The sequence below is a fragment of the Sturnira hondurensis genome, unplaced genomic scaffold (genome assembly GCF_014824575.4).
Source record: "Sturnira hondurensis isolate 20B ecotype Veracruz unplaced genomic scaffold, ASM1482457v3 Scaffold0017284, whole genome shotgun sequence".
NCBI lineage: Eukaryota > Metazoa > Chordata > Mammalia > Chiroptera > Phyllostomidae > Sturnira > Sturnira hondurensis.
This window is the reverse complement of record NW_028089915.1, coordinates 494,296-558,300: the sequence shown is the minus strand read 5'-3', so window position 1 is coordinate 558,300 and position 64,005 is coordinate 494,296. Positions and strand designations below refer to the sequence as shown.

Genomic DNA, 64,005 nt, shown 5'->3' with positions numbered 1-64,005 from the left:
GGGATATACTGCACCGATGCATCTTCAATGTGGTCTCCAATGGCCATGCTTTGTTGCATCAGGCCTGTGACATCTGTGCCATTGCCATGAGCCTGGTGGCCTACGTGATCAACAGCCTGGTCAACATCTGCCTCATTGGCACTCAGAATCTCTTCTCCTTATTGCTGGCCCTATGGGATGCAGTGATGGGGCCACTGTGGAGGATGACGGACATTATGGCTACCTTCGTAGCTCACATTTCCAGCAGTGCTGTAGCCATGGCCATCCTTCTCTGGACCCCCTGCCAACTAGCACTGGAGCTCCTGGCCTCAGCTGCCCACCTCCTGGCCAGCTTTGTGCTTGTCAATCTCACCAGCCTGGTGCTAGTGGCTTGTGTGCTGGCAGTAACAGTGACTGTGTTGCATCCAGACCTCACCATGAGGCTGGCTATGTGGGCACTCAGTCAGCTCCATGCCTGGCCATCCTACCACCGGCTTCGAGAGGATGCTGTGTGGCTGTCTCACCTGGTACTGGGCTTAGATACTTGGCGCCGAGCCTGGAGCCGTAGCCTGCAGCTGGCAAGCTGGCCAAATCGGGGAGGGGCACCTGGGGCTCCGCAGGTTGGCCCTGGGAGGGTGCCCTCAGCCAGGACCTGGCAACAGGACACTCTTCCTGAAGCTGGGACCAGATCAGAGGCAGAAGAGGAAGTCAGAGTGACAGCGGCCAGGGGCAGGGAGAGACTTAATGAGGAGGAGTCTACAGCTGGGCAAGACCCATGGAAGTTGCTGAAGGAGCAGGAAGAGCGGAAGAAGTGCGTCATCTGCCAGGACCAGAGCAAGACAGTGTTGCTTCTTCCCTGTCGGCACCTGTGCCTCTGCCAGGCCTGCACTGAAATTCTGATGCGCCACCCAGTCTACCACCGCAACTGCCCACTCTGCCGCCAGGGCATTCTGCAGACCCTCAATGTCTACCTCTGAAAACTCCCACCCTCCTTGCCGACTCCAGCCCCACGCTGCTCACAGGCATCTGTAGTAGAACAGGGTTAACACCTGATCTCTCCATCCTGGCTTGAATCCGCTTCTGTCCCCCTGGCTGTCATGCCAAGCCTCCAAGCCATACATCCAGGACACTGAGAGATGAGATACCCTGGAAGACTGTGACCTGGGTGGGGGCAGGGCAACAGCTTCTCTTGAGTCTGGGTCCCTGTGATGTTGAGGGTGGTATGTTACTATGCCAGACCCTGAGACTGTTTGCTGTGGACACCCCTCCAGCTTGCCAGGGCCCAAATGCCAGCCTCTGAGGCTCCCCTTCTCTGCTTCTGGCTTTTCTGTTGGGGGTTTGCAGGTCCTCTCCCTGGCCCTTCCCCACTGCTTCCCCAGCTTTTTTAGCCACAGCACATCAGTGTCATTTGGGTATTTTGGCAATTCAAGGGCCTTGGAATGATCTTGAACCTTTGCTTTCAGGCACAGTTCTTGTGCCTGATAGGTTTAGGTTTTGGGTACCCTTAGAGCTACCAGTTTTGCCTGTCATGATCTTATGAAGCACCCTTCAAACAATCCAACAGCTGGGGTCAGGAGTTTATCCCTGAGGGCAGGGTATGTATCTGCATCTGACTTTGGGACCATGAATCCTCATACCCCAGCTCCACTTGGAGCTTCAGGAGAGAGAACCAGATTTCTATTTCTATTTCTAATCCTTTCATTCCCCACATCACAGAATAATGGCATTCCCCTTTTGTTTCTCTTCCTGGCATTGGGGAGGGTAGACTATGCACATTTCACTAGGGTCCAAACAGTAGGGGCCAGAACCTAGGGGTATGCAGTTCCCTGAGGGGTCTCCTGGCTCAGTTTCCATTGAATAAAGTTTTGTTGACAACTGACAGCCTGTGTGTGCATCTTTGCAAGGGTGGACAGTTGGTTAGGGTAACTGACACTATAGCAGGGCCCTTCAGTCCTGCTGGAGTCACAAGTTTGGTTGGTGGGGGAAGAGAATGATAGGATGCTCTGTGCCTTGGTGAAAGTCGATGCCAGATGTGGCTGGATTTCATCACCTCCAATTTGTGCCCTCATCCACATGGCTTTTGGAAAGCCCTTTTCTATTTTTGCCAGAAGTTAAGCCCTAGTAGAGAGAAGTGTGAATTTCCACATCCCAGGTTTTCCTCTGGTGCCAGTCTTCCCATAAGGAAACTTGGGTTGGGGTTCCTGTCACCTGGTGTCCAGTCTATTCTCTGAGCCTTGCAAGAGCTAGTGCTTGTCTCTGTCTCAGCATAGAATGGCACTGTGATGTGCTAGAGTATTGCTGTGGGATCTCCTGGTGGAGAGGATGGAGTTGAAGCTCATTACTCCTGATGTTTGTCTCTAGCTAACAGCCCAGGCCCCACTGGCCATATCTGCCCTCACATGGTCAACAAGAGAGAGGGGGACATCCCCCCATAATTGTTAAATCTAAGAGTATAATGCCAGGAACAGCCTTCTGGAAGTGGGGAAAGAGGGAAAAAGGGTAGATCAGAAAAAAACAGAGATCAATCCCTCCACTTTCTCTTGGGTTGAGAGGATGAGCTGATATGGACTTGGCAAGCCCTGGTTTGTTAGTGGGTTGGGGTGTGGGGCCAGGGCTGGCTTCTGAAGGTCAGAGGAGGGGGGCCTGGAAGGGCTCAGACTTGGTGGCGCAGCCCACCCAGGTTGTGCCCAACACAGCAGAGGCAGAGTTCATTCAGAACTCCACTTTGGAGTTGGGAGGCCTGAGGGAGGGCTTTTTGCCTTCCCCCAACCCTGGAAGGTGAGCCAAGCAAGGAGAGCCTTGGCTCCTAATGGTCTGTTTAATGTGATAATAAACATTTTATGAGAAGATAAACTTCCTGAGCTGAGAGCAGAGGGCCCTTTTCCCTCCGCCCCCATCTGCAATTCCACTGGTGTATCTCCATATTTTTTCTCCCCCCTAACCAACCCATAGTCAAGAGCTAAAGCTACCCAGGGTCATTTTTGCACTCTAGAGCTGGGGCGCCCTCTTGTGGTCATTTCAGAAACTACTTATCTAGACATCCAGGGATATTCCACTTCCCTGCCAATGGGGGATAGTGAAACAGCCTTCCAGTCAGTCCAGTCATCAAGGGACCAGCAGAAAAGTAAGCAAATAGCAGAAAAGTCATAAATTAAAATCCCTGAATCCTTATTTGTTGATAAGATGGGGTGTGTGTGTGATAAAAGTAGCACCTACCCAGTTCATGTGACATCTCTGAGTTAGAAAAAGATGTCCAGAGCCCCGCACCAGGAGCATACCCTCCTCAGCTAGGTACTCCTGTTCACAACCTACACAGGGGCAACTTTTGAGCGGCCTTTCATTCACTTGGGTCTGCCTCCTGTATCTCCTGCCCCTTAGCTCATCTAGCCCGAGCCCTCCCTTCTCCTCCTTCTATCTTGCCCCTTCCCCCATCCTCAGAATGAGGGCATCCTCCCCACTAAAGAACGGCTGAACCAATTGGAGGGTTTTTTTAAAATTAAGATTTATTGAATGGTCTCTAAGAAAACGGCCCAGGAGAAAAGGGAAAAGGGAGGATTCAGCGAAGCAGACCAGGAAGAGAGCACCTGTCCTTGGGGTTCTGAGCCAGGGTACCTACACCTGCCAGCACAGCGCACTCCTTTGGTCTTGGGCAGAAATCCAGCCAGTTTCCTGTGCTGCAAGCCCTGATCTCAAATAGCCTCTGTCCCCATTCCCTGACAGCAGCAGGTCTGGACAGGCCACCATTGGCCCTCCTAGTCATTCACAATATTCCAGGGGGCCAGCCTTCACCCATGATGTGGCTAACAGGATGGCGCTCCAACCCCCCCCCCCCCCCCCCCCCCCCCCCCCCCCCCCGCCTTGCAGTGAGAAAGTGTAGGCTCACTTTCCAGCGAGCAATCAAGCGAAGACAGGGGAGTTGTGCCAGTCAGAATACACCAGAAATCCAGAAAAGGTGCTGTCCGTCTTGATGCTGGCATAGATGCCAATGTAATCACCAACACCCACCTGCACCCACACCTGGTCCTCGGGCTCCAGCCTTACCACAGCACCCCCGGAGAGAGAGGCTGGCTTGGGCCATCCCCCAAAAAACTGGAAGAAAGAGGCGATAGACTCGCCATTCTTGACCAGATCAAATTGCAGGCTAGTCCGGTAGACGGTGGCGTGGACTGCGAAGTAGTAGACCCCTGGTACCTGGCAGGTGAACTTGCCAGTGGTGGCATCGTAATGACCCTGCTCGTTCACCAGCACCCGGTCGAAGGGTAGGGGCGTGTCTAACGGCGGAGGTATTCGGCTCTCAGAGCGCTTGGCACTGAAGGCGGAGCGTGGAGGCACCGAGCACTGCCCCGCAGGCCCAGTTGGCCCCATAGGGCCCGCCTCTCCTCGTGGACCAGGCTCCCCACGGGGCCCCAGTAATCCTGCGGGGGGGGGGGGCGAGGGTAAGGGGAGAAGTTCGGGTGAGTGCAAGGGCCGGTCCACCCGCAGAGACGTCCGCAGAGGGTGTCTCTGAGGAGCCTCCCTGTCCTCTCTAAGCTCCCCACTCCAAACCTCCCCTCTTGTCCTGCCCGGCTCACTAGCCTCTCTCATCCCCTCCACCCCGTAGTCCTGCGGGGCTGGGGCATATCTGACGCGCTGGTCAAAGAGGGTCCCAGGGGTCCTGATCCCTCGGGCTGAGTCGCTCTCTCCTATTTCTTCCCAGGGCAGAGCGTGAATGGGCGGGATCGGAGCGGCGCCCCCTGGCGGGAATTCTGAGCCCTGCAGAACTGGAACAGGGCCAGAGAACTGGAGCAGACCCTAGAGAACAGGGCCCCTGCCAGCTCCGACGTAGCTGTGGTGCTCTTACCCGGCCTCCCGCCCTCGCCTTTCTCTCCCGGAGCCCCGGGCGAGCCGTCTCGACCATCTCGACCATCACGGCCAGGAAGGCCCTGACTGCCGTGTTGGCCCGGCGTGCCTGGAAGGCCAGGGTGCCCTGGGCACAGGCTGGGAATCTTGTTGTCGTCCAGTGGGGGTGAGCCAGCCGCCAGGTCCAGGAGCAGCAGGGCGAGGAGCGGCCTCATGGCGCTGGCACTGGGAACCCGAACGTCGGGGTCCTCTTGTAGTCTGTGGGCCGGGCAGGACAGGAGTTGGGCCCAGAATTCTGGGGCCTACCTTGCCCTCCACCCCAGGTCAGCCGAGTAGATCCCCCCCCCCCGCCCCGCCCCATATCCCTGTAGCTGAGCAGCTGCGGGAACGCAAAGAAATGGGGTGCCCATAGACCCGAGAACCTTGAGAACACGGCTGAGAAGGAAGGGAGAGGCCGGGCTCCTCCCTCTACCCCCACTCTAGCCCGAGCCTAGTCTTTCTCACAGTCCCCTCCCCAATCCTCATTCCCTTCCACCAGGCTCACCCCACCTTCCCGGCTCCCGGTGCGGCTCCCTCTCTCTATGGCTTCCCTCCAGGCGCTTGTTTCTTCAGACCCTCCAGCTGACCTCTGCTCCTGCCTCTGCGCTTCCCTCTAGCCGGGTGCCGGGAGCCCGCGAGGTCCCCCTGGTCCTGCTTGGTTCGCTCTCTGCCTGCTCTGCTCTGCTCCTCCCAGACTCCAGAAGGAAACCAAGAGCCTCCCGCCGGGAAATAGCAAGGAAATAACTCGTGGTGTGCCAGGCGTCCGGCCAAACTTTGGAGGGAGAAAGGAGGAGGAGAGAGACTTGAAGCCGGACACAGAGAGTCAGGACGGTGAGACAGACACTCAGGGCACCTATTGCTCCAAGGAGCGGAGAGGAGTGAGTGACAGAGACTAAGGACAAGACTCAAGTCCAGGAGAAATATAAGCTGAGAACTGAGTGAGGAGAGTTTTAGAGGCAGATAGCTGGGTACCCAGGACTTAGAACAAGGCCTGCCACATTACTAGAGACTCATTGAATAAATGAAAAAGAAACCTTGAAAAGCAGGTGCAGAGGGAGAAGGCAGATGATAGGAAACAGGGGTTTGGGTGGGAAACAGTCTAGGCTGTCAATGGCACAGCTTGGAGCCAGGCCTGTTTCCAGTGGCAGCTGGGTCTAGTATAGAGTTGAAGAAGGAGCTGGGAGAGTGGGAGGGTCTCACTAGCCTGGCTGAGGACTTCTCCCCTTCTCGGGAGGCCCCAGAGAGGATGGACAAAGTTCCATGCTGGTCCCCCTTCCTTTGTTGCCCTGCCTGCCCACCCTGATAGGCAAAGCAGAATGGGCAGGCAGAGGAGGAGTCTACTTCAGGATCAGGGCTGGGCACAAGACCCCAGGCCAGCTGCCTCAGGCAGCCTGTTGCAGTTGAAAGGCCAGGGGATACCCAGTAGTGCCAGACCAGACTGGCACTGCCGCTCTGTCTCCTGGCAGACAGAGCGGCAGGGGGGAAGAATACTGCCTAGTGGAGTGCAGTGGGGCACCAGCAGCCCGCAGAGGAGCCTCCGGAAATTCTGGTAGCAGGATAGGTTTGTCAGGCTCTGTGGAAAGAGATCAGCCCTCAAGCACCTGCACCACAGGCTCCCTCCCCTTCCTGGGGGTGGGGGAAGGTCCCTTCTTATCTCTTCCCAGAGCACCTTGTAACCTCTGAGGACCTCCATCACCTCCTCCTGTGTGGCCATGCCCACCCAGATGTTAGGGAAGGCCGTGGTGTTGTAGCTTAGCCCGATGCACATCTCCACTTGGATGGGCTCACAGGCCATCTCTGCAGGAGTAGGAGGGGAGGGTCACTGTGGGGACCACCTGGCTGTGTAACCAGGAGCAAGTCACCTAATCACTCTACTGGGTCAGAAGGGGGTTGTTGTGAGAATCAAAGGAGATAAAATGGAGAGATGCTTTACATATTTTGAGGATTCTGTTATCCTCTAGTAGGGGTGTCCAACCTTTTGGCATCTCTGGGCCATGCTGGAAAAAGAAGAGTTGCCATGGGCCACACATTAAATACATTGTGACATGTGATCACATACAAAAAATGTCATAATGTTTTAAGTAAATTTACAATTTTGTGTTGGGCTGCATTCACAGCCATCCTGAGCTGCATGTGGCCTGCAGGCCACAGGCAAGAAAGCCCTGCTAGAGCCTGCTCCAAACATCATTGGCCAGCCCTGGGCATCATTCAGGCACCTCTTTGATCTCAGGGAGCATGGGACACCAGTATTAGCAGAGACCACTCAGCATCTAGAAGGAACTTCCCTGATTGCACCTTCTTCTTTGAGGTGGGCTGTGGAGAAGGGCTTTCTGTCTTTCTGTGACTAGACTGGACTGGTTCTTGAGATTCCCATTTAACTTGGGGGTGACACAGGACTCTGTGAAGAGTCAGGATGGTGAATCCCTCCATCAGGAAGGATAGGGATGGCCATTATGAAGAGTGTTATGAATGGGTACCCAGCTTGTTCAGGCCTGCCAGTCCTTGTCCATGGGCCCTGATGCAGGCTTCTCACCTGGGGATGGGAACAAGGGGCTGCTGCATTTGTCATCACTGCCGTCTGTGCAGTCTCTCCATGTGTCACACATCCACTGTAAACTCTTGCATCCTCCGTCCTGGCAGGAGGATTCTTGGGGTCCACAGGGGTCTGTAAAGCACAGGAGTAATGGCAGTGCCCTCAGATATGTCTGTCTCCCACTGCCTTCACAGTGTTCTGACCAGGATCCAGAGCCCTTCCCCATTCTCCTGGAGGCACCTCTACTGTGCACACCTGCTTGTGGAAGGGCACCTACTCTCTGTGGCATTGAGGGCCCGGTAGATGGCTGAGAAGCCCATGCTGCTGATGCCATGGCCTGTCCTAAAGAGTACAGCCAGTTGGTGATGAGAGGAGACGAGGCGAGGGGGTAGCTGTGCTCCACAGAACCTGACCAAAGCAGAGAGCAGTCCTGGGCATGGTGGTCCTGGCTGGCGGGGGTGCACTGAGGCTGCCCACAGGCCTCACCCAGAGCTGGTGCTTTGGATGGTGCCAAAGTGGACGGCAGGCATATCTGTGACATGGAACTTAGGGTCTGGTGAGGAAGATACATGTATTCAGTAGACAAAGTAGAATACTAAACGAACTGCTTGAACTTGAGCCCCTTTAAGATGGGAAAAATCAGTGCTCACTTCGGCAGCACATATACTAAAATTGGAATGATAAAGAGAAGATTAGCATGGTCCCTGCACAAGGATGACATGCAAATTCGTGAAGCGTTCCATATTTTTTGATATACAGTACAGTATAGGGAATGGAGTAGCCAAAGAACTTATACACATGACTCATGGACATGAACAATGGTGGGGGGGATTGCCTGAGGTTGTGGGGGCTGCTGGGTAGAGAGTGGGAAAATGGGAAATGGGACAGCGGAATGGGAAAAATGGGAAAATTGGGACAATGGAAATAGCAAAATCAATAAAATATAATTAAAAAAAAGATGGGAAAAATCAGTGAGTGTTCTACTTAGGGAAGTAGAATTGGACCTGCAGGTGGGAGAAATGGGAGAGGGTTAGGACTGGGAAAGAGCCTCCTGGAGGAGGGTGATGTAAGGAACAAAGGCTTCTTTAGGGTGACAGTGAAAAGACTTTGGCATGGAGTAACCAAAGAAAATGAGGCTAAGGAGTAACTTGGCTAATTTGTAGAAAGCCATGATTGCCAGACTGTGGAGGATGGACTTGATCTTGAGCTCCTCCCTTGGCACTACGGGTACCTGCCCAGGAGGCTGAGGGCCCCTGAATTGTTGGTCTCATACACCTCCACACAGTCAGACTCGCACTCCTCTTGAGCTTCCAGGCTGAAGTTGTGGAACTGTAGTTCTATGCCATGTCCAGCGGGAACTGAGATATGCCAGGTGCAAAGCTGAGGGAGGGCACAGATGACATACTCACAGTTTCCTTAGGTCCCTATCTGGGCATCTAGGCTGAGTGCCAGAAGGCCTTCCTTCCTGCTGCAGGCTAGGCAGTGTGTGGGTGGGCACTGCCCACCCAGCTCTCATCATAAGTGCTTCTTCAGATAGGGAGGGCCTTTTAACTTGTCTCATCTTAGAGATAGGTTTACTGAGCGTGGGAACAACTGGGTATGTAGTAGGCACTTACTTAGTAATGCTCTCTTCCTGCCTGCTTGATTTCTGACCTTCCCAAGTACTAGGCAGTGTCTATCATACTGTTTATAGCCACACTAACTGGGTGCTCAGGTATGCCCATGGGTGCTACATTGCCCTCCCCATGGAGTGCTGGCTTACCTTTTGGTGAGGGTACTCCTGTAGGTAGCTGGTAGCAGAGAAATTTCCGTGGAGCCCAGTCAGGTTCCCCCCACATCCTGTAGAGAGGAGGAGGCATTCATGAGTTGGCCAGTATCTGTGCCTTTGCCCAACAGGCCAACATTAACTGTAGAGGAGAGTTTTTGTCATGCCTGTGGGAAGCAAGTTCTAGGCCAGAAGAATTACCAGGCAGATATGGGGCTGGGCCAGAGCTGGAGAGCTCAGCCTGAACCTGGATCGGATACCCGAAGACAGCACCCACCCTGAGGCTGGTGGGGCCCATACCTGAGAACTGGGCACTGCAGTTGTTCTCGTCACTGCCATCAGCACAATTGGCAAAACCATCACACACTGAGTCAGGTAGCAGGCAGATGAACTGGTCACAGGGGAACTCATCATGGGCACAGTTTCCTGGATTGGGGGGTAGGCATCTAAATTCAGAAACACCAGAGTCTCTAGACATTTTGCCAGTGCTGGGAGTGACTGGAGGGGAGTGAAGTAGACCATTGACATGTAGCTGGGACATGGTGGGAAAACACTCACCATGCCCATGAGCCACAGCCTGGTACCAGCCATAGAAACCAAATCCTTCCACACTGCTGTCAGAGACGAAGGCCACCTGGAGGTGGCTGGCATTGGTATTTAGTGTGGGGGGAGGCACCCTCCCACATATTCTGCAAGAAGCCAGGTCGGGGGAATAGAGGCTCAGAGCACAGGGCCAGTCAGAATGGAGCCTGCCTGGGCCCTGCAGTCCTCTTTCCTCAAACCTGCGACAATGTAGTTAAAAAGGGTAATTTCATTTCCTAGGGAGCTCTGATCTTCCTAGCACTTGTATATCTATCCTTGCAGCATTTATTCATGGGGAAGGAGATAGGGGCTCCATTTTACAGATCTGGAAATGTGGTTAGAGGGGGGAAGTGACCTTCCCAAGGTTATATAGCAGAGCTGGGCCCAGAGGTCAAGACTCAAATTTGTCCCAGTCAAGCCTTTCCCACTGTAGCTCCCTGGCTCTACCCTCCAGACAGCGATTCAGGACAGGAGTGGGACCTCCTGGGGGCAGAGAGACCCACCTGAGGAGGGGGCCTTCAGGCTCAAGGAAGATTTCCAAGCGATCAAAAAGACAGGAAGCCATACTCTCTATGCTGAGAGCTTCAATCTTGAGCTGTATTGTATGGTTTGTGGACACCTGGATGTGCCACACGCAGTGGGCATTGGGTGGGTAAAGGCCTGGGTAGTTGGGGCTGCTGAAAAAACCACTTGGTCCAGGAAGGAGGCCCCCACAGGCTGCAGGGGTAGAGGTTAAGTTCAGAGCTCAAAAGGAGGGACCCATTTTTTCCAAGGTGCCTCTTTCTGGTCCCCCTCCCTCTGGCCATCTTGGGCCCTTCAGGAAGATCTGCCCTTAATACTCACTGGACTGGGGTGTGGGTCTCATGCCTGCCTCCTGCTGCCTTTGAGGGGTCCCGGTTGCCTGAGAGGTGGTAGTGGTCATGGTAGGAGAAGTGCCAGTGGTGGTGAGGCCTCTGGCAGGCAGTGGATGATAGGAGGCCCCAAATGGGGATACAGCCTGTAACTCTGGAGGCAGAAAGATGGGGGAGTGAGGTTCAGAGGAACTGGATCCCTGGGAGTTGGGCAGCATAGCTCATGGATTCTCATTTGAAAGCCCTTCTCCCAAGCAGGTCATGTGTACTTACGGGCCAGGATGATGGCCACCAGCAGCCCCAGCAGCAGGAGCAGCAAGCTGGCCAACAGTAGGACACACAGCCAGGAGAAATGGCAGTCTGGCTGCAGACCTCGGGGACGCCAACCTGAGGGCAGGCAGGGTAGAATTTTGAGGCTCCCTTCCCTCTGGCATCCTTTACAGTGCCTCCAGCTCTTGGACCTCTCAGTCCTACCCCCTAGGTCATGCTTGTGAGATGGTTACCATGCCAGGGAGCTCGGATGCTACAGCGGGCATCCTCCTGAAAGGCCAGTGGAGGGCAAGGTGACCCTGATTCAGGCTCAAAAGCAGGATTGCAGAATTCAGTCTGAAAGGGAAAGACTTTAGGACTGAGGGCAAGGTGGCAGCACCGCCTGGCAGGAGTGTCCACCGGGCACTGCCAGCCCTAGGCAGGCAGCTAGCATTTGGAAGAGTGGTTCCTTGTGATCCTTACCTTGCTCAGTTCTGTCGACTCCACACACCGGATGATATCTGAGCAGTCTTTCATGGCTCAAGTCTCTGCATGGCTTTCTGGAGTCCTTGCAAAAGCCCAAGACCCCCTAGGGCCCACTCCCTGACCCCAAAGCTCCTGTGCCTCCTGAGAGAATGGGCTACCAGACTAGACCAGCTCTCAGGCTACAATAGGCAGACTGGCTCAGGGTCCTGGCTACTTTGGCTTTGTGTGGGGGAAGGGGCAGCAGCCAGAAGGAATTTGCAAAGGGATGAAATGGTCCCTTAATCCAGCTCAGCTGAGAATGCTAAGGTCAATACCCTGGTGTAAGGCAGCGGTAGTAAAGGCACAGGCAGTGGCTGAGAGCACAGAGGACATGGTGCTCTCAGGTGCTCTCTGTGTGGGGGCATGATCAAATGTGTACTGAGTGAGCACTTGAGGGGTGCTGGGAGGGAAGGAGGATGTAATTCCCCAAATTCATACAGCTGGTGAGACACAGAAACAGGTGAATGTAGGACTAGGTAAATCCAAAGTGTGCTTTTTCTGATGCTCCTCTCTCACTCTACACTAGAGCCAAGGTATAAAGGAGGAAGAAAGTTGGGGAACTCAGTGGGAAGAAAAGCAACAAAGGAGACAGCTTCTGAGATCCTAAGGCAGCTCTTGTACTTGGGTGATTGCCGCAACCCCCAAGTTCTACTCCACTCACCCCCTCCCTGTAGGGCCTCGGGCTGCTTTTGTCTAAGGGGCAAGCCTTTTCTCAGACCCTCAGATGTGGACTGCATTGAGGATTTGAGGGGTCAAATGTATTTTTATAACAACACCGACATTATTTTCACTCTCAGTTGTGAGTGTACAGTGCAGTTTTCCAGAGGCTGAGTGTTGTGCGCTATCGCGACACACTGCACGCAGCAGGAGATGAGAGTACAGCTGTCTTCTGTTAAGCCAGGCATTAATGAGATTTGAAAAAATGTAAAACAATGCTACTCTTCTTACTAATTTCTTTATTTGGAAAATGTAGTTCTTTTGCTAAAAAATATTTGATCTTAGCATGTAAAGGGTTCTAGTTTTAATATGGTAAATATTGATAGACATAACCTATGTAAACAAAAAGTTCTTCGGGGTTCTCAATTATCTTCAGAGTTTAGGGGACAGATGTGAAGACAGTTCACTGGATCGGAAGATCAGAAATCAAATACTGGGTAAATTGAAGTAGCAGTACCTCCCCCTGATGGAAGGCAGGCAGGGGATTTTCCTGGAAGAGGTGGGCATTTAGTCTAAAGTTTGAGGGTTGAAAAACACTTTAATAGGCAGAACTTGCGAGTTGGTAGGGAATTCTAAAAAGGAGGGGAAGCTTAACACTGTGACTTAGGTAAGGAGCCTGGCTTGTAAGCTGTTTTAAGGAAGGACTGGCTTGGTCAGAAGTGGATCTTAGAACAGTCTGTTTGTAGTAAGACACTGGAAAGGAGGCAATAGGGAGGATGGCAGAGTAGGACCCTTCTTCAGTCTTGCCCCTCACCCCCTAGTTTCCGGGTCTATTTTTTTTTAAGATTTTATTTTTAGAGGAGAAGGGAGGGAGAAAGAGAGGAGAGAAACATCTATGTGTCAGAGAAATACCAGTTGCCTCTTGCATGTATAACCTAGGCATGTACCCTGACTAGAAAATGAACCTGCAACCTTTTGCTTTGTGGAACGATGCCCAACCAACTGAGCTGGACAAGTCAGGGCTTGTTCCTGGGTCTTTCCTAGTCTCTAGGATCCTGGAAGACTGGAAGCTCAATTCCAGTCAACACACCAGTATCTCCAAGAGGCAGGTCATGCTAAATATCAAGAAATCGGCAAAGCTCACCCCTTCCATTTGGAATGCCCATTCAGGGCCTTTACCTCACTAATTCTGCAAGATTTGGGCAATGTGATGCTGACTTTGCATTCCTAAGCCTTTGTTAAGAATGTTTTTGGGGGTGGAGGAAAGGAAGACAGAAGCATTTTGAGAGGCTAGGAGAACTAAACATTTACTGAGGATCATCCACCAAGGGAATCCTTTACAAATTTTTTAATTTAATGTATTGGGGTGACATTGGTTAATAAAATTATATAGGTTTCAGGTGCACGGTTTTGTAATACAGAATCTGTACTGTGTATTATGTGTTCACCACCCTAAGTCAAGTCACTTTCCATCATCATTTTTTCCCTTTTACCCTGATCTACCCCCCCCCCCCTTTCCCTCTGGCAATTACTATACTGTTGTCTATGAAGAGAATCTTAATGGAGTATTGATGGTGCAGCCCTGGAAATGGGGTTGAGGTGCAGAGTTGGAAATGGACATTTGTTGAGTATCAACTTTGTGCAGACACTCTCAACTCTGGGTATTGTTATGCTCAGATTACAGAGGAGGAAACTGAGGCTCAGAGAGATTAAGTAAGTAATTTGCCCAGACTGTAAAATGCCAGTCTCTTTCTGATGTTTCCTGCCTCCCATACAGGTGCTTGTTTCTGTCCACAGAGTGATAAAAGATGGGAACCCTCAGAGGGGCCCAACCCAGACCTGTTAGGGCCACGTTTACAATAGATCATGCCACTTTTGCTATTGGGTAGGTGTGGATGTATAGGATTAGGGTAGGATCCCCTTGTTATATTGCTGTTCAGTTCAGTTCCTAATAGACACAGGGTTGGAAAATGTGATGCAGAAAGTCCTGAAAAATGCTGTAAATTATTCACCCAAAAGAGTGAGTATTCAGATGGAAAGAGTACTGGATGGGAAGTCAAAATACCTGGGTTCCATCCTGCCTTTACCACCCATAAGCTCTAGTGCTTGTGTCCTTATTGGCAAAATGAGAACATGGACAAGGTGACCTCTATGTTCCTAACTCTAAAGTTTTATGGAAAAAAAGTAGTATGTATTTTTGAGCACTTGTTAAATAAAGTATATATATGCTGACATATATTTTTATACATATACTAACTTCATAAACTGGAACCAGGGAACCAGAAGTACGTAAGTCTCCTAACTTCGATCTTGAGAACTTAGGTATTTAGAGAAAAAGTGACTTAGAGTGAGAAGACTTGAATAGAGACCTTCAAGGTCCACTAGTCCAATCACCTCACAGATGAGGCACTAAGGCTCCGGAAGATGGAGGTTCTTGTTTACAGTCACATAAGGGCAGTTGCTGCGGAGCACCTCCCTCAGGGAGAGGCCTGCAGGAACTCAAGCAGAGAATGGGGGAAGAAATCCCAGTTGCTAAGAAGCAAAGCTGAAGATAAAGAAACACAGGGCAGATTTTGTTTGGGATCTGTGTAGTACTCGGACCTGTTGCCATGGAAATGAGAAAGCACAGCAGGTTAAGTACAGAAGGGAGAGCTGGTAACAAGGGTAGAGAAGTGGGCGGAGCCTCGCCCTTGATGTTACCTATAGTCTGTCTGTTCTCCAGTCAAAGACAGCAAAAATTCACACGTGGCTTCCAACTCTAGGGGAAACTATGCAAAGGAGAGGTAGCTATAGTAACTTACATTGATTTGGGGTTTACCTACCCACTTTGCTATAAGCCTAATGCCTCCATTTTTGTAGGCAATACTATTCACCTATGTTTGGGGAAAATCAGTATTTAAAATCTTATTCTGGGCTGGGCCACTCCCAGGGCAGGCCAGAGAGAAATGCTAGGGTTTGTCACTGTTTACAGTTCCTCTTTTCTACTCTTGGAAAATGTCCAGAAAAAAATGCCCCCACTACTGTCTCCCCCTATTAGGTGGAGTCTGACATCAGGTGCTGCTGTTTGGACCAGGATGCAATAGACAGGCCTTGCCCTGGCTGGTGTAGCTCAGTGGATAGAGCGCGGGCCTGCGAACCACGCAATCGTGGTTCCATTCCCAGTCAGGGCACATGCCTGGGCTGCAGGCCAGTTCCCAGTGTGGGACGCATGAGAGACAACCATACATTGATATTTCTCTCCCTCTCTCCTTCCCTTCTCCTCTAAAGATAAATAAATAAAATCTAAAAAAAAGAAAAAAGAAATAGGCCTTGATTTTTCAGTGTCAAGAAGAAAAGGCAGTTAGGAAAAATCCTGATAAAACACTGCAGGCTCAATTGGTGAAGAAGTCAGCTTCTCATGTTCTAAGATCAGTGGCAGAAATGGAAAATCTGAACAGTACTAAAAATTAAGAGAACCAAAGGAGGCAAGTCCTTGAATGTCCCAAAGAGGGAATCTCTTGAAGTGTTTAAACCTGATGATGTATTGAAAGAGGCACTTTAATAAAACCTTTAATGTAAACACAGTTGTTTCTAGGTGTCAGTGGGGCAAGTTGCAGTCTTTCATTTATCAAGGAGCATTGATCACTCAGCATCCAGGTAGAGCCTTTCTACTCTAAGAGCAAACTTTGTTTTGTATAGCTCATCACAGGTCAGAGGTACAGGCACCCAAGTCAGTCAACAGAGAACCACCAGAATGCCCACCCAGCAATTAAAAAGCAGTTCATTTAAAGAAATGTCTACTAGATATGCTCATTTTCTTAGGTGTGAAAAGTGTTGAGGTTATGTGGGAGTGTCCCTGTGCTATGGAGATGTATGCTAAAATAGTTAGATATGACACCTCACCCCTAAATGTTATCCTCAAAAGAGTAGGAGTATATAAACAAGTGTGCCATTTAAGATATCAAAAAATACGTTTATCAGTGAATCCAGATGGAAGTATTCAAAATATGTAGTATTTCAGCTTTTTAGCAGAAAAACTTAAACTAAAAAGTGGGTACTTTTTCCCCCAGAACTCACAATTTTTTTTTTACAGTCTGACTGAAGCAGTGAAATATTTGGCCACTAATATGCTAGGAGCTCTTTCTGGATTCAACACCCCGCTCCCTGCCCAAATGAAGATCCCATCAGTACCAATATATTTCTCAAAGCTATTTATTCTGTACAAGGTTCCACTGCACATTAGATGTTCTTCTACTCTTGCTTACACAGTAAACAAGTGTACACTAGCCCTTTGGCTAAGGTTCATAGGTCTTCCCTGGAGAACGGTGTCAGGCCAGTTAAATTCGGGTTGTCTTTCTCTGATGCCTCTTCCTGGGAGCATCGGAAAGCTCCAGACTCCAAGGGGCACAAGCCAGGCCAGCTCCATGCACAGAGCTCCTTGCCTTGATGCTGAACAGCTTTACTCCCTGGGATAGCAAAGAAGTTTGCCCAACTGCTTAGGGCAAAATCATATCCATGGGAAAGAATCATAGAGCTGAGGCAAGATGTCTTAAAACACTCAAGCTCCAGCCCTGAAGGTAGGACTGAAGAATGATGCCAGGGGGAGCTGAGGGGTGTCATGGGCATCCCTGAGAAACTTGGTCCAGGAGGCTCTGAGAAGATAGGGATGGGGAAGGAAGGTCAGGGAGAAAAAGCAGTTAAGAGGGAATAAATTAAAGGTGAGAGAGGCTCTAGGGATAAGAAGCTTGTGCTATCCTTCAAACAGCTGGGGAGTAGACTGGGGTGGGTTAGAGGAGGTGGGCAGGAAGAACCTGATATATTATCATAAGAAATATCCTTGTACCTACTCTATTTTTTATCTCACTGCAATGCAAACAAGCCAGGAACTAAGGGCATAACCCCTCTCTCTCCCAGCTAGTGTGAACATGGCATAAGGGAAAAAGAAGTGGCTGAGAGGTATTTCAGGGAAGGACAGTTACCCCCCGGTCCCCAAATGCTATAAGGCACAATTTTTAGAGGCAACTAGATATATTCCAAAACATTTTAAAAATCCCTAAAAACAAACACACACACAAAAAAACCAAAACTTGTCAGATTCCAGGTCTACTGTGGCTGTACCTGGGGCGTGGACAACACCTACCTAGCACCACTGGGGGCTAGCATTAGAAAAGTTGTATTTGAAGAAATAAAAAAACAAACAAACAGAACTGACTCACACAACATCCCAGCTGTGAAGAGGTGTGAAGGAGAGCATTTCTAGTCTGAAAATATTAGTTTACGGTAACTGTAAAAAACTGGGCTTTTAAAAACCAAAAACAGCTTTTTTCAAAGATGTCCCCTGGTCTGTCCCCCTGGATTTAGCAGCGTTGAGAGGGCTCTTGGCTCGGGGGTGTTTTTCTTGCTTCTGGACCAGTGAGCAGGGTCCAGGTGAAGATTGGTACCAGGCTCAGGTGTGGCTCTTCCAGGCAGTGATCCTCCCAGCAGACTCTAGAGGGCGCTATCTTCTCAGGAGGATCTCCCCATAAACTGCTGTGGTTTATTACACTCAGGAAAAAACCAAAAGTGTAAAAAGTCAAACAAGAGAAGCCAAGGAGATACTGTGCTGGCTCTGGTCTCCGTGTCCTGCTGATCTTCCCTGGTATAGCTCAGGAGCACCTGGCTCTCAGCTCCAGACCCTGACCAGGCCATGGCAACTCCTGCTCAGCAGCTTTAGTTCACTTAATTTTTCTCTCATTTGTCAGGGTTTTTTGTTTTTGTTTTTCTTAAACTTAGGGTGTGGCGCCACCACCTCGAGGAAGAGAAAAAGGGATGTTGCTCCTCGCCACTACATACGGCAGGGGGGACTGGCCAATTCATAGAAGAGCAAATAGGCGTCGCTGGTGCGCACTTGGCTGTAGAACATGGATGTGACACTGTGGGGAAAGCAGGGGGAAGTCAGAGCCCTGGTGAGGGGGCCATCAGGACAGAGCTGAGTGGCTGAGGGAGTGTGAGGGTCCATCTCTAATTTCTAGTGTATACTCAGGACCAACAACCTCTTGTGTTGTTTTCAATTGGGCAGCAGACTCAGTGTTGGGTGGCTTTCTGGCTCTGATCTTTTCTGTCTAGTCAAGGTGGAAGCCCTACAGATGGGTGAGGTACCGGTGTCTGACAGCCAGGTGGCCTGTCTGAGATGTATGTCTCACCTGGAGTCATTGAAAGTGTGCCATTCGCCTGTCACTGGGCTCCGGCAGTAGGCTGTATAGTGGCCGCCCATGGTGGTTCCGGAGTGATTGGACACAGCATACAGGTTGTAAACAGCGTGATCTGAGGGGGAAACAGGATTTCAAGCCCTTGAGTCATTCCCTCCCTCTCCTGCCTCTATTCCTAGTTTTCCAAACTTACTCTCTAGCAGCTTCCCTCCATCTTTTGGCCTCCCATCTGTGTCTTAGATACTGCTGCCTTGTTTTTTCCCCTCCTGCTGAAAAAGACTCACTGGTGTTTTCTGAGGCAAATTCTCTCAAGTCCAGGTCTCTTAGTGGGAAATTCACAAATGTTGTAAGCTTGCTGGTTCGTATCCTGGATTCTGAGAACCGCTTCAGATCTGGTATTGATGTGCATCAAGGACAGACAGGGTGGCAAGAACAGAATCAAAATAAAGGAAACTGGGTACTAGGAGGGCCGGTACCCCTCAGGTAACAAAGGAGCAAACAAGATAAGAAAAGCTATTAAGTCCCCCCTTTTCCTGCTCTGTTGGCCTTCACCTTGGCCCCTTGTCACCAGACTCTCTTTAAAGTCAAGTCTCTGCCTTGATGGATCTTAAGGATACGCAGCACTAAGATCTTTGGGAACCTCTGGATGGAGAACTTCTTTATACACCGTTTTCTGGCTCGGCAGCGACAGCATGTCTGAAAGACATGATAAACAGAACTGGAGAGGACTGTGTGCATCCAGGAACTCCTGGGCTGGATCTGTGGTGGCAGCATCTTCCCAGAGAGCAATCCTGGAAACTGCTATCACGAAGGGTGACTTACGGGCTTTTCATCACCATCGAGCACATCCTCTTTGGTGAAGAGCCTCATGCAGTCCGTTAAAGTCACCTCAGGATAACCTCCCTGGGAGAGAAAAATAGTAAAGGTCAGAGGTCAACAACACCAAAGGATAAGAGTAGGAGTTTCAAAAGTGGGGCAACTGGGGTGCATACCTTAGCAATGGGCAATGAGAGGTCCCAGAAGGGATCAAAGACTGTAGAACAGTAACCACAATCAGTACACGTCAGGGAGCTCTTTAGCTGCCCAACAAAGAGATCTGGGGAGGAAGAGGACATATGATGCTTAAATATGAGGAAGTGAGCACATGGTCTTCTGCATATGTCTTGTTTCTCACTGCTCCTGCCTCAGAAAAAAGACCGTCTGGGAGAACAACTCTTAGGATTTTTCATGGTCTGCTCAGGTAAAAACCCTTAACAGAAAAAAACAGGCATTCCCAGCTTCCATGCACTTACCCCCAATTCGACTGTCTTCCCGTTCTAGATATTTCCTCCACATCTGTCGCCCTTTCTCATCATCACTAGGAACCAGAGAGAGGAAGACAATTGTGTCAGAGTGTAGACCATGATAAGTCTAAGGTCTATCAAGCTAAATCCTTAATATTCAAAAAACAAAAATCAAGTTCATAAAGTTTTTGCTTCCCATAGGTTTCTCCTCTTACTTACGGAAGATGATCAAGGTTCTCAGGGTTGGACTTGGGCCTCACTGTTACTCGGTTTACAGCATTGTGGAGCCCATCCAGAAGAAAGCGAAGAAATTCTTGAGCATCTTGCTGACTGAACCCAAAAACAAGAGAGCAAGTCATCTCTCTTGTCCTAAGAAGCTGATGTTGCTGCCACCCACCCTGGGGAGCACGCCTGCAAGGCTCTTACTTATAGCCAACAAAGCGCGGTGCGTATCTCTGAATCTGGGTCTTGAACTCAGATGGGCTCACAACGTCATTAAGAAATGATGTCCATATGGTCTGGATTAGTTTTGCAAATTCTATTACAAGGAGAGGGTAGAGGGTAGAGGACGGGTGAGACATTTTCTATAAGCAACTCAGAAACTAGAATCCCAATGAAGAGTAGCCAAAGAAGGAACAACAGGAGAGATACATATAAAACCTGACTACTAGTACAGAAACAGAAGACTGGAAAAAGTATCCAGAGGGAAAGTAGGACTACGTCCATGGACGGGGTCCTTACCTTCCATGAGGGCTGTGTGTGCATTGCTACTGTGACTGAGATCCCGCATATACAGCCTCTGGAGGCAATAATCTCTCAGCTCCCGGGTGTTGCTCAAGCACTGCAGAATGGAGTTCATGAAGCACTGCAAGATGTGATCCAGAAGATCGGTAGGGGAAGACAGACTTTGGCATCTCACTCAGTACCAAAGGCCCTCAGATTCATGTACCCCAGAAATGAATCCTCCCTCAGCCTCAAGTTCCTTTCCTTGTAACTGAAAGAGGCAGAAGGCAAATTCCCACTGCGGGCACAGATGACATAATTAGTTATTGCCTATAGAGGTGTATAAAAGGGTGTGGGTGAGCTGGACAGAAGTGGGTGGGAAGTGACAGATATTCTTGAGGAGAAAGATCCAGGCAAGTAGTTAGGCTGACATTTATAAGGGCAACTTTTCTTTAGCAGTGTCCCCTGCTGGTGGCAGGGAATCTGCTAGAGCCTTGGGAGGACTCTGGTTAGATTGGCCCAGTTGGGAGTGTAGGGGATACCCCCAGGAAAGAAGTAGGCTGGGAAGAACTCACCGTGTTCCCAAGGTTTCGAAGACCAGCCAGACCCTGGGTACTCTTAGAATTCTGTAAGAAAAAAAACACAGGGCATTTGAGATTGAAGGCAAAGAGGTTAGGCCTGTGCTAGGCTCTCTCATGCAACTCTCTGCCAATTGGAGCCATGAACATAAGGCCACACATATTATGCTCTCTTCAACTCTAGTCTACATACCTTGCAGAAAAGATTGAGGAATACCTGTCATTTTTCAATCCATAACAAAAATACTCTTCAGGACTTTGCTTTATCTTTCTCCCTGTCTTTATATTATTCTTCATTCTGTACCATATTGGAGACTATAGATAAGAACTAGAGACTAGGAATTCCTATACTTGGGAACATATTTGATTCCTGGCTACAAGAAATTTCAGGTCCCAAATCCAGGCACTATCTCAAATATTCGTACCTTTAGATGTTCAATATGTAAAGCAGCTGTCATAATGAGCACTTCATGGAAGTCTTGAAAAGTTCATTGACACAACATCTTAACTGGGTTTAGATCTTCAGCAGGGGTGGCAGGGTGAGGTGGGTGGGAACCTTAAGTCAGCCTGCTATTAGGAATGGCCAGAGACAGGTGGAATTCTTTCCAAGTAAGCTCAGGTCCTGAAGGCTGATTAAAGCCTGGGAGAATCCTCCCTGCCTGGCTCAGGTTTCAACATCCTGACTGGCCACTGGCTGGGAATCCTTATTATGGCAGATTATGGCCAACAGAGAGGCAAGCAACTGACTAAAGGTGCCACTCTTGCTTTTGTCCCTACTGTGGGAGGCTGGTGAGGGGGCTGGAGAGAGAACAGGTACTAGTGGTGGACTCTGAGCATGGTTTGTCCAGGTCAACGGCTAATTCTGGCCCTACCTCCAAGTAATCAGAAAACCTCAGGCTCAAAGTGTTAAAGAAGCAGTCTATAGATGAACCTGCCACCTACCCTCTGAGACAGGGGGCCTAGGAGCAAGCAACTCTGGAGAAACACTGGCTGGGATATGCTCAACCAGCTCAACCCTGATCAGAACAGGAGCCTGAAATAACTTAGCTGCAATTACTCATGCCTTGTGCTGACAGCTCAAAGCCCTGAAGGTTATCAGCTCCAAGAGGTGGGGAGGAGAGAGGGTAGCCAAAGGAGGGCTCTTCCCAGGAACTGACATGCTAATCCCACAAGCAAGAAGAACCCTCTTCGCCAGTTATCAGGTCTAATACTAACAGGTAGAGAAGGAAATATCTCCAGAAGAGACCTGATTTCCACTGTCAGCTAGTGAGAAAAACCTGTTGGCAGTAGGTGGGGTAGAAGTATCCTTGAAGAACTCTGCCAAGACTAGCCGTATATGGTTAGTCTTATATTTCTGACAATCTAAACTCTGATGTTCCAGTAAGAGGGCCACAACAGAAAGAACACCCTGGACAAAGACCTTATGAGCATTTCAGGAAGACCTAGAGAAGCATTCCCCTGGGGCCCCCCCCCCCAAAAAAAAACATTGCAGAAGTCTCTGTATTGAACATTTGGGACTAATGTTAAAACCTGCCCACAACAGAAACACCCACTCTACACATTTTTGGCAGTGGTTTATTAATTCTTACCCCCTGTGCCTCAGACATCTGTCTAAACAGGCTGTAGGAGAAAAGCGTTCTACCACTGGTGACCATGTCATCTACCAGTGTGGGCTCTCAGCTGAGAAACTAGTCAGTCAGCACCAGTGAAGGTGGGGGCTTTCCATGGTGTTGACACTTTAACTCTGACCAGCTGAGGGTCAAGAAGAATCTGTCATTGTCCATAGTTACTATTCTTGAAGATCTAACTCTACTAATGGCCTGGCAGGTGGGGAGTTGTTCTTTTAAGGAATTGCTAGGACCCTTAGTTCTTTTGGAGGGTGTGTGTGTGTTGGGGGGGGGTGGGGTGGGGTGGGTCATGCCTTTGTCTAAAATTTCCTGAGCTCAAAACCACATGCCAATTTCTAAGTGCTTTACAGAGAAGGTGGTTGGATAACAGGAGTCAAGGCGTGGGAATGGAGGAGACAGCAGGGCTGTTGCATGTCCAGCCCAGGTATTTTTCTGCCATGAACAGGCAATCAGGAGCTTCAGATAAAGTCAGCACTTTCCATTCCAGAGAGGAACAAAATGTCCTGGGAGTGACCTTTCTTGCTGGGAAAACAACCCTACCTCAGGGCTGACAGGGAGAAACCAGAACAGAAATTGGAAAGACCCTGCACAGCCAGCCTCTCACCAGGAGAGAAGGAAATGACTCCAGCTGGTATGCTGGAACTCATGTGTAAACAGTTGAAAAAGTTTGAATCAGGAACTTCCTTAATATTAGCCATCAGCAAACCTAATTTTGACTTAGTAGCGCCACTGTTCCAGAAAGTGGATGCCACCTTCACGTCAATAAACAGATCTGATTCACTTTCCAGTGAAGGAGTAGGGGGCTCCGGGTTAATGAGTTAATGCAGAGGAAACACCTGAGTATATGGGCCATATAAGGCTGCTTGAGGTTTGTGTCTTCACACTCAAGATCCTAGTAAAGGGCTTTTCTGCTTACTTCACCTGTGTCATGAGGGTCAGCCACGGAGCTGGCTGCAGCCAAGGAGCCTGGTGTGGCCCCAGCACGGACAGTGCATGCACTGCCAACACAGGGGCTGGTGCCTGTTACATAAGATCCGTCAAGCTCTGGCCCTCTCTTCCCTCCCTAGGTGGGCAGCGCCCACCATTAGCCGCAGCATTACTCTACATTGGCTACTCCATATAAGGCGCCCATATAGCAGACTAGGGTAGGGCTGGCAAGAAAAAGGAACTTGCCCTTTTTCACTCGTCTGCAAGCCCTCTGCCCTTCCCAGAGTCAAAGGATTCCTGTTACCAACCCTTTGGGAGGGCGCCCTTTGGGATCAGTGGGGATGAAGGAAGCTGCCCCTTTCTAATCAACCTTTCGTGCGGGGTTTTGGCTTTACAGCAGTCACACCCGCAGAGTCCAGTGTGCTGCCCGTTCCCTCACACGCTGATAAGGTTATCCTTGGTTATCCCGATAGGTGCCAGATATTAAGAGCCCGGGTACAACCCTGGTGCTGGGAGTTATGGGGGCGGGGAGGAGGAGGAAGACTCGAGGAACTCCGGGACCGAGACCTCAAACAGGGGAGGGGACTGCGAGTAAGCGTGAAATCACCTGGGGTGGGGGCATTCCTTGCCAGGACCCTGAGAAAGGAGCGGTGGGGGCTGGGGGCTGGGAAGAATCCGTGCCCGGGGCGCGCGACGGGCTAGAGGCGCGGGGAAAGGTGGGCGTCCCGGGAAGGAGGCGGAACCCCAGGCCCTCTGCATGGGGGTCCCGGAAAGAGGCCCGCGTACCTTAGCTTTGTTGAGCAGGAGCCCCACGAAGGTTGAGAGCAGCAGGGAAGGGGAGAGAGGAGAGCGTGGCCGCAGCTCCTGGGCGAGAGCGGGAAAGGGGGCGGCGAGGGGATCCTCGGGCAGGGTCACTGTGTAAGAGGTACGCATGCTAGGGGGCGAATGGTGGGCTCCGCCCCACGCCTAACGTAGGCAAAAGGACGCGGAGGTGTACCGCGTGGTCCTACAGTCCCGACGCTAAGACCAGCGGGGCTCACGTGACAACGTTCGCCGTGCCCGTCGATAACCGCTGCGGCGGGCCGACCGCAAGCTCCTCGGCCTCGACCACCCGGGCGCGCGCCGCCAACCGCCTCGGCACCCAGCTCCAGTGGCCCAGCGGACTGGCAGCTCCGCAGGCGCCACCGGCCCTGTGACGTCAGCGTACTGGCGAAGCCTGCCCCGCCCCCTTCTCCACCCAGCAGACTCCAGTCAATCTTCCAGCCCTGCCTCCTACAGGTCTGGTCCCGGCCCGGGCATTTCCCCAGCCGGTAGCAGAGACTTGCAACCCTCGAGTGAGGGCAGGGAGGGAGCATGGAGCCCCTGACCGGCCTCGGGGTTGGGACTCAGGAAAGTTGTCTTTGACGCCCGTAGAGGACACGTCCCCAGGACCGAGTATCAGCCGGGTGAGCTTCTCCCCCTAAGGCAGCACACAACTCCTAAGGCTTTTGTCGGGGAGGGGGTGCTTCAGATCATTTTGACGACCTGATGAAAGCTCTGTAATCTATTAGGGGGAAATGCACTTACACACAACGCTTTGTACAGCATTGGGGGTAGGGGGCGGGGCACTCAGGCCCTCTTGGACCCATCATCCACAAAGTCTGAGGGCCCATTCTTCCAGGTCAAAGAGATTGATTTTCAAGGCTTCTGACCGAGCGCCTCTCCTCGCTCCAGTCCTAATTTGGCCCATTATTGAGAGAGGCAATACTCACATTTTATAAGGTCCAGTAGGTTACTATCCCTTTTTGACTCCATGTAAGAACCTTTTTTGGCCTCTTCTACCCAGTTACTCAATTCCAACTCACAGAATCTCAACTTTCGATGTTTTTTGAAGATGGGGAAAGTAACTCAATGGTGGGGAAATGGTGTTCAGCTGGTGTGGGGGTGATGGTACAACTCTGACCCTAAGGGCAGAGTGCCTGAAGATCGTAGGTCTTTGTGTTTTGATTGGTGTTCCACTCCCCTCACCTATCAGGGACCCACCCAGAGTCTGCCTAGACAAAGTATCTTGCCTGGGAGTTTGCTATTTTTAGCCAATATTTTTAGCATTTAAAAAATACTTAGTATTTAGTATGAGCAGTAACAGCAGTATTTAGTATTTAGTAACAGCAGTGTGAGTTGTTACTCATCTGTAGCCTCCTTCTGTTCCTCTCCACATGCTCATCCCCACAAGTACACTCGCTCTGCACACATGATTATAGTCACATGGGATGTGTTCAGGACATATGTATGACTGTACCCTAGGCCACCCACAAAAGAGCAATTTCATGCTAATGAAGGGGAACACAGGTGGTTGAGAGCATGTGTTCCAGCAGTGGTGGTGGGAGGAGTGGGCAGGAGACAGAAGCTTCAGGGACTTCTGCTTGGTAAGGAAAGAGAGTGCTATATTAGGAAGGGTGATTCCTACAGTCACTGTCTTCGCCCATGACCAAACCTGGACCCTGGACAAAACACAACAGCTTTTTTCTTCATGCACTTGTCTTTCCAACCACAGTCCTACACGCTCTGTAGCAATGTTTGCATTTGATCACATCACTCTTCTGCTCAGAAACATCTAGAGCACCTGACTCTTGGCATCCAGTCCAGAAGCCTCAGGTAGCCCTGACTGTGAGACTGTCCATAGGCTCCTTCCACTGTTGCCACCCTCTCTCTTGATCCCAGCTGCCCACCAACCTGCTCTTACATTTGCTTTAGCATTTGCTTTCTCTCACTTAAACAAATCTGCCACTGATTAAGTACTTAATGCCAGGCACTGACTAAGTGCTGTAGATAAATTATTCCAGTTACTTTCCATAATAACAATGGCATAGTAACTATTACCTCTATTTTACAAATGAAGAACCTTAAGCCCTGATAGTTCAAATAACTTGCCAGGGCTGCAAAACTAACACATGACAGTGTGGGGCTTTTAACCCATACCTGTCCTAGAAAAAATTCATGCTTTTAACAACTTTGAGAAAATTTTAGCATGCCCTTCCTTGTGTCTGTTAATTACCTCCTTATAAATTAGAGAAGGCTTTGTTTTCTACAAAACCTCTAATTAACTCCACCTAGCTTTAAATACCCCTTTACAACATACCCTCAGTCTGCTAGCATTTGGTTTACACTGTGTTATCTTAATGTATTTGGCTTTGTTTTATAAGTGCCTCTAAGACTTCTGTAAATGGTCTTAGATTGTGTGTTGATTGTGCCATCACACTGAAACTTGAGAGACAGGATTGTGGGTTCTTAATAAATGGTATTGATCTCATCTCTGAAAGGGGCCAGACCAGACTCTGCAGGGCATCATGGAAGTCCCACTGAACCTCAAAGGGTGGGGTGAGTTTGCATGTTGAATTAGGGTGCTGCAGGATGCAGTATCCACTAGGCCCTCTCCCACTGGTGCATTTGGCCTAACTCCCTCTGACTTAAGCCAGCAATGTGACTACTTCTACCTCAGGATGTCCTAGCATTCTGCCAGCATTCTCTCTTCCTTTTTCCTAGGATGCAGAAGGTTATGGGCATCGGTGGGAGTAGCTCTTACACGAGCTCTTTGAGAAGTCTCGGGAGAGGGGAAGGAATTCACACAGTCATCTTGTCAAGCAGGTCTGCACAACCAACAAAGACTTGTGGCTTATTTCTCAACTAGCCAAGCCCCCTTGAGACCCTTTCTCTTTAATGCCATTTCTTGAAGTGGAATGGGTAAAGCATATACAGTTGGCCTCCTGTATTGATGGGTTTCACATCCATAGACTCAACTACCCTACATGAAAAATATTTTTTAAAATGCTGGAAAGTTTCAAAAAGCAAAATGTGAATTTACCGCATGCAGAGTGCTACACTGAATCCACATGAATGAAGTAATGTGTAGGCATACCTTGCTGTAGCCTATATGCAAATACAATGCCATTTTATATATAGAATCGAGCATGAGTGGATTTTGGTATCCGTGAGGGGTGGGGGGAAGTATTTCTGGAACCAATCCCCAGTGGATACTGAGGGAGAACCTTAGTTTCTGAATCTGGCTCTGGCTTCGTGTCTCTGTGACTCGAAAACACTGACCTGATCTGAGTAGGGTTCATTCTTGTAGCCTGAGACTGATTTCTCAAAGCCTGTGCTTGGTCTGCCTCCCCTATAGGATAAGTAATTTTCTACACCTCAAATCCTTTGTGGCATGGGGGGGGGGGCAGTATAAATAAAGTCAGATTCAGCTCTGTGAGGGCAAGACTGATAGTATCCTGCTTCCTCAGATCTTAGTGGCCTTGCTCCTGCACACAGCTGCTATTATCGCTGCAGACAGACAGACAGGTGGCTTGATAGACAGGCTGTACTGGTAGGGGTTCAGACTCCTTGTTGGGGGTTGGGCAAAGGCCAGTAGGAAGCCCTGATTCCCTGCATCACTCATACCCCAGGAAGCCAAAAGCTTTACTGCTTTGAGCCTCAGAGCAGTCTGGACTGAACCAGCTGGATTCTAGAGGCCCACATACTTCCCTCTCACTTATAGCTCTGTTTAGGGTACCAGTTTTACGTATCCATTGAGATAAGAGGGTGCAGGGGGGCTCGTGTACAGCTCTGCACCCTGAACATGATGTTCATTTCTATAGCCAATAGTCAGTAGAGCTCCTCCAGGGGGAGGGAACATTTTGCCAGGCTTGAATTAACTTTTGCATTGCTGAACCCCACCCTGGTACCACATAACTCATAAAGACATCCTGGGGAGGGGGTGGAAGGGGAAGCAGGAAGGATAGTGTGGGTCCTAATTGAGAAACAGTCTAAGTAAGGCAGCACCAAGGCCACTGGACAGGTCACAGCCCACAGATGGTCTTCAAGAAATGGAGACATCAGTGACTTGCTGACTAATGACAGACCACAAACTGACTGCCCTTTCTTTCTTAGCAACTGGTACTGGTTTTGGCCACAGGTCCCTCTCTGGCTTAAGATCTCCTCTGAGTGACCTCTCCTTGATGTCAACACAGATTCAAACCCTCAGGAAGTTTAGCCTCCTCAGTGTGGCTGACTGGGTGAGGACAGGCCCCAGGGTTTTAGGCAGACAAGCTGGATAAACAAGACAGTAGGGCTGCAGTTCATCCTGTCTGAGTAAACAGTGAGAAGGCAAGGGATGAGAGAGGAGGGCCACACTTGTCACTCAGGAGCTATAGGGCAGCCCTTGTCAGCCTTAACTTGTCTCTTTGGAGTGCTTCCCCTTCACTGTATGGCAGCAGTCAAGTCCAAAGTCCCACTCAAGAGAAAAATCACATGACTTCAGTTTATAAAATACAATCTTCCTGTCACTGAACAGCTGGAGCCCAGAGATTCAAGAGATGAGTCAGCAGCCCGTGGGGCAAATAGGACGCAACTACGTTAGGTTTCCAGACCTTTTACTCCTAGCAACAGGTCCCAGAGCAGGGGGCAAGGGTGTGGAAGAGATGGCTTGGGAAGACGCTGGGCCAGTCTCTGAGCCTCAGTCCCTGGCTCTGCATCTAAATAGCAGGTGGCTGGCCTGGTGACTGCTCTGGAGGGCCCAGGCCAACCCCCAGCTCTTGGGGATAGGAAAGGTGGCCTGGGCAAGGCACGGAGAAGGCAGGGCTGAGACTAGCAGGCAGAATGCCAAGGGAGGGAGCAGCTGGAGGGAGTGGAGAGGAGGAGGATTAGAATGGATTGTAGGGGTTAAAGCATAGCCCTAGCATAGCCATAGCAGCCCTTCAGGAACAACTTGTCCTGAGGTCCAGGGAACAGAAGAGGTGGGGTGGAGGGGGACATTACCAGGTTGGGTACTTGGGCTCCTGGTTCTCTGCAGGGCCAACCTACCTGGCTTGAAGTCCCCACTGGGAGTAGTGAAAACTTTTCTTTTTTAATACCAGTTTTGAACCATCACATCCTTCCTCTCCAACATGCCTGCAGTCTGCATTTGAATAGAAGGTAGGGCCTGGGGCAGCCCTCATTATTCCAGGCTGAGCTGCACTCCTGTGGACTGGCATTTTCTTGGACTTCTGCAAGTATGGAGGGTTACTCAAATTCACACCTCCCCTTCACCAGTTCTTTACTGTGCTTAGTTGAGTCTGTGATAGTCCAAGTTCATGTTGGCTGTTATTTGAGTGAGGGGAATGAGTCTGGTTAAAACTGTCTATTCTGGGTAGAGCCTGCTGCTGATTATTCCTACATGAATGCCAGCTGTAGTTCAAGTCAGCTGCCCTTGGTCCCCAGAGGAGTCAGGTCAGGCTGGATTCTGCTACAGGATACACTTTCTCATGTCTGTTCCTCCCAGGGCTGCTTCTCTTCCCACTCCAGGCAGCTGTCAAATGCCCCTTTCCTGTCGCCTTTCCCTCTAAGAGTATAGGAACTCTCCCACAGCACTGCCATCACTTCAGGTCCTCCATGTGCATTCTTGCTCCCCTTTAATGGATGAGGAAATAGAGCTTAGATGAGAAGTGTCCAAGGTAAAGAGGCAAACTTCCTTCCAGCAGTCATAGCCCACCCCAGCCACAGAAGATCTCTCCCTTTCCTACTACCTATGACCCTTGAAAACAATGAGGACTGCCTCCTATTGCAATTATTTTAAGAATGTATTTCCCCAAGTTAAATGTGATTACACTGAGGGCAGGGATCAGACTCACACATCTCTTGCCTCCTGGAAGGGTATAAAGAGGATGAACATTAACTGAGCACCTACCACGTGCCAGACCCTTTTACAAATAACCTTCAGTTCCTCACGATAATCTTGGAAGTGGGGACTCTGATCACTTGTTTTACACAGGAAACAGGTTCAGAAGTTAAGGAACTTCTCTGAGGTTACAGTGCTAATAAGCTGAGCACCTGTAAATTAATGAATAAGGTAAGATCCCTAAATGCAGGTGTGAAAAATTAGTGGGTTTTAGAAAGAAGTGGTCCAGACCCCATGAGTAGGGTTGTTGTCATCTCAGCAAGCTGCACTCAGCTTTAGAAAATGAGAATGAGAGTGGTGAGGAGAGGGGATGCAGTTAAATCAGGGCCTTACATCACTGACCCACTGGGGCCTTTCCTGGTTGACAATATCTTTTTGAGCTTGAGCTCAGAGTGGAACGCTGAGTAGTACAGCCTTATTGCCAGTACTTGAGTGGGTTGTGAGTTGTTTCAGGAAGGGAAGAGAGACCTTAGGGTGGCTAAGTGTGCCCCGGGACAATTTGCCATTCCCTTGAGGTCCTCTCTCAAAACTCCCCCTGGCTGTGGGGGTGAAGGGTGGGGCTAGGTGTCTGCTTTGGATGGGGTGGAGGGCAGCAGACTCCTGGGAGGTTTAGGATATGTCTGTGTGGGAAGGAGGCAGAGTTTCAGTGGAGTCTGACACGCCCAAGGAGAGCAGGGAGGTTTGTACTTCATCTGTGAAATGGACGTTTCCAAGCCTCAGGATACTTAATTTTTAAAAAAAAAGATTTTATTTATCTTTAGAGGGGAAGGGAAGGAGAGAGGGAGAGAAATATCAATGTATGGTTGCCTCTTGTGCGTCCCCTGCTGAGAACTGGCCTGCAACCCAGGCATGTGCCCTGACTGGGAATTGAACTGCGATTCTTTGGTTTGCAGGCCCACGCTCAATCCACTGAGCTACACCAGCTAGGCAGGATACTTAATTTTTAAAAATTGATTTTAGGGAAAAGGAAGGAGAAAGAGAAAGAAACACCCATGTGCCCTGACCAGGGATCAAACCCTAAACCTTGGTGTATCAGGATCATGTTCCAATCAACTGAGCTACCCAGCCAGTGCAAGCCTCAGGGTACTTAAAGATGCCCTGAACAGCTTGGAAAAAGGTAGATTCCCAGGCATTATCCCTAGAGAGTTTGATTCAGGGGATCTGAGTAAAGCCCAGTCCCCTGAATTAAGCCCTGCAGGTGATTCTCATGTAGGAAGCCTGCAGACCCCACTTTGAAGAACACTGCATACCATAAGAGGTATGAGCAGAGTTGGGGGACGCCCTCAGACAGCTCTAAGACCTAAGCCCCTCCACCGAGAGCCGCTTTCTAATTGCCTCCAAGATGAGCAACACCAGACATGCCCAAGTGAATCATGCTCCAACCCAAGCACACATTCCTCTGAGAGCATGTATGTCTTATCTCCCAGGTCAGCTCTGTGGTTTCCCATTCCTCCTCTACATGAGCCCTCCAGTGTGGCCAGTCCTGCTCTGTCAGGGTCTGAATGTCATAGCAGGTGTGAGCTTCTGTGTTGCCCATGGCACTTCACAGACAGCCAACCAAGGCCAAGACTCTCTAGGTAATGTTAGCAAAGTTGTCCTCTCCAGACCTTTAGTTATTCTTAACTTCAAGATCTGTGACCCAAAGCCCCACCCCTATCATGCACTACTGCTGTTTATCTGGACAAACTCACTAACCAACATTGCTTGTTGTGAAGGAGCTATTCTTTAAAAAAGGCACATGTCCTAGGAGTAGGGGAAGGGTGCATAAAGGGGATAAAACATCTAACTCTTCTGTCCATATGCCTGTCCATCTATTTACCCATCCACCCCCCACCCCCGACTCATTCACCCACCCACCCACCCATCCATCCATCCACCCATCTATCCTCCCACCCATCCATCCATCAACTCATCCAGCCATCCATCCATCCACCCACTAATCTACCCATTCCCCATCCACACATGCAGTCAGCAGACCAGCTGAGTTCTGTGCTACTCTAGGTACTTGGTGAGGGATCTAGAGACACCATTTTTTTTCTCATTCTTAGAGCACTCAGCACCTAATGGGTTACCAAAAACTAGAGAAAAGACAGAATGTAGTCTGTGCCCCAAGAGGGTGTGTTCAGAGATTAGATGTGACTGAGACCATGTCAGTCTTGCTCAGTCTCCAGCAGAGCCTCTTCCCTCATTCCAGCCCAGATAAAACTGGAATATATAGGTATCAGGTTTTCTAAAGCCCTAGACAAAAAATTGTCCAATGATATGCTAAGGACTGCTGTCCAGGTACCCTGGTCCTGAGCCAGCCAGTGTCAATTAGAGGAGAGTCCCTCTTCTCCAGTGACTAGGCCCAAATGCTAAGTCTGGTCTCCAGGCTGGGAAATGACAGCCTGAGCAAAAGAAGAGATACAACCAGAGCATGGAGACCTCTCTTACCAGAGGGAACACTGGTGGTCTCGGGCCTCAGCATCCAGTCCAGGATGGGGCAGGGCCTGTATGGGACCCTGACATGTTGGGTAGAAAAGTAGAGGGCAAGAATGGCAATGTATATGGGGGTGAATGACCATTTCTGAGAGCACTGCTGGACCATCATCAAGTGCACAGGTCCTGCAGTGTGGTTCCTGGGGAGAGTGGGAAAGCCTCTGAGCAGGGCAGCGAGCCTCTAAGGCATCAGACATACCTAGATGACTTTCTGTAGCTGCTGTGAGAAAACTTCTGTGTTTGGTAATCAGTAGAGTTGGGAATCCTTCCTTCAACTGGTTCTTCTATCTCACTGGCTGCCTCCCCAGCCCATGACCGAGTCCCCAAAGGGCAAACTCACCATGATGTCTTGCCCTGGGGAGCTGGGGCAGCTGGGCCCAGGGGTCGGGCCTTTACCCTTCTCCCACAGAGTAGAACGGCCACTGGGTCGGTAGGTGGGATTGAGGACTTCCGGGACTCTTGAGAGAGGGGCCTGAGGTGTGCTGCCCTTTCGACCATAGTTCTCCAGGTAGTCAGAGAGGTACTCGGAGCGGCTGGCTGCCTGGTAGAGCCCCTGTAAGGCACACAGCTCCTTGCGTGTGCGGGCCAGCATGGGGCTGCGGCCCAGGTTCCCAGGGTCTGTCCGGTAGCTATCTGAGGTCCGCAGGCTGGAGAAATCTCTGGCCAGGTCTAACTGACTGTTCGACTTCTTCTGGGTCAGAGTTATCCCCTGATTGCAGGAATTCATGGGCAGGTAGCTGGGGGAGCTGTTGGTTACTCCATAAGGGAATCCACTGCCCCCGCTGAGTCCACTCCCTGAAGGTCGGTCAGTGCTCCGAGTCTGGCTCTCAGCTTTCTTACCACCCCCGATGATGTCTGGTCTCAGCAGGGGGTAGCCCCTGTCATATTCCAGGATGGAGGAGGGGCCATAGGTACTGGGACGGGTGAGGAAGCTGGTTGGTGGCCCTGGTTTGAAACCAAGCTTCTCCTTCTCCAGGAAGGAGGCAGCCAGGTTGGCCCTGTAGGAAGAGGGAGTGTAGGTGCCATAGCCTGATTTGGCATAAGGGGCATCTGTGTAGCGGGCCGATTCTGTGTAGCGCTTCAGAGTGGAGGAGAGCTGGGACATCCTTCAGCACTGCACTCAGTGGGGACTGGGAGCCTCATGGGCTGAAAGACAAGGAAAGTGGTTGTCAGAGGGCCCTGCCAGGTGTCAGGCTCCGACTGTACCTGCTCTCCATCCCCAGCTGGCCAGAGCCTTAGATCTCAACCAGGGACCACATAGTCTATTTCCACAAGAGGCTGGCCTGCCACTGGAAAACATGCCTATGCATGTATGTACACACATGTGCATGCAGGTCTGCATGCACCCATGCATTCACACCTCAATCACAGCATATAAGTTGTATGGCTTTTATAAACTACACAGGGCAATTAGTCTCAGCACATCCCAGCCTCTCTGAGTGATCCCATCCAAAACTCAAAACATGGGAGTAGGGACTGTCCTCCCCTGTAGCCCTCCAAGCCACATGGTATTCCAGCCCAGACCAATTGGCTCCCTCCCCTCAGTTTCTACAGAAGCTCCCCAGGAGGAGGGATGCCACTGCCTCACCCTCTGGACTGAGAACACTGGACAGTTCAAGTTAAGACCATTTCCCTCTCTTCTGACTTATGGGTTGAGGAGAAGTCTTTCTGGAGTCAAAACAGTCTGAGCTGGAATGACCTGAGGATTATTTGGTCAGATTCCTGGTGAGGAAAGGAGGCTTATGAGAGGAAGTAACGGGAGCTAGGGGAGGTGGAGGTTAGTAAGCATGTGGCAGAGATGGGGCTTGACCTTGGTCTCTGGACTCCACCCCAGAGTTCTTTCCTGGACATGGTCTCCTGCTGTAGTGGGGGAATCCTTGTGTGGTAGAACCCACCTCTTCACTGAGCTAGGTCTTCTAAGTGGAGTTAGGGCACAGTGGCCTTTAGGAGTCTCCTACCAACGAACATCCATCCCAAATACTTATGTTGATAATGTGCAATGGGGGCCCCCTAGAGGCTAAAATCCTGCACTGTAGGCAGAACCTGTATCCACCCCAAGTCCTTACAGCTGGGGTAGATTTGGAGAAAGAACACAAAATGTCTGAATTTTGAGTTTGGAGGGCCCTAAAGGTTCATCCTTTTTTCTTTTTTTAAAGATTTTATTTGTTTATCTTTAGAAGGGAAGGGAAGGGGGGAAGGAGAGAAGGAGAGAAACATCAACATATGGTTGCCCCTCGTGTGTCCCCTGCAACCCAGGCCTGTGCCCTGACTGAGAACCAAACTGTGATCCTTTGGTTCGCAGGTCCACGCTCAATCCACTGAGCTACACCAGCCAGGGCAAGGGTCATCCTTTTAAAAAAAACTTTAAAAAATGTTTATTTTTGATTGCTCAAGTACAGTTTTTTCCATTTAAACTCCTTGGTGTGTAAATGGGAAAAGCGACACTGATTTGCCCAAGGTCTCATATTAGCAGAGCTAGGATTGGAATCCACGTCTTTCCGATTTCCAGCACAGTGCTCTTTATACTTTACTTTGATTCACTGCTCCCCATAAAATTTAGGCTCACTTGGGACCCCCAGAGTACTCTCATCACCCTAAAAACAGGCTTTATCTCATGGAGCTTGGAGGGCAAAGATGCTTTGGAGAGAGGAGCACGGAAGATCAGGCCGCTTTCCTGAGGGCCACTAGGGAACTTTGGGGGGTTTGGGAGGGCAGAGCCACCTGGGACTCTCAGAAGATTGTGTGCAGGGGCTGGTTTTTAAACTCTTCCTGTGACTGACTAGCTGGGTGATTTTGTCCTGGTTCACAGGTGGCAAACACAAGGCCCGTGGGCTGACTCCAGCCCTCCACCTTGTTTTGTCTGACCTGGCACCTTGTTTCTACCCGGTGGCAGCACCAAGCTCTCACTTAACTGTTAAGGAGTAGTTATATTTATACAGTCCTAAAATTATATTTGGCCCTTTGAAGGTAACCGTGAGGCTGATGTTGCCCCTGGTGAAAATGAGTTTGACACCCCTGCCTAGTCATTTCATGTCTCTGAGCCTCAATTTTCTCACATGTAAAGTATGGTGATGAGTATAACATCATCATCATGATTCTTACCTCACAGGGTTGTTGTGAGGATCAGAGATAACATGTGAACGCACTCAACAGTTATTGACAGCAGTTATTATCATCTCCCCCAGCCCCTGCCAGGCAGCCCTCTGGCCCCCTCCCTTTGTAGGTCTATAATAAATAATGTCAGAAAAGGAAAAAAAAAGAATAATGTCAGGGCTGGCTATCACCTGGCCTTGGTGGCTTCTGATCTCAGTCCTGAGCACCAAAGGTTCTCCTGTAGCCCCCAGTAAAATGAACTGATGAATGGGCAGTGGCAACAGTCTAACTCATTAGCAGTCAGTGGCTTAGGCAGCCCGAAGCCTGCTCTAGGCTGACAGCTCAGCCCATGAGGGCAGAGAGGAGCTGGTGCTGAGCCCCACATGTTGAGGACTTGGCAGAGAGCAGTAGAAATTCAGTCCATGCAAGGCTTGGGATGGGTACAGGGGTAGATCAACAGGTGGCAACTTCCATATAGGCCCTAGAACAAAACTCCTAAGGCCCTGCCAGCAATTTTCAGTCCAGACTGGCCCACATTTATTGTCTACCCTTTTCCCACCTGGCCTGGGGCCCCCTACCTTCATGTACACTCCCTTGCCCATTGTGCTCCTACCTCTAGCACAACTTTCACCCCTTTTTAGGGAAGGTAACTGTAGGAAGACCTATTTAGGGTTGGGGGAAACCACAAGCTTTCCTCCCATTTGCTTAACTTGGACACAGAGAAGGAAGAGTGAAGGCCGAGGGAGGCCATGGGAAGAGAGCGACAGAGGCACAGGTGGCTGGGGCTGGAGCTGGGGCTGGGTTCAGTCCTGCTCTATTTCAGTATTGATGAGACTTCCATCAATAATTCAAAATCATAGAAACTCCAGGTCTCAGGAGCTGGGCTCTGGGACACCTAGCAGCCAATCAGATATAATACTCTCAGGGCAAGAGTTCAAGCCTCCTCCCCAGGCTGTCTCTCCTCACCCCCACACAAGGTCCCAGCGATTGGTATTCTGCAGGCAGTGTCCAGAGCTCATGACCTCTCCTGGCACTGCTGATGATGCAGAAATGCTGGGGCCATACAAGGTACAGCCTGGACAGGGACAGATAACTGTAGGACAGCTAATGAGTAGCCCTGGGAAGGGTTGGGGGCTAGAGGTAGAGCCACACCTTAGGCTCACAGAGTCCCAGGAGGGCTCCTAAATGGCTGCTTTCCTGTCTGTTCCAGTCTGGCAGCCAGCTGACAGACTTTCCCACTCCCAACAGCAGCCCTGGGTGTGAGGGGTCATAACAGACTGTCACTAACAGACCCCCAGAAACTGCCTCTCAGCACTGACAGCTGGCTTACAGGTCCCATGTCTGAAAAGAGGATCCCTATTGGGGTTGAGGCTTTGAGTATGTTTATTCCCCCTGCCTCCCACCCTGTTTCACTCTTTAGAAAAGTGCCAGTACCTTTCAGGTGAGCTGACAGCTTGGGTTGGCACCCCTTGGCATTACCTGGCAGGGCTCACCCTGGAGGCTGCATATTACACCATGGGTGGGAAAATAGGCCAGGGCCCTGGCAGTATCCTTGCTGCACAAGACAGGGACGGGACTGGCACTTACATGACTGAGTCTCCTTGTTGCCATAGCAACAGCCTGAACTGAATAACCTTTTCATGGGGCAGTGGGAGGCAAGCCAATTGTCTGGGACACCATTCTCCCTTTCCCTGTCCAGTGTCCCCTTCCCCTGCTGCCTGGCACCTTTCACTGTTTCCTCAGAGCTGGCAAGTACAGGCATGTGGCTCCAGGAAGTGCCTCCCCAGGTGCCTGCCATCTCGGACAGCAGGGGCAGTGCAGTCTACCTTCCCAGCTCCTTCTCCATGCCATCTTCACAAATGTGTCCCCACTTTTCCCAGCTCTCTTAGAGTTTCTCCTCACTTTGCTCAGTTCCTGCATCTTGGGAGGGACAGCAGCATTCCTCTGCACAGAACATTCAGCTTCCTGATGGGATATTGAGCCATGCACCATCACCCTGGCCAACAGGTACTGAACACCTCTGAACCAGGTACCATGCTGAGTACTTCACATGCAGCACTTACCACATGCCTGGTGCTCTGGTAAGTATGCTTCATACTGTGTCCCTCAAATGTTAGTGCAGTTTTAGCTTTAGTTCTTTTGGAAGAAAAATTGCCTCAAATTTACAAGCATCATTTAAAGGTTTAATTTTTTACATCAAATTGAAGTAGGAAATATTTTAATTCAAATTTTAAAATAGACAAATTTAAATAATGAAGCATTTTACATTCATAGTTCTGAAGTTTTTAAAGCTTAAAACAGCACTAAGACTTCTGGGATACTGTGTTTAATTAATTTAATCCTCAAAATTGCTCTAAGCAGTAGGTCACATGCGGCAAACACATGTGGCTGAATGGGGCCCTCCACCTTGTTTTATCCAGCCCGTGGCACCTTGTTTCTACCCAGTGGCAGCACCGAGCTCTCGCTTAACTGTTAAGGCGTAGATACATTTATACAGTCCTAAAATTACATCTGGCCCTCTGTGGGCAACTGTGAGGCTGATGTGGCCCCTGGTGAAAATAAATTTGACACCCCTGCAGTAAGTGCTATTAATAATATGTCCATTTATAGGTAAAGAAACCATAACCTGTGCAGGTAATGTGTGATCCCAAGATCACACTATAAAGGGTGGCAGAGCTAGACTGGGACCCGTGTTCAGTCTTCTAACAGCCACTCTGAAGTTTGCCCCTCAATTCATACCATCCCGAGCTCTCCCTGAGCTGGCACACAGTGGAGGACCTGTGGCATAGGGTGGGGGCATCACTGTCTAGGTAACAGCATGGTGGGTACAGACTCCTGCAGGAGCAGCCCTGTGCGGTTTCCAGTGCAGGGGAATGAAAGCAAAGTCAGGTGCAACCTGAGCCCCTGTACAATATTTATCAGCATTGAGATGGTCCAGGAGGCCTCTATTTCACCTGCAGTGCCAAGCTCCTGCATGTCCCCTGGCACTACGCTCTATGGACATGTGCCCCAGCCTCCTATCCTTGCTGCAGCTTGGCTCACTCCCCAAGATACCCAGGCCTAGTGAGTCAGGGGGTTAAAATGAAACCTATACCCCAGGTGCATCCAACCCCCTTGCAATCTGCCACTGTCATTTCCTGTTGCTTATGTGAAAGGCTCCCTAACCTGCTCAGCCAGGGGAGGACTTGCTCCCAAGGAATCCTAGGCACTCCTGGCATCCAGGGTAAAGGGATGGGTAATGCTCCACATCCCAGCAGTCTTCCTGGCCCCTCTCTGTCTAAATTTGCCCTGCTTTCTGGGGTGAAGGCATGCCTCATCATTGCCTGGATAGAAAGCCCACAGGTGGGTTTCAGAGACATGCCTCAACAGGGTTCAGTTCCTCCTGCCCACATGTCCAGGACAGGTGAGTGAGAAGAACTAGGTAGTTCTGACAGGTGCTGGAGAACCTTCACAGTGGTGATGTCAGAACTTCCCATAGCCATTTGTGAAGGAATAAGGTACTGCTGTTGTGCTAACCTGAAGGGAAGAGTGGGTCGAGAAAGGGGCCTCGTCTCCATCTATACTCTCTGACCCTCACTGTTAGCCTGTCAGGCACTGTCTGGGCACAAGCATGAACTTGAGAGTCCAGGGATGTCATGTCAGGTGCGGAGGATGCAGGTAGAGTGAAGGTTTGGAGTGGTGATATTTGTGCTCACATCATCCAGGAGATCTAGATCTGTCTACTCATCTCAGGCCCCCAGGCTCCTCAACCTGCCCCCACCCCTCTCCCAGCCTGTCACTAGCAGCTCTATCTCTGAGGGGCTAGGAGTCAGTGACCCATTAGTTTAGTGCCTAATAAATAGTCTTACATGCCTTGACAGGAGGTCATCTAAGGGAATTTGGGTCCATTTCTGTCTCTCTTCCAGTCTCATGGGCTGGGAGAGAGGAGGGAGAAGAGGTAAAATAAAAAGATTGGAGATTATAGCAAGAATCCCATCTGAAAAGAAGTGGGTGGGCCCAGGGTAGTCTCTGTTGGGTGATTCTCTGATTTGGGGTTGGGAGGGTAGGCATCTCTCCAAGAAAGAGCAATGGAGGTGGGCCTCCAGGCAGCACTGAAATCCTTAAATTCCCTTTCCAGACACCTCTATTGAGGCACTCTCATGTTGCCTCCTTGCTGGGGGACAACAGCTTTCTCTCCTCCAGGACTTCATTCTTCATCTGTCCTTGACCTCCAGCCTTCAGTCTTGCCCACAGCACCCCCCAGGCCTGATAGGGCAGTCTCTCAAATGTTCCCCTAAACAGACAGTCCAGGGCCCTCTGTTCAGTGTCCCTGTGAAGCTCAGGTATTAAAGGGGCAGCTACTAACCTGTGTTGCGGGGGCAATGGGCAGGATCTGGGGGCTTCTCCTTCCCCAGCTGGGCGAGTAGCACAGTGGAGAGCCCAGAGGCTGGAGTATGACTCTAGGCTGGGTAATCTGGTGCTCAGGTTACCCAGCACCAGATATATATATAGTATCTTATCTGACCTCACAGAGCTGGCTAGTTGGCTCAACTCACATGCATTACAAGCCCAGGGAAAATTAAAGGGGCAGGAACTGGCCCTCTCTCAAAGGGTTGTCCTGATGGACCTGTGCCAAGTGAGGAGACCCAAGAGGACTTGAAATGGGAGACATTTTGAAGTGGGACAGAAGGAGGATTCAAGGTGAAACAACTGGAAAGAGGGTAGTGGGACAAGGGATGGAATTGATGCAAAAATAGGGAGAAGCAGGTGTCAGTCACAGACTTAGCAAGGAAGAAGCCATAGGGCTAGTCTAACTACTTTTGAGATGGTGAAGACCTCAAGATGGATAGCAGCTTGATCAAGGGCACACACATAGAAAGAGGCACAAGAGACTAGCTCTCAGTATTTTCAGTCCAAACTCTTTTATAATGGACTTCTAGGCTCTGAAACACTGGGCAAATCACTTAAGTTGTTTGAATCTTAGTTATTTTGTCTATAGACCAGGAACAATGGTCACAATAATGCTATATCTCACCATTGTGAAGGTTAAATAAAATGTCAATTTCCTGGCACATGGTAAGAGATCAATAAATGATAATTATTATATTGAATACTTCCATTTAATAATTGACGGCAGTACTTTAGCACCCCTCAGGTGAAACTTTCTAGGGAGAAAAAGGCTACTGTGCTACCCCCGGGAGTGCCCCACTCTAACGCCAGAGAACAATCTCCTGCTTCTCTGAGCCGGTGTGTTCCAAGGCTTGCTTGCTATATTCCCAGCTGCCCAGCCAACCCAACTGAGAAGGGACAGGCCCATTTGGGCTCCTTCCTCCTTTGCCTAGAAAAATATAGCAAGTGCAGTTTTCCCCAGGAGAACGCCTAGCTGCTTTGGAGTGGCTCCACTCTACCTGTAGGAGTGCGCAGTATTCCCAGGTCACAGAACTGGGGTAGGAAGGGTCACAGGAAGAAGGAGCATGATTCTTAACCTCTCAGGCCTTGGTACTCTTGTTGGCTCTCAGTCTTTCTTGATAGTTCTTCTTGTGGACTGGTAGTCCCTGAAACTGTGCCTCCACCCTGTCTCGGGACAGGCTACTGACTCAGCTCAGGTCCTAATGATGCACTTCAGAGGACGCCCTTGTCTGGGTCCTTATTCCAGGCCCTGTGATTACCCCAGTCTGGAATGAATCTACAGCATCAGAGAAGTGGGGTGCCCCAACCCCAGCTCAACCAGTTCTTTCCTTCACCTTACAGAGTCCAACTTGGGGGACTTTCTTATCCTCATGCCTGGGGAGGTGAGCATCTCCACAATGTCCAATTTATCCCCATTCTAGAAGCACCCAGGTCAGAAAGTAAATGTTCACAACAGCTAGAATGGGTTGGCCAGGGTTTCCCTTGGCTAAGTTACTGTCCATGGTGCACACCCCACCTGCTTTTGCTTTGGTATTGGTCAGAATTTCAAAGATGCCTTATTTTTCTATTTTTGGTTGGGATTGGTGGAAAACCTCCGCTTTCACTTAACTGCTGCCCTCCCGCCATCTCCACTCCCTCTGGCAAACTGACCAGAGGTAGCCCCTCACCTTGTCCCTTTAAGAGGAGGGAGGACATGAACTGCCTGCCCACTTGAGGAAGGGATTGACAGTGTCTAGGCGGCACTCCCAGGCCACATACCACACAGGGCACAGAGACCTGGACTCGCCAAACAGCATTTCCTTGGAACACATTGATCAGCACACAGATAGCTCTTCCTGGCACCCTGAGTCCTCAGCTGGCAGGCACCCCCACACAACCGGCATCCGCAGCTGGAGCTCCTCCGAGCAGCTGGCACTCACCCTACATTTCTAGTGCCCATTCTGCCTTAGGCAATTGCTGACACCTCACTTTCTGAGCCTCAAAGGCACTGGCCTCTAAACTCTCCCCAGCCTCCGACCGTTGGCACGTACCTGCTTTTTCTCCGGGGTTGGACGAGTCGAGCTGAGCACAAGCATGGAGTTGCGGATGAGTCCCAGTTGGTATTTGCTCGGAGCTGTGAGCAGCAGCTGACGCAGTTAGCTCCCTAGCCTTCGCTCCAGCCCGCCTTTCCCCCACCTCCACCGGGGGCCCAGGAAGGACCTCCCCGGGAATTTGGCGCCACCCAGCGGGAAGCTGCCTCATTGCGGCTGGGTATGCAAGCCACTCCCTGCGTCTCACGTCACTGAGACGCATCATGGCTATTGGCTTTTTTTCCATTGTGGCGTCAGAGCTCCGCCCAGCCAGGTAGATTGGTATCAAGGCAAATTCAGGTTTTCAATTCCATCTGGACCATCAGAAAGAGTAAAGCAGGTAGGGCTCCCCCCCCCCCCCCCCCCCCCCCAGGCGGAAGCCCAGAAACTCCTGGCCGGTCCACCCTACTTTAGGAATGGCTTAGGATTTCTGAGTTCCCCCTCCCATTCTCCACAGCTGGGAGTTTTGTTCATTACCACTGTCCTGAAGTCCCTCTGTGTCTTCTATTTCCCAGAGAAACTAGAGGCAATCAGGAGAATTTTTGCCTACAAACATATCTGAATACATTCTTACCTCTGCTTAAAATAAGAAGAGATGTGTGTCTTCTTGTTTAAAACCAGTCCCTTCTGGGTCTCAGCCCTTTGTTTCTTTAGGGCCCTTATTAAATCACATTTTACAGATGACTATTGAATGCACCAGACACTCTTCTAGGCATTAGGGATACAGTAGTGAACAGGCAAAATCCTTGCCATCAAGAAGCTTACATTCTAGTAGAAACACAAGGACAATGATCAAATATGTAAACTATGTAGTATGTTAGAAGTAATAACTTTGGAGGCAAATAAAGCAGGGAGGTGGATATGAAGTGTGTGAGTTGTAGTCAGAGATGGCCTCAATGAGAAGGTGAGATTTAAATGACCTGAAGGAGATGAGGGAATGAATCATCCTGATATCTCGGGGAAGAATATTGGAGACAGAGTGAACAGTAAAAGAAAAGTCCTGAGGTAGGAGCATAATTGCCACTTTTGAGGAAGAACCAGAAGGTCATTGTGGCTGGAGTGAAGAGAGAGACTGGGAGATCAGGTGAAAGAGATAAAGGAAAGACTTCACCTTGGAGGGCTCTTAGGCTGAGTGACTTGGGCTTTTACTCGGTCATGGGAGCCATCAGAAGATTTTGAGTGCATGAATTAGGCTTTAAAATATATATATATAGGCTACTGAAGGGAGAACAGATATGAAGAGAGCCAGAATAGAAGCAGGAGACCATTTAGGAGAAGACTGCAATCTGGTAAGAGATGATGGTGGTTTGGATTAGTGTGGTGAGAGGTGGTGAGAAATAGTTGGATTCAGGGTGTCTTTTGAATGTAAAGCCAGAAATTTCTTCCTCTGGGTTAGGTACTATGAGAAAGGGAAAAATTTTTGGCCTGAACATTGAGAGGGTGTAGGCTGTGGGAAGAGCAGGTTTTGGGGTGAAGATAGGTCAGGAGCTTGGTTTAATACATGTTAAGTTTGAGATGTCTTTAGGCATGTCAGGATGTCAAGAAAGAAGTTAGGTGTATAAATTTGGCAAAGTCTGGGTTGGAGATATAAAATTGAGACTCATCAGTATATGGATGTTATTTAAAGCCATGAGATTAGAAGAGATCACTGGGGACCAAGTATAAATAGAAAAAATATGTGCAAGGACTGAATCCTGGAGCTTTCCAACATTAACTGATTTTAGAAATGTGTACGAACCATCAAAGAGACTGAGGAATGGCTAGTGAAGGAGGGAGAAATGAAATCCAGGAGATGGTGGTATGCTGGAAGCCAACAGCAGGAGAATCATTGAAGAGGAAAGATCAGTTGTGTCAAATGCTGAACACAGGTTAAGTAAGAAGAGTCTGAGAGTTGATTTAGAAAGTTGTTGGTGATATAATCTGACAAGATTGCTTTTGGTGGAGGGGTGGAGTGAAAGTTTGATTGTGGGTAGGTTCACGAAAGAATTGGGGAAGGATAGATACAGTATAGACAACTCTTTGGAGGAGTTTTGTGATAAAGGAAGGAAAGATACTGGGTAGTAGCAAAAAAGAAGTAAGGTCAAGGATATTTTGCCACATATTTTTTTTAAATGGCAAAAATAACATCTGCTGATGAGAAAGAGCCAGTAGAGAGAGGGAACTGATGATGCTAGAAAGGGAGGGGAGTAACTGGAGCAATATCATTGATGAGGTGAGAGGGGATGGACTCCAGTAGAGAGTGAGGGCCTTGATTGGTTAGGGGCACAAAGAGTTCATCCAAAGGAAGAAGGGAGAAGTCACAATTTTGGAGCACAGATGCAGGGAGGTGAATGGATGATGATGCAGTAGAAGCCAGTGGAGATTCTCTCCTGGTGGTCTTTTTCATCTCAGTGAATTAGGAAGCAAGGTCAGCTAAGAGTGAATCAAAGATGAAGGAGGAAGGGCTGGGAATTTAGAAAAAGAAGAGGAATTATAAACTACCCATCTAGGGGAGAGGTTCTCACTTGATTGTGTATTAGAATTACCTAGAGAGTCTGTTAAGGCCCCACCCAGAGTTTCTGATTCTGGAGGTTTGGAGTGGGCCTGAGAACTTACATTTCTAATGAGCTTCCAGGTGATCCTGCAGCTGTTGGTTGGGGATGACCTTTTAAGAACCACTGTGGTAGTGAATGGGAGAGTGAATGAATTATGGAAATATAGTTGGGTTGTCAGGTAGTATCAAGGGCCCATCTAAGTTTAGAAATCATGGATTGAAAATGTCTCCATTCAGCATTCTTATCATGTTCACAGTTGCTGTCACAGGTTCAGAGTCCTGTATCTTTAACACTTTCATTTTCTATTGACTTATAGTAGTCTCCAAAATTTTCCCCTTTAAAAAGTGAAAATCTTTAAAGGGGGGTGGAGGGCAGAGGGGGATAAAGGGGAGGGAAAAATGGGACAACTGTAATAGCATAATCAATAAAATATACTTAAAAATGAAAATCTTTAGCTTAGATTCTGCCTCTCTCTCCTTTTCACAGTTTTGGAAGAGCTGTGCGTGCTTTATTTCCTCATCTCCCTGTCTGTGAAGCATCCTCATGTCTTTTACCTAACAGACATAAGGAAACCTCTCTTATCCAGTCATTATGATCTCCTACTTGCCAACTCCAGGGGGCTGTTTTAATTATAATCAGTTACTTGACCTCCTGTAAACTCAATACCTCTAATCATTCCCTCCCTAAAATTCTCTCCTTTAGGTTTTGTGACACAGTACTTCTCTGGTTTTCCTCTTGATAGCTCTGTTTCATTCTTTTCCTCTAGTGTTCCTTTATCCTCTGTATTTTAAGGTAGTTCATAGCACACTACTGGTTGTTACACAGTAGTACCCCTTAACTGCAATTTTACTTTCTGTGGTTTCAGGTACCCATGGTCAACCATGGTCCAAATATATTAAATGGAAAATTTCAAAAATAAACAATTCATAAGTTTTAAATTACCCACTGTTCTGAGTAGCTTGCCATCCTACTACAACAGGCCCAGGATGTAAACCATCCCTTTGTTTAAGGTATCCACGTTGTGTGTGCTACCTGCCTGTTAGTCATTTAGTTACTGTCTCAGTTATCAGATTGGTCACAGTATTGCAGTACGGCAATGCTTGTGTTCAAGTAACCCTTATTTTCCTTTGTAATGGCGCCATAGCCATTCATATAATGTTTACTACAATATATTGTTATAATTGTTTTAGCATCTATTGGGGGTCTTGGAATGTATCCCCAGCAAATAAAGGACTGCTGTATGTGCAGATTGTAGATTTCCTGAGATATTTTCTTCTTTTTATTTTTTTAATTTTAATTTTTATTTAATTCTTGTTCAGGTACAGCTTTCTATCTTATATTCTCAGCCCTGCTCACCCTCCGCAGTGCTCCCCACCTCCCTCCCATTTCTGCCCCCCACCCTTAGTTATTGTCCATGTGTCCTTTATACTTGTTCATGTGAGTCCATCCCCTTTTCCCCTATGATTCTCTTCCTCTCCCCTCTGGACCCTGTCAGCCTGTTCCGTATTTGAGTGTCATTGGTCATATTTTGCTTGCTTGTTTGTTTTGTTGTTTAGATCCCTGTTAACGGTGATATCATATGGTATTTGTCTTTCACTGCCTGGCTTATTTCGCTCAGCATAATACTTTCCAGTTCCATCCATGATGTTGCAAAGGGTAGGAGTTCCTTCTTCCTTTCTGCAGCAAAGAATTCCACTGTGTAAATGTACCATAGCTTTTTGATCCAGTCATTTACCGATGGGCATCTAGGTTGCTTCCAACTCTTGGCTATTGTAAATTGTGCTGCTATGAACATCGGGGTGCATAGGTTCTTTTGGATTGGTGTTTCAGGGTTCTTAGGATATACTCCTAACAGTGGAATTGCTAGGTCAAAAGGCACGTCCATTTTTAGTTTTCTTAGAAAGCTCCATACTGTTTTCCATAGTGGTTGTACCAGTCTGCAATCCCAACAGTGAACTAGGGTCCCCTTTTCCCCACAACGTCTCCAGCACTTGTTTGTTTCTTTGTTTATGATGGCCATTCTGACTGGTGTTAAGTGGTATCTCATTGTGGTTTTAATTTGCATCTCTCTGATAGCTAGCGATATCGAGCATCTTTTCATGTGTCTCTGGATCCTCTGTATGTCCTCCTTGGAGAAGTGTCTGTTCAAGTCCTTTGCCCATTTTTTAATTGGGTTGCTCATCTTCTTTGAGTGAAGTTGAGTGAGTTCTTTGTATATTTTGGAGATTAAACCTTTGTCTGAGGTATCATTGGCAAATATGTTTTCCCAAGCTGTTGCTTCTCTTTTTATCTTGATACTGTTTTCCTTAGCCATGCAGAAGGTTTTAATTTTGATGAGATCCCATTTGTTTATTCTTTCCTTTATGTCCCATGCTCTGTTGTACGTATCAGTAAAAATATTACTGTGGGGAATATCTGAGATTTTCCTGCCAATGCTCTCCTCTAGGGCTTTAATGGTTTCATGGCTTATATTTAAGTTTTGTATCCACCTTGAATTTATTTTGCTGTATGGTGCAAGTTGGTGCTCAAGTTTCATTTTTTTGCATGTAGCTGTCCAGATCTCCCAGCACCATTTGTTGAAAAGGCTATCTTTACTCCATTTTATGTTATTGCCCCCTTTGTCAAATATTAATTGACTGTAGAGAGTTGGGTTTATTTCTGGGCTCTCTGTTCTATTACATTGGTCTATGTGCCTGTTTTTATGCCAGTACCAGGCTGTTTTGATTACAGTAGCCTTGTAATACAGTTTGATGTCAGGTATTATGATCCCTCCTACTTTGTTCTTCTTTCTCAACATTGCAGCTGCTATTCCGGGTCTTTTATGGTTCCATATAAATTTTTGAAGTATTTGTTCTATGTCTGTGAAATATGCCATTGGTACTTTAATAGGTATTGCATTGAATCTGTAAATTGCTTTGGGTAGTATGGACATTTTGATGATGTTAATTCTTCCCATCCATGAACACGGTATATGTTTCCATTTGTTTGTGTCTTCCTTGATTTCTTTCTTCAGTGTTGTGTAGTTTTCTGCATACAGGTCTTTTACCTCCTTGGTTAGGTTTATTTCTAGGTTATTTTATTTTTCTTTTTGCTATATCGAATGGGATTCTTTTCTTGATTTCTGCTTCTGCTGTTTCATTGTTGGTATACAAAAATGCCTTTGATTTCTGGATATTGACTTTGTAATGCACTGTTTTGCCAAATTCATTTATTAGTTTGAGCAGTTTTTTGGTACAGGCTATAGGATTTTCCATGTACACTATCATGTCATCTGCAAACAGTGCCAGTTTTGTTTCCTCCTTTCCGATTTGGATGCCTTTTATTTCCTTTTCTTGTCCGATTGTTGTGGCTAGAACTTCTAATATGATATTAAATAGAAGTGGTGAAAGTGGGCAATTTTGTCTTGTTCCTGATCTTAGTGGAAAACCTTTTAGTTTTTGCCCATTGAGTATGATGTTGGCTGTAGGTCTCTCATATATGGCCTTTATTATATTGAGGAATGCTCCCTCTATTCCCACCTTGCTGAGTACCTTTATCATAAATGGGTGTTGTACCTTATCAAAAGCTTTTTCCACATCTCTTGATATGATCATGTGGTTTTTGTCTTTGCTTTTGTTTATGTGGTGTATTACATTTACTGTTTTACGAATATTGAACCATCCTTGCATCCCTGGGATGAATCCCACTTGGTCGTGGTGTATGATCTTTTTGATGTATTGTTGGATGTGATTTGCTAATATTTTTTTGAGGATTTTAGCATCTATGTTCATCAGTGATATCGGCCTGTAGTTTTCTTTCTTTGTTGTGTCTCTATCTGGCTTTGGAATTAGGATGATGCTGGCTTCATAAAAAGAGTTTGGGGGTTTTCCCTCCTTTTGGATTTTTTTTGAATAGTCTGTGAAGAATAGGGGCTAGCTCTTCCTTAAAGCTTTGTAGAATTCTCCTGTGAAACCATCTGGTCCAGGGCTTTTGTGTGAGGGGAGTTTTTTTATTACTTCTTCAATTTCATCTGCTGTTATTGGCCTTTTCAGGTTTTCTGCTTCTTTTTCATTGAGTTTTGGAAGATTATATTTTTCTAGAAATTTGTCCATTTCACCTAGGTTTTCAAATTTCTTGGCATATAGTTCTGCATAGTAATTTCTTACAGTCCTTTCTATTTCTGTGGTACCAGTTGTAATCTCTCCTCTTTCATTTCTGATTGTGTTTATTTGTGTCCTCTCTCTTCTTTTCTTGTTGAGCCTACTTAAAGGTTTGTCTATTTTGTTTATATTTTCAAAAAACCAACTCCTGGATTCATTGATCCTTAGAATTGTGCTTTTAGTCTCTATGTCATTTAATTCTGCTCTGATCCTTGCTTATTTCCTTCCTTCTACTTGCTCCGGGCTGTCTTTGTTGTTGTTCCTCGAGTTCTTGCAGGCGTAGGGTTAGGTTGTTTGTTTGAAATATTTCTATCTTCTTTAGGTAAGCCTGTATTGCTATGAACTTCCCTCTCAGGACTGCCTTGGCCATGTCCCATAAGTTTTGGGTTGTTGTGAGTTCATTTTCATTTGTTTACAGAAGATTTTTCATTTCTTCCCTAATTTCAGTCTTGACCCATTTGTTAATAGCATACCATTCAGTCTCCATGATTTTGGGTATTTTGGGTTTTTTCCTGTGGGGTTGGTTTCCAATTTCATTCCCTTGCGATCAGAGAAAATGGTTGGTATGATTTCTATTTTCCTGAATTTGTTGAGACTTGTTTTGTGTCCTATCATGTGGTCTATCTTTGAAAATGTTCCATGTGCATTTGAAAAGAATGTGTATTTAGCTTCTTTGGGATGGAGGGCTCTCTATATATCATCTAGGGTGTCATTTAATGCTGCAATATCCTTGTTGATATTTTGTTTGGAGGATTTTTCCATTTTAGACAGTGGGGTGTTAAAATCCCCTACTATAATTGTGTTGCTGTCAATATCTTTCTTTTTTTTTTTAAAGATTTTATTTATTTATCTTTAGAGGGGAAGGGAAGGAGAGAAGGGGAGAAATGTCTATGTATGGTTGCTTCTCATGAGTCCCCTCCTGGGAACTGGCCTGCAACCCAGGTATGTGCCCTGACTGGGAATCGAACCATGATCGTGTGGTTTGCAGGCCTGCACTCAATCCACTGAGCTACACCAGCCAGGGCCTGTCAATATCTTTCTTGAGGTCGTCTAGGATTTTCCTTATATATTTGGGTGCTCTTATGTTGGGTGCATATATATTTACGAAGTTAATGTCTTCTTGGTGGATTCTTCCCTTGAGTATTATGAAGTGACCTTCTGGATCTCTCTTTATGGCCCTGTTTTTGAAGTCTGCTTTTGTCTGATATGAGAATTGCTACCCTGGCTTTTTTTTTCTTCTTGTCCATTCGCTTGGAAAATTTGTTTCCATCCTTTCACTTTGAGTCTGTGATGGTCTTTGGACCTGAGGTGGGTCTCTTGTAGGCAGCATATGTGTGGGTCATGCTTTCTTATCCATTCAGCTATTCAATGTCTTTTAATTGGTGCATTTAATCCATTTACATTTAAGGTTATTATTGAAAGATACTTACTCATTGCCATTTATGTACCTGTGTTCCTTTTTGTCTCTCTCTTTTCCTTCCTTTCCTTAAAGCAGCCCTTTTAGTAATTCTTGTAGAGCTGGTTTGGTGGAGGCGTATTCTTTCAGACTTGTTTTGTCTTGGAAGCTCTTTATTTGGCCTTTTATCTTGACTCAGAGCCTTGCTGGGTAACATAGCCTTGGTTGTAGGCCTCTGTTTCTCATTACTTGGAATATTTCTTGCCACTCTCTTCTTGCTTGGAATGTTTCCATTGAGAAGTCAGTAGCCAACCATATTGGGACCCCCTTGTATGTTACTTCCTTTTTCTCCCTTGCTGCCTTTAGGATTCTCTGTTTGTCTTGGAATTTTGCCATTTTAATGATGATGTGTCTTGCAGTAGGCCTCTTTGGGTTCCACCTGCTTGGGACTCTCTGCGATTCCTGGATTTGTGTGACTTTATCTCTCCTCAACTTAAGAAAATTTTCCGTTATTACTCTTTCAAGTAGGTTTTTTATCCCTTGTTGTTCTTCCTCTCCTTCTGGTATTCCTGTTATTCGGATATTGTTACGTTTCATATTGTCTTGCATTTCTCTTAAATTCTCCTCATTTTTTCTGATTCTCTTTTCCATTATTTGATTCGTCTGGGAAATTCTTTGTACCCTGTCTTCAGTCTCACTTATGCGCTCTTCCGCCTCATCGATCCTACTCTTCATACCTTCTACTGTGTCCTTCAGCTCAGAAATTATATTCTTCATTTCCTCTTGTCCTTTGCTGATGGTTTCTATTTCCCTTTTCATGTTGGTATAGTTTGTGGAGAGTTCATTGTAGCTCCCCTGTAGTTTCTGGTAGCCCGTTGTAAGCTCTTTGAATTTCCTGATAGCCAGTGCTTTGAATTCAATATCTGATAGTTGACTTGCCTCTATTTCATCTAACATTCTTTCTGAGACTTCATCCTTTTCTTTCATTTGGGGATTGTTTCTTTGTCTTCCCATTGTTTGCGTTGCTCTTGTCCTCAGCTTCTTAAAGTGATCTGTTCTGGTTCCCTGGGTTTATGGTGTGAACTTCTGTGGTAGGATGCCTGTGAAATTCAGTGGTGCAGTCTCCTGCAGGTATCTTGGTGTTCTCCACTTCCACCTACTCCTCTGGTTGGTTTCCAGCTGGTCAAACCTTTTCTTCTGGTTTCACTAGCTGCAGCAGCCTGAGGGGCTATTAGTGTGGCCTTTCTCTCATCTCTGTGAACTCAACTGGTCTCATCAGTGCCCTCCCAAAATCCAGACTGGTGCCGCTCTCCCGCGCCCCACTGAGAGCAGGTTTTTCCCCAGGCTTCCCAGCCCTGGCCTTGTGTGAGGGTGTGCGCTCCCAGCCTGGCTTTCCTGGGCTCGCAGGCTTGGGCTTGGACCTTTCCCAGTGCTGTGGCTGAACGTACAGGGCAACTCACAATTCTTCCAAGCCAGCAGCCACAGCCTGACTCCTGGGTTGTCAGACTTCCATAGAGCTGACTCTATGGGTTATCAGAGCTCTCTGGTTTGCTTCCTAATGCCCACTCCTCTCTCTGCCACTACAGGCAAACTGATCTCTCCTGGTGTTTTCCAATCTGTGCCCTGCTGGATAGGGAGGGTGCCGGTGACTAGTTCTCTCCCATGGTTGTTGTTGCCCGCCCTCGGCTCTCAGAGACCAAGGTGTCCCGGCCAGGGCCCTGGCGCAGCTCGGCGGAGGGCCTGCAGCCTCTGTGCTGTTCCCTCGTACCTTGTTGATCTGTGGTCGTCTCCTCTCCTCAACCTCTGGTCATTCAGTGTCCGCTACACTTTCTGGAGTACTGCCTTTGTATTTGCTGGGTCCCTGTTGGGTATCAGCTGTGCTCCTCTGCTGATTAGCCCGGTTTTTCTCCGGCGAGTGGAGGGAAGCGAAATCCTATGTCCTACTCCGCTGCCATCTTCCTCAACATCCTATTTTCTTCTTTTTAAATAAATATTTTATATATTTTTAGAGAGAGGGGAAGGGAGGGAAAAAGAGGAGGGAGAAACATTGATCAGTTGCCTCTTGTATGTGCCCTGACTGGGGACTAAGCCTGCAACTCAGGCATGTGCCCAAACTGGGAATGGGACCGGCACCCTTTTGCTTTGCACAGCTAGGCCCAACCAACTGATCCACACCAGTCAGGGCCTGAGATATATTCTAATTCCTCTGGTTACTATCTCTGAAACATTTATATGTTTCTTATGTTAAAAAAATGGGGTTAGTATTACTTAATTGCCCTGTAAAGTTGATTTGAGGATTAAATGAGCTAATATGCATGAAAAAGTTACAGCAATGCCCAGCATATACTGAATATGTAACATCACTCTGCTCTGTCACTCATCCATCAGCTATTACTTGTATGGGTCGATGATACCAAAATCTATATTTTCAGGTAGACCTTACTCCTGAGCATCAGTTGTAATTATCCACCTGCCTCCTGATATACCCTTGACATCCCATCAGCATCTCAACCTCAACATGTTCAACCTAAACTCTTTGTTTTCTATGCAGTTTGCTCCCCTTCCTTTATTCCCCACATTTATGAATGACACCATCATCTATCCTATTTCCTAGTCAGAAATTTGCTAGTTTCCAACTTTTTCCCTCCCTTAATTTTTACAGAGATGTTGTCTTAGTCTACAAAATCAGATATGCAGGAAACATAATCTTGTTTTTCTGTAATAAACCTCTATATCTCTTTGTAGCCAGCCCCTATTCTACTGGAGTGCTGGACACTTAGTTTCAGTCAATTGATAGAAGTGACTCTCCTTTTTTCAGGGATTGCCTAAATTATTGGAGGATGTCTTATATATATTTGCCCAAGCACTAGAGGGAGTGGCCCCTGTTACTAAATGGCTACCCAAGTGTCTATTACCTGGTTCCTGTTTGCATGGCCTCTGTAGGTCGAGTATCTCAGCTACCTCTAGGTCACTCTTGGACATATGGGCTCATTCTGCTGCTTTCAGGCCTGGTAGTAGCATGACAAAGTGTGATCTGTTCAGAGTTCCAGCTACTTCCAAAATAGTCTACACTCTGCAGTCATTTTCTTTTTCTGGGACCCTGTTTCCTCCTGAGACCTTGTTTCCTTGTTTCCTACCCAAGATGGAGGAGTGGGGCTCCATTGATGTCGGATCTCAAAAACCTTCTTGGGGGTTTTGCTGTTTCTCTATGCTCAGGTTCCTGAGAACCCACCAATGTCTGTACTCTTGTTCTTGTGAGCTGGTGGTACTGGTGGTAATGCCACTGGGAGGCCTGGATTCACTCATGATACTTTCTCACATCATTTGTCCAGGCTGTGAGTCCTTGCTGTTTTATTAAGGGCCTAGGCACTTGAAATAAAGCCAGAGTCTCCATGGTTTTTGCTGTCACATCCTCTCACTGAGGCATAAATATAAAAGCTTGACTACTTAGGAACTCTCGGCCAAGATGGAGGCATAGTTAGATACACTGTGCCACCTCACACAACTAAAAGAAGAATGACAACAAATTTAAAAACAAAAAACAACCAAAACTACCAGAAAATCAAACTTTATGGAAGTTGATTTTATGGAAGACTTCCATTGCTTTATGGAAGTCTGACAACCCAGGAGTTAAAGAAGAAACATTTATCCAGACCAGTAAGAGGGGCAGAGACAGGCAGCACAGGTGGAGAGGACTCATGGCAAGGTGGCAGCTGGAGGACCAGGTGGTCCCACATTTGCGTGCAGAGAAACCAGGAGGAACAATCGGGGAGGCGGACAGACCATGCAATCCAGGGTTCCAGCATAAGGAAATAAAGCCTCAAAACATCTGACTGTAAAAATCTGTGGGGGTTGTGGCAGTGGGAGAAACTCCAAGCCTAAAAGGAGAGTTTGTTGGAGAGACCCAAAGGGTCCTAGAATGTACACAAACCCACCCAACTGGGAATCAGCACCAGAAGGGCTTAATTTACTTGTGGGTTGTTGTCACCTGTGCATTGATTCTCGTTGTAAGACACAACAGGTGGTAGCAGAGCCTGTCCAGCAGAGTCTGCCTGTTGTGGCTGATGACGAAAATCAGTGCACGGGTGGACTCTGCTGGACAGGGTCTGCTACAGTGGGTAGCAGAGGAAATGACTGAAAACTGCTAAGAGCTGAGCAAGTGGCATTGTTCCCTCAACGACTCCTCCCCAACATATAGCACCACAACGCAACAAAGAGGGTTGTCCCCCACCCCCAGTGAATACCTAAGCCTCCACCCCTTACTATGTAACAGGAGTACCAGACCCCCCCCCAAATTTTAAAAAGGTGTAAATGGAAGAGCAGATCAAGCTACAAAAAAATACAACTAAGTGATAAAGAGATAGCCAGCCTATCAGATGCTGAGTCCAAAACACTAGTAATCAGGATGCTCACAGGATTGGTTGAGTATGGTCACAAAATAGAGAAAGAAGTGAAGGCTATGAAAAGTGAAATAAAGGAAAATGCACAGGGAATCAATAGTGGCGGGAAGGAAACCAGGACTCAAATCAATGGTTGAGGACAGACGAAAGAAAGAAACATTTAATCAGAACAGAATGAAGAAACAAGAATTCAAAAATATGAAGAGAGGCGTAGGAACCTCTGGGACAACTTTAAACATTTCAACATCTGAATCATATGGGTGCCAGAAGGAGAAGAAAAACAGCAAGAAATTGAAAACTTAATTTGAAAAAATAATGGAGAACTTCTCTAATCTGGCAAAGGAAATAGACTTCCAGGAAGTCCAGGAAGCTCAGAGTCCCAAAGAAGTTGGACCCAAGGAGAAACACACCAAGGCACATTATAATTGCATTACCCAAGATTGAAGACAAGGAGAGAATCTTAAAAGCAGCAAGAGGAAAAGAGAATTATTTACAAAGGAGTTCCCATAAGACTATCAGCTGATTTCTCAAAAGAAACCTTACAGGCAAGAAGAGGCTGGAAAGAAGTACTCAAAGTCCTGAAAGGCAAGGACCTACATCCAAGATGCCTCTATGCAGCAAAGATATCATTTAGAATGGAAGGACAGATAAAGTGCTTCCCAGATAAGGTCATCATCACCAAGCCCTTATTACATGAAATGTTAAAGGAACTTGTCTAAGAAAAAGAAGATGAACAAAAATATGAGCAGTAAAATGACAACAATCTTACAACTATCAACAACTGAACCTAAAAAAAACCAAAAAAACGAACTCTTGGGGTCTGATCTCCTTCGTAGCAAAATGGCTAAACGCACTAAGAAAGTTGGAATCGTTGGTAAATACGGCACCCGTTATGGTGCCTCCCTCAGGAAGATGGTGAAGAAAATTGAGATCAGCCAGCACACCAAGTACACTTGCTCCTTCTGTGGCAAAACCAAGATGAAGAGGTGAGCAGTGGGGATCTGGCACTGTGGCTCCTGCATGAAAACGGTCACTGGTGGTGTCTGGACCTACAACACCACTTCTGCTGTCACAGTAAAGTCTGCCATCAGAAGACTGAAGGAATTGAAAGACCAGTAGAAGCTCCACAATTTGAAACATTGCTAGCCAATAATAAATGGGTTAATTTCTGTAACAACCCCCCCCCCAATAAAAAAAAACAAAAACAAAAGCAAACTAAGGAAACAACTAGAACAGGAACAGAATCACAGAAATGGAGATCACATGGAGGGTTATCAGCAGGGAGGGTGAGGGGGGAGAATGGGGGAAAAGGTACGGGGAATAAGAAAGCATAAATGGTAGGTACAAATTAGACAGGGGGAGGTTAAAAATAGTATAGGACATGGAGAAGCCAAAGAACTTATTTATTTATTTATTTTATTTTTAAAATATATTTTATTGATTATACCATTAAGTTGTTCTATTCCCCCCTTCATTCCCCTCCACCCTGCACACTCCCTCCCCCACCATTCTCCCCCCTTAGTTTATAACCACGTGTCTCAAGTTCTTTAGATTCTATATTTCCCCCACTATTCTCGCCCTCCCCCGTATCTATTTTCTACCTACCATCTATGCTACTTATTCTCTGTACCTTCTCCCCCCTTCTCCTCCTCCCTCTCCCCTGTTGCTAACCCGCCATGTGTTCTTCATTTCTATGGTTCCACTCCTGATCTAGCTGTCCTCTTGGTTTGCTTTTGTTTTAGGTGTGGTTGTTAATAACTGTGAGTTTGCTGTCCTTTCACTGTTCATATTTTTTATCTTCTTTTTCTTAGATAAGTCCCTTTAGCATTTCATATAATAAGGGCTTGGTGATGATGAACTCCTTGAACTTGACCTTGTCTGAGAAGCACTTTATCTGTCCTTCCATTCTAAATGAAAGTTTTGCTGGATAAAGCAATCTTGGCTGTAGGTCTTTGGATTTAATGACTTGGAATACTTCTTGGAAGTATTGGAATACTTCTTTCCAGCCCCTTCTTGCCTCTAAGGTCTCTTTTGGGAAATCCGTTGATAGTCTGATGGGCACTCCTTTGACTGTCCCCTTATCTCTTGCTGCTTCTAGGATTCTCTCCTTCATTTTGGTCTTGGCTAATGTAATTATGATGTGCCTTGGTGTGTTCCTTCTTGGGTCCATCTTCTTTGGGACTCTCTGAGCTTCCTGGATTCCTGGAAGTCTATTTCCTTTGCCAGACTGGGGAAGTTCTCCTTTATTATTTGTTCAAATACGTTTTCCACTCGTGGCTGTTTCTTTCCCCCTTCTGGTACCCCTATAATCCGGATGTTGGAACGTTTAAAGATGTCCTGGAGGTTCCTAAGCCTCTCCTCATTTTTTTGAATTCTTGTTTCTTTATTCTTTTCTGGTCAGATGTTTCGTTCTTCCTTCTGGTCCATTCCATTGATTTGAGTCCCAGTTTCCTTTCCATTGCTATTGGTTTCCTGGACATCTCCCTTCACTTCAGTTAGTTTAGCCTTCATATGTTCCTCTAATTTGTGACTATAATCTACCAATTTTGTGAGCATCCTGATAAATAGTGTCTTAAATTGTGCTTCTGAGAGGCTGGCAATCTGTTGGTCGCTTAGAGTTATTGGCTCTGGGACTTTGAGTTCTTCTTGCGCCATCTTTTGGGCTGTTCGTGCCTGTTCTGTAGCAGGATCAGAGCCCTAAAGTGTTCACTAGAGCAGGGCAACTAAGTCGCTGGGTTGTGACGTTTATGTGGGGGCGGGGTCAAAGAGGGACAATGGCTTCCCGTCTGCCGCCTGCCGCTGTGGCCCCCACCGGTGCTGCAGCCACCACCATCACCCGGCCCAGGCGTTTCGTTCCACTGCACGGGGGTGTGCCACTGCCATCAGCCCTCCACCACTGGGTTCGCCCCCTGGGGCCTGCGTGGTCCGTCTCACTGTGCACAAATGTGCGACCTTGGTCAGTCTGCCCCACACCCCGACTGGTTCCGGGCTGCCTGCGCGCCTAGGTCGGGGATCTGTCCTGCCCAACCCTGCTCCACTGCTGGCTCTGCCTCTCCTACCGTCCCCGTTGAACGGTTCGTAGTTGTCGGACTTCCGTATAATTCTGTTTTCTGGTCTTTGGGTGTGTCCTATTTCTCCAAACCTTTGTTGTATTCAAACTTGGTTGTGGGAGAAGGCACAGTGTTTCCACCTATGCCTCCATCTTGGCGGAAGTCTCGCCAAAGAACTTATATGTACAACCCATGGACATGAACTAAGGTGGGGAATGTGGGTGGGAGGGGAAATGCAGGGCGGAGGGGAATAAAGGGAGGGGGGAATGGCACAACTGTAATAGCATAATCAATAAAATATATTTGAAAAAAGCTTGGCTAGTTAAAGTGGGGATATAGGGCAAAAAGAAAGCAAACAAAAAATCATATTTAAAAATATCCTCTCACCTTATTCCCTATAGGTAGGGGGCCCATATTTTAATGATTCTGTCTCTTTTCTTCAAAGTTTTCTCTTTCTCCATCTCCAGTTTTTCTGTCTTATTTGAAGTTCTGTTCTTTTATGTTTCTCTTGGTTTGGTAATATTCTCAACTTTGAGAGTCAAGTTGCTGAAATAGGAAGTTTTGCAGTTGACCTATGAAATATTTGATACAATTTTTATTTTCGTTAACATCAAACATTAAAATTTAGCATACTAGACAAGGGAAAGAAGGGAAAGAGTCATCAAGGAACATGTGTAAAGGACCCATGGACAAAGCCAAAGGATTTGGGGAAGGATTGAGAGTGGGAGGTGGGGGTGGGGGGGCGGGAGAAAGTAGTGGCAGGAAAATGGAGACAACTGTACTTGAACAACAATAAAAAGAAAATTAAAAAAAACAAAGGAAATATTTTTTCAAATCCCTCCATCATCCCTCAATCTCCTTACCTTCTTATTTGATGACCTTGCTACTTCTATGGAAATCCTTGAACTTCCCATGTTCAGGTTCACAAACCTTTTCACTTCCATGCCTATCATCTTTGTATTCCTAGCTCTACATTCCTCCTGTCTTTCCTCACCTAAGACTCAGCTTCTTCATGTTCTCCCTCTTCTTAGTCAGTGTTTCCCTGTTTCTGGGAATAATCACTGTCAGCATACAACCATGCTCTATTAAGCTTTCATCTTAAAAATAAGCACGCTTTTCTTAACCCCACCTCCTACACCAGCCACTGATAAACTTTCTAAAAAAGAAGTATTCACTTGCACTCACCCACTCATTCTGGCTTCTGGTACCCACTACATCAAATTGTCCTTATTAAAGACAGTATTTGAACTTCTGGCCAAGATGGAGGTGTAGGAAACACTGTGCCTCCTCCCACAACCAAGTTTAAAGACGAGAAAGTTTTAGTAACAAAAATGCAACCAAAACACAGAAAATTGAACTGTATGGAAGTCTGACAACAACGAACCATTTAGCCAGACCAGTAAGAGGGGCGGAGTCAGCAGCTGGTGGAGCCAGGTCACACAGGAAAAGGTGGCCAGTGGAAGCAGGGGTTGGCAGATCCCAGATGTGGGGTCGTAACAGGTGGACCCAGTGGGAACTCAAGGTGGCTGGCTGACCGCAGTCACATATTCACACTCAGATAAACCAGGCAAAGGAGTGAGCAGTGAGACACTGCTCAGGCTAGGGCCCCAGCGATGGGAATTAAAGCCTAAAAGCACCAATTGGAAAAACTTTCGGGGTCGAGGTGCCAGGAGAAGCTCCCAGGCTTACAGAGACTTTGTTGGAGAGACCCACAGGGTCCTGGAGGGTGCACAGGCCCACATACCCAGGAACTGGCACCAGGGGGGCCCAGTTTGCTTGAGGGAAGCAGCAGAGGGGACCAATATCTGAGAGAGCGTGGAACAAGTGCCATTGCCCGTCTCTGACCCTGCCCCCACATACAGCGTCACAACCCAGCAACTGGGTCACCCCGCCATGGTGAACACCTAAGGCTCCGCCCCTCATACATAATAGGCACTAACAGACCAAAATTATGGCTCAAGAAGAACAGCTCAAAGCCCCAGAGCCAATAGTTATAAGCGACCAAGAGAGCCAACCTATCAGATGCACAGTTCAAAATACTGGTGATCAGGATGCTCATAGAACTGGTTGATTTTAGTCACAAATTAGAGGAACAAATGAAGGCTAAACTAATTGAAATGAAGGGAAATTCACTGGAAACCAATAGTGATGGAAAGGAAACTAGGACTCAGATCAAGGCAGTGGACCAGAAGGAAGAAAAAAGTGACCAAACAGAAAAAATGAAGAAACAAGAATTCGAAAAAATGAGGAGAGGCTTAGGAACCTCCAGGACACATTTAAACGTTCCAACATCCGAATTATAGGGGTACCAGAAGGGGAAGAGGAAGAGCAAGTGGAAAACGTATTTGAACAAATAATAAAGGAGAACTTCCCCAATCTAGCAAAGAAAATAGACTTCCAGGAAATCCGGGAAGCACAGAGTCCCAAAGAAGTTGGACCCAAGAAGGAACACACATCATAATTACATTAGCCAAGATTAAAATGAAGCAGAGAATCCTAGAAGCAGCAAGAGATAAGGGGACAGTCACCTACAAAGTAGTGCCCATCAGACTGTCAGCTGATTTCTCAAAAGAGACCTTACAGGCAAGAAGGGACTGGAAAGAAGTATTCCAAGTCATGAAATCCAAAGACCTACAGCCAAGATGGCTCTATCCAGCAAAGCTTTCATTTAGATTGGAAGGGCAGATAAAGTGTTTCTCAGATAAGGTCAAATTCAAGGAGTTCATCATCACCAAGCCCTTATTCTATGAAATGTTAAAGGGACTTATCTAAGAAAAAGAAGATAAAAAATATGAACAGTGAAAGGACAGCAAACTCACAGTTACTAACAACCACACCTAAAACAAAAGCAAACTAAGAGGACAGCTAGATCAGGAGCAGAACCATAGAAATGGAGATCACATGGAGGGTTAGCAGCAGGGGATTGGGAGGAGGAGAAGGGGGGAGAAGGTACAGAGAATAAGTAGCATAGATGGTAGGTAGAAAATAGACAGGGGAGAGGGCAAGAATAGTATGGAAAATATAGAATCCAAAGAACTGTGACACATGGACATAAACTAAAGTGGGGGGGATGGTGGGGGAGGGGGTGTGCAGGGTGGAGGGGAATGAAGGGGGGAAATAGGACAACTGTAATGGCATAATCAATAAAATATATTTTTAAAAAGACAGTATTCTATTGCTGTATCACAGACCACTCCAAAATTTCGTGCCTCATGCTGCTGTGGTTAATGGGCTCAGCTGAGAAGTTTTCATGAGATTGCAAAATTCTGAAGGCTCAACTGAGCTGGACACCCAAGATGGTATACTATTACAGCTGACAGTTGATGGTGACTGTTGGCTGAGAGCTAAGCTGACGGGTGTTGGCTAGTGACGGGTGTCTACATATGGCCACTGTGTGACTTGGAACCTCAGAATTGCAGCTGCGTTCTAAGAGCATGTGTTTCAGGAGTGAGTATTCCTATAACAAGGTGGAAGTTGCAAGGCTTATGACCTGGGCTTGGAAGGCATGCAGCGTGATTTCTGCCATATTATTGGTCATAAACAAGACACCAACCATGCTGAAAAAATATAAAGAGATTCTATGTACCTTTCACCCAGGTTCCCCCAGTGGAAATATCTTGTATAACTGTAGTACAATATCAGAACAGGGAGATTGATATTGGCAAAATCCATAGACCTTATTCAGATTTCACAAGTCCTCTTAGTATTAACTTTATATATATCTCAAAGTTACCACTTCTGTCTATTTCTGCCACTACATTTTTTGTCTAAGCTGTCATCATCTCTTTTAGGACTATTGTAATATCTCCCTGATTTCTTGCTTCTATTGTTATTCTTTGTCGGGAGCCAACCAGCAACTGTCCCTTGACAAGGTCGGGATGGTTGAGATACATCTGCAAGGCAGAGGCAACTGTGGCTGGATTTCCTGTCTATCTCTCCTTACATGTTTGTTTTGGTGATCAAAAGGTGGTGGGATTGTTAGACACCTGTGTTTCAGGTTCATTAATTCGCATAATTCCAATGAAGTTGTACAAAATAATTTCTTAACCAGAGAACAAAATCCCCTCTAATGAAATAACCCCTGAGTGTCTAAAAGTTGTTGGAATAACAGCCCCTCCTTTACCTTGAATAGGAATATATATCAATTAGAATTAGACAGGCAAAGAAACAGGAGAATCTGGTTAGCTACTACAAACTAAGCACGTAGAAACAATTACCAAGGAGTTAGAGTCCATAGTACATAAAGAAACATTTTTTTAAGAAACATTTTAGACAGAAAGATAGATAGCTAAGTTAGACATCACAAGGCTTATAATGAATTTCCTAACCTCTGCTTGGTCTAGTGTACCTTTTGCCCCATGTCAAATTCTAAGACCTTTAATAAACAATAAGACATTTAAACTCTGTACATAGTGTTATTTCAAATTGTCTGATTAATGGTTCTCCTGGTCAAAACTTTTGTTTAACATAACTGAAACTATGGTAATTCTTGTACTTTTCCTGGTTACGTCTGTATTTGTTTTTTCTACTTGACTGATCATGCCATGCACCTGTTTCTTAATGTTATACAACAGTCTCTATAAAAATAAAGCCTAAATCAAAGTCTAGGAGTTCGGTCAGCCCCACAGAGGCTGGCTGTTCTCCAGCATCCAATCGGGTGTCTGTCTTCCATCGCTGATGCCTTACCCACCTTTCAGGAACCCAGCTGCAGCAGGACCTCAGCAATTCTTCTCTAATCTATTTCCCATAAAGCAGCAAGAAGGATCTTCTAACAACATTATTAGATCAAATACTTTATCACTTACCCATTGCCTTTAGAATAAAATTCAAACTACTTACCATGATCTCTAAGGCCCTATCTTTTAATCATAAATCATTATGATTGTGATTTAATCTTTGGGGATTTGCTTCTTTCACCTGTAAAGACAGACATGCCCTTTACAACACAAAAGCTGCAAACACAGATTAATGTTATGTTGAGGAGGCTGGAGGATGCATATCATAGGTCCCCTGGATACCTGGTAGATCTATTAGCTGGCCAGTGAAAGTCTCAGTGTTTCCTCTTGGTCATCCCCTTGCCCTTCCCAACACTGTGCCCCTGAAGGTATTCTGTCTTGGTGGATGATCCAATCAGAAATGGTGGTGTGGAGAGGGGTTTCTGTTGCTACTAAGCAAGAATCTCATGCCCTTACCTTAGGTGGAGACTGAGATGGCTGAGGGGATGAGGAGGAGTGTGGAGCAGTTGATAAATTGGGGTCTGGGGCATGTGTGCAGGAACCAGGGCTGGTCCCAGCCCTCTTGATCATTAGCTAAGTTGCTATAGATGTCCTGCAGCCTCCACAAGACCTCCCAATTTGACCAGAGAGGAACTGGTGGCTGTTGTGTCTGCCTCTGAAAGCCCTCAGCAGCCCAAAATCACAGCTGTCTTTCTGATTTGGCTGATGTTATGAGGCCTGATGGTTTTGACTCTAAGTTGTAGGGCTCCTTTTTGGGCCCAAGCCTGTTTGTTCCCTTCTCCTTTCCTGCTTTCCTATAGTCCCTGGTCCTTTGATGGCCTCTGTGGTTTCTTAAGCTAACCTCATCCACTGCGAGCATCAGGTTCTCTTCCCTTAACCATAGTTGCAGAGAGTAACACTGTCTCTCCAGAATCCTTGTAGAATGTGGTCACTCATTTCTTTAGGGAAATGGTTCCAGGGTGTGATAAAGACCATATATGAAGCATTACACAGGTACCAGGTTCTCATGGTATTCTCACGGTTGAGGCTTCACACCTGGCTTCCCAATTCCTTTCAGAAAGACCTTCTGGCTCTACCTCTTACTACCCCTTGTGTGGCATTTGAACTCCCTGCTCCCTCAAAGTGTCTCTTAAAAATATTATTTATTTATTTATTTTCAGAGAGGGAGGGATGGAGAAAGAGAGGGAAATATCAGTGTGTAGTTGCTTCTCACGCACCCCATACTTGGGACCTGGCCCAACCCAGGCATGTGCCCTGACTTGGAATCTAACTGGCAGCCCCTTGGTTCACAGGCCCACGCTCAGTCCACCGAACCATACCAGCCAGGGGTCAAAGGCTCTTTTGTTGGCACAGTGTTTGTGGTTCAAAGCAGGGCAGTACAGAGGGGCTTGTGTCCCTGGGTATCTCTCACCCTGGAGACCCCAGGCTGGCTGCACCACGCTGACTGTCAGTTCACATGGGGGTGGGTGAATGTCATGGTTGGTGACACTGGCAGCTCTCTTTCCTCCTGCAAGCCTCTCTTGCCTTCTTTTGGCATCGTTATTACAGGGGCTGCTGGCAAGGCATTGCAATATTAATACATCATTAACTAAAATCTATATTAAAATTTCAATTGCAATTACATAAACATTCAAAACAAAACTACTTATTTGGCAGGAAACCTACAAACACATGTAGAACACCGTCTATACAACCGTGAGAGAGTAAGAAATGTGAC

General features: G+C 47.6%; 5 protein-coding genes, 1 long non-coding RNA gene and 1 other non-coding gene across 16 annotated transcripts in view; 4 read left to right on the top strand and 3 right to left on the bottom strand.

Moving 5' to 3' along the window:
- Window positions 1–1,860, top strand: part of RNF26 (ring finger protein 26) — a 2,800-nt gene extending 940 nt beyond the window's left edge. The window contains exon 1 of the mRNA XM_037067552.1: window positions 1–1,860. This exon is cut by the window's left edge and continues 940 nt beyond it. Coding sequence (XP_036923447.1) covers window positions 1–956 — 956 coding nt within the window. The 3' untranslated portion in view covers window positions 957–1,860.
- A 1,614-nt stretch (window positions 1,861–3,474) lies between these two features.
- Window positions 3,475–6,641, bottom strand: C1QTNF5 (C1q and TNF related 5). 4 transcript variants are annotated; one of them, XM_037067556.1, is made up of 3 exons: window positions 6,554–6,641; window positions 4,820–5,076; window positions 3,475–4,394 (listed from the first exon to the last, which is right to left on the bottom strand). In XM_037067556.1, the coding sequence occupies exons 2-3, from the start codon at window positions 5,031–5,033 to the stop codon at window positions 3,877–3,879; spliced, it is 732 nt and encodes a 243-aa protein (XP_036923451.1). In that variant the 5' UTR covers window positions 5,034–5,076; window positions 6,554–6,641; the 3' UTR covers window positions 3,475–3,876. The 4 variants fall into 4 exon arrangements, with proteins under 4 accessions (XP_036923451.1, XP_036923448.1, XP_036923449.1 ...); XM_037067553.1 differs by lacking the exon at window positions 6,554–6,641 and adding an exon at window positions 5,363–6,140; XM_037067554.1 differs by lacking the exon at window positions 6,554–6,641 and adding an exon at window positions 5,368–6,140.
- On the bottom strand, window positions 6,184–12,914 carry MFRP (membrane frizzled-related protein). 3 transcript variants are annotated; one of them, XM_037067549.1, is made up of 13 exons: window positions 11,321–12,914; window positions 11,092–11,194; window positions 10,862–10,975; window positions 10,581–10,742; window positions 10,241–10,454; window positions 9,714–9,844; window positions 9,456–9,581; window positions 9,153–9,229; window positions 8,622–8,770; window positions 7,668–7,798; window positions 7,391–7,522; window positions 6,527–6,654; window positions 6,184–6,430 (listed from the first exon to the last, which is right to left on the bottom strand). In XM_037067549.1, the coding sequence occupies exons 1-13, from the start codon at window positions 11,372–11,374 to the stop codon at window positions 6,206–6,208; spliced, it is 1,746 nt and encodes a 581-aa protein (XP_036923444.1). In that variant the 5' UTR covers window positions 11,375–12,914; the 3' UTR covers window positions 6,184–6,205. The 3 variants fall into 3 exon arrangements, with proteins under 3 accessions (XP_036923444.1, XP_036923445.1, XP_036923446.1); XM_037067550.1 differs by having other exon boundaries at window positions 7,668–7,732; XM_037067551.1 differs by lacking the exon at window positions 11,092–11,194 and having other exon boundaries at window positions 10,581–10,975; window positions 11,321–11,387.
- Window positions 8,033–8,139, top strand: LOC119001950 (U6 spliceosomal RNA). The gene has a single exon (XR_005069654.1). It is a non-coding gene; the product is annotated as a U6 spliceosomal RNA (small nuclear RNA).
- Window positions 12,915–16,194: 3,280 nt separating the features above from the next.
- Window positions 16,195–42,190, bottom strand: USP2 (ubiquitin specific peptidase 2). Of its 5 annotated transcripts, none has more exons than XM_037067545.1 (13): window positions 41,995–42,190; window positions 32,823–33,628; window positions 20,768–20,818; window positions 20,211–20,310; window positions 19,896–20,007; window positions 19,689–19,799; window positions 19,479–19,543; window positions 19,179–19,282; window positions 19,009–19,089; window positions 18,804–18,882; window positions 18,471–18,578; window positions 18,181–18,301; window positions 16,195–17,910 (listed from the first exon to the last, which is right to left on the bottom strand). In XM_037067545.1, exons 2-13 carry the CDS (start codon window positions 33,585–33,587, stop codon window positions 17,823–17,825), a joined length of 1,785 nt encoding a protein of 594 aa, XP_036923440.1. In that variant the 5' UTR covers window positions 33,588–33,628; window positions 41,995–42,190; the 3' UTR covers window positions 16,195–17,822. The 5 variants fall into 5 exon arrangements, with proteins under 5 accessions (XP_036923440.1, XP_036923438.1, XP_036923439.1 ...); XM_037067543.1 differs by having other exon boundaries at window positions 20,211–20,334; window positions 41,995–42,189; XM_037067544.1 differs by lacking the exon at window positions 41,995–42,190 and adding an exon at window positions 39,921–40,012 and having other exon boundaries at window positions 20,211–20,334.
- On the top strand, window positions 24,545–41,496 carry LOC119001936 (uncharacterized). Its single transcript, XR_005069651.1, has 3 exons — window positions 24,545–24,770; window positions 37,487–37,656; window positions 41,306–41,496. It is a non-coding gene; the product is annotated as an uncharacterized LOC119001936 (long non-coding RNA).
- A 13,128-nt stretch (window positions 42,191–55,318) lies between the features above and the next one.
- On the top strand, window positions 55,319–55,679 carry LOC119001922 (60S ribosomal protein L37a-like). The gene is given in 1 exon segment (XM_037067509.1): window positions 55,319–55,679. A coding segment is annotated over 1 exon segment (279 nt). The 5' UTR covers window positions 55,319–55,342; the 3' UTR covers window positions 55,622–55,679.
- The last annotated feature ends 8,326 nt before the right edge of the window (window positions 55,680–64,005 follow it).

Bases quoted from the DNA above. Each gene is read 5' to 3' on its own strand.
- USP2 (XM_037067543.1), bottom strand. From the start codon at position 33,587: ATGTCCCAGCTCTCCTCCACTCTGAAGCGCTACACAGAATCGGCCCGC. The intron at 18,579-18,803 runs GTATCCTTAAGA...CATCAATACCAG, and splicing joins CCCAAAGATCTTAGTGCTGC to ATCTGAAGCGGTTCTCAGAA. The intron at 18,302-18,470 runs GTGAGTCTTTTT...TTTCCCCCTCAG, and splicing joins ATTTGCCTCAGAAAACACCA to ATCACGCTGTTTACAACCTG.
- C1QTNF5 (XM_037067556.1), bottom strand. From the start codon at position 5,033: ATGAGGCCGCTCCTCGCCCTGCTGCTCCTGGACCTGGCGGCTGGCTCA. The intron at 4,395-4,819 runs GTAAGAGCACCA...CCCCCCCCGCAG, and splicing joins AGGCGAGGGCGGGAGGCCGG to GATTACTGGGGCCCCGTGGG.
- MFRP (XM_037067549.1), bottom strand. From the start codon at position 11,374: ATGAAAGACTGCTCAGATATCATCCGGTGTGTGGAGTCGACAGAACTG. The intron at 8,771-9,152 runs GTAAGCCAGCAC...GCCCTCCCTCAG, and splicing joins AGGAGTACCCTCACCAAAAG to CTTTGCACCTGGCATATCTC. The intron at 6,431-6,526 runs GTGCTCTGGGAA...CTCTTTCCACAG, and splicing joins AGGTCCTCAGAGGTTACAAG to AGCCTGACAAACCTATCCTG.